The 72,089-nt window shown below is 36.1% G+C and overlaps 1 protein-coding gene across 8 annotated transcripts; it reads right to left on the bottom strand.

Moving 5' to 3' along the window:
* Positions 1-28,010: 28,010 nt before the first annotated feature.
* On the bottom strand, positions 28,011-55,816 carry LOC131146311 (thioredoxin-like protein HCF164, chloroplastic). Of its 8 annotated transcripts, none has more exons than XM_058095898.1 (6): positions 55,553-55,755; positions 55,402-55,469; positions 53,749-53,928; positions 29,457-29,675; positions 28,731-28,834; positions 28,011-28,632 (listed from the first exon to the last, which is right to left on the bottom strand). In XM_058095898.1, the coding sequence occupies exons 3-6, from the start codon at positions 53,926-53,928 to the stop codon at positions 28,350-28,352; spliced, it is 786 nt and encodes a 261-aa protein (XP_057951881.1). In that variant the 5' UTR covers positions 55,402-55,469; positions 55,553-55,755; the 3' UTR covers positions 28,011-28,349. The 8 variants fall into 8 exon arrangements, with proteins under 8 accessions (XP_057951881.1, XP_057951849.1, XP_057951857.1 ...); XM_058095866.1 differs by having other exon boundaries at positions 55,572-55,729; XM_058095874.1 differs by lacking the exon at positions 55,402-55,469 and having other exon boundaries at positions 55,572-55,816.
* Positions 55,817-72,089: the final 16,273 nt, after the last annotated feature.

Genomic DNA, 72,089 nt, shown 5'->3' with positions numbered 1-72,089 from the left:
GGTGGTGGCTGGGTGGCCGTGAGTTGGTGAAATAGAGAGGAGGTGACGAGTGAGGAGAACCGTGAGGAGCTGTTGGTAGTGCTCGGCGATGGAGGAAAAGAATGGAATGAGGGGAGAAGAGGGAGATCTGGTTTTTTTTTTTTTCGTGGGCTTCTGGTGGAGGTTGCGGCCGAGGGTAAACTAGCGAGAGGGAGAGAGAGATATGAGGGAGAAGATGAACAGTCGAATGCCCCCCCTGTGTGCGTGAACCGGCCTTCTTGTAGGTTTTTTGTTTTTTTGTTTTAATAATAATAATAATAATAATAATAATAATAATCCTAAAAAAAATAAAAAATAATAATAATAATAATAGTATACTAATAATAGTAATAATACACTAATACTAATAGTAATAATAATAATGATATTAAACTAATAATTATAACCCCCTTCTTTGTATTATTATTTTTATTATTTTGTATTTTTCAACGACCCTTATCTTTTCAAAAAGAGAGACTCGGCTGAAAGTTCAACTTGATTTCTCGGAAAAAGGAGGAACCGGACTCCATTTTCTAAAAATGCCTGAAACTTGGTGAAAACGCACTAGGACTCAACAAAGACATCAGGACTCACTCAAAATACCAAAACTTGATAAAAAACACTGAGATTTCTTGAAAACGAACTGAAATTCGTTACAAACATCAGGACTCGGTAAAAACAAGCTGGGACTCGATTGAAACTTCGAGACTTATTGAAGACAAAATGGGACTCGGTAAACATACCAGGACTCAATTGAAACTCTGAGATTCCTGGAAGACAACGCGGGACTCGATAGACACACCGGGACTAAATGAAAACAAACTAGGATTTGGCAAAAACAACGAGACTCATTGAAAACAAAATCGGGACTCGGCAAAAACAATGAAATTCATTGAAAACAAACCAGGACTCGGCAAAAACACAAGGACTCATTTGAAAACAAATCGAGACTCAATTGGGTCTCTCAGAAGGATCCTCCAACTTCCGGGGCATGAAGTCAACTTTATGTGTCAGGTCTTCTTGGGGTAGCCTGGTTAAAGTTGGGGTGTCAACAATAGGAATTCAATAGCATCAGCGCCTTGTTATCTTCCTCGAATTTCACATCAACCAGCACTAAATCACTTATGATTTGATTGAATGCGATGATGCATTGGTTCAAATCCAAACCTTCCACCATCTTAAGCCAATATAAATTTTGCTTAAGAAATAGTTTATTCATAAGAGACATAAACATATACTGGCTTTCAAGCTTTTACCAAACAGTCTCAGGAGAATCCTATTCCATGACGCCGTACATCATGTCATCAGCCAAACACAATCTGATAGTAACCACAACCTTTGCTTCCAATTCTTTCCAATTTGTGTCATCCATGTGTTCTAGTTGAACTCCGTATAAGGCCTTCACCATACCTTACTGCACTAACAGATCCTTCACCCTTCTCTGTCATAAATCGAAGTTTCTAGTTCCATCAAATTTTAGAACATCAAGTTTTGTAGACGAAGTTCCAGAAGCCATTACAATAATGCGTTGATACCAATTTGTTATGAAAATTAAATTGCATAGCGGAATATAGGATCAAACAAACACAACACTCAATAGTAAAATATACAGATATAACAATCAAAATGTCTGTTGCATTTTTTAGTCTAATCCTTGTTTTGATGCTGACAAAGCTCTTGGAACTTATGTGTGTACTTAGTGCATGACCAGGTTTACATTCTAGCATACGCATAAGGTACAGGGGAAGTAGAAACCAAGACAAAACTTAAAGCTTACACAACTTGGCGAATTCCATGCTGTATCCGAGGAGCAAAATAAGAAGAAGAAGAAGAAGAAGAAGAAGAAGAAGAAGAAGACTATTTTTAATTGTAAATGCATTTTGTTTTTGTATTTGTTCTATACTAATAAATGGCATGCATAATGTGGATGAGAGCTCAGATTGACCATAGAATGACCATAGGGAACCCAACACTTGCACCAAAAATCTTTTTATTAACAACTAAAATTATACAAGGCTTTTGAAATTGCATTCGGGTCAAAAACAGGGCCAAAATTTATTTTACAAAGACTAACTTAAGGCAAAAATTCAAATGTTTGACCAAGTCTCGGGTGACCGACCTAAATTGAACGTATCTTCCACTGTCAACTGACCTTCAAACTTAACTATTTCTACCTACCCTAGCCGACCGAACTTTTAGTTCAAAATACCCTCGGCCGACTGAACCTCATGAACCGGCAAACTAGCCTTAAGGCTAGGCGACCGAACCTACGAAGGTTTGGAATATCGCCTTGGCTCAGCCGACTAACCCTTTAATACGATCGACCGAACCTCTCGGGAAAATGGATTTTTATAGAGCTAAACGTGGTTAATTTTCAATTAAATAATTTTAATTATTCCCATTTTGTCCCTAACTATCAAAAGTCTCCCTGAGTCTATATATACCCCCTCATAACTAAAAATTAAGCATGAGATTAGATTAGAAAATCCTCCCAAAATATTTGTGTTTTAAAATTTTCTACTCTCTTATACTTATCATTTTTCATAAATCTTTTCAAGAGAGCATTCACTTTGGGCATAAATCTTTCATATCAAAAATCATCTATTCTCTCATATATTTTATTTCAAATCTTTTGTGAGTTGATCTTTAGTTTTCTCCCATTATTTTCTTGATAAATTTTCATGGAGAAAATTTGTCTTAGCTTAAGAATTTTGCACATCAATTGCAAGATTCCAATAGCTCACTTGTTGTGTAATGCCCAGAACCCGCCAAGTGGGGCCCGAAGGTTATGTGTTTCATTCACCTGTTTCTGATACCATAAACATCATTCATGTAGTGGAAATAATTATACAATCTCTATTAAATACCAGAATTTATCTATAAAGCCCAAATAAAAGAACAACATCCATTTGTTTATATTATAACCCAGTATTCAAAAACATAAACTATACATAAACTGTTCTTACAATCACCCCAAAATTTACCAAACATACTACCTTGCTTGGAGCTCTAAGCTCTATCACCTGAAGGACCTGAAAATGTAATCATTCGCTAGGGTGAGATACATTTCAGTAGGGAAGAATAAACCATAACAGTGAGTGGTAAAGAGTTTAATAAATAAAAAATATAATCATTTGTTATTCAACATTAGTAGAGGAAGCATATACATATTACACTCACACATATATAATTATTTTTAGTGATAGTTCCCAAGAATAGGGAAGATTACCTGCCCATACAAGTAACTTCCCTCTACTCTGATACCAATATCAGGGCACTCACCATACTTAGTAAGCCCTTGGATTATGTATATAGTAAAGTCTCTGCGAATAGGGAAGATTACCCGCTCATACAACTAGCTTCTCTCTGCTCTAGTATCAGACCGAAAATTACCAGGGCACTCACATTTCTAAGCAAACCCTTGGCTGGAGAGTTTTACTTTACCATAAATATACATACAATTAAATTAACATGCCATATATCCTATCAGAACACATTCCACGTCAATTATTCACATAAGAAAATGCAATCCACATAGGACACACATCCACACAAGAAATACTGTCCACACAGGACTCACATCCACACAGGGAATACCGTCCACACAGGAGTCACATCCACATAGGAAATACCATCCACACAGGACTCATATCCACACAGGATACATAACATGGCCCACACAGGCGTCATCATTCACATAGGATATAATGTGGCCCACACAGGCACCACTCCAACTTCTGTGGCACGTGGCCCACACAAACACCACTATTCACCAGTATCCAATCCCCATGATCTACCCGTAGTACATTAGTAGAACAAATTCCTCAGGCTTGCCAATGTTCTACCCCAATATATAATGACAATATAACAAACTCCTCAGGCTTGCCAACGTTATATTGTTATTATATTTGGGTAATATAATGAACTCCTCAGGCCTGCCAACGTTATATTGTGATACACACGAATTACCACACAAAATAACCCATTCACATACATCAAAGTATTCATCATACAATAATCACAAGTAGCCAATATTGGCAACCAATCTATGCTCACAAATAAACTATAACCACAATCAGCCAATATTCACAAGCACTCAATATTTATCACCAATCAGTATTCACAACAACTAGTATTCATAACCTGTAATGCCCCAAACTCGAAACTAGGGTCTGGAGTGTTATTTAAAATATATCTCTGATATCACCTTGTGACACCCCGAACCCTCCAAGTGGGGCTCGGGTGCCACGTGTTCCATTTACCTGTACTTGGCTCTATATCATTTACACAGTGAAAATAATAACTCCTCAATAATATACCAAATTTTCTACATATCTATAATCTTAAAAGGTACTTTCCAACATCCAGTATTCACAAACATTTATATATACATCTCTCAAAACATACACAAACCCCACACACACACACACACACACACACACACACACACACACACACACACACACACACACACATATATATATATATATATATATATATATTCAACAGTCTATACTCCCCCCTCTCTCTCTCTCTCTCAAAATTGCAACGCCAGCCCCGAGCTTACTGAGCTCGATCACGCAAAAGTCCTGAAAAATATAAAATTCCATATCGGGTGAGACACATCTGAGTAAGTTGTAATAGATTAACACATGTGTGTGGCTATCATGAGGTTTGTGTATAAAATATAATTATCATTTCAAACTTATCACAATTATGAAACCATTCTTTGTCCCTACTCACACACTTGTAGCGTATTTTACTAACGAGAGTCACCAAGGATTGGGATGATTACCCGCCCATACAAGAAGCACCCCTCTGCTTTGATACCTTTTGCAACCAGGTATGGCTACAACTAAAACTCATCAGGGCACTCACCTTACTCATTAAGCCCTCGGGTGGATAGTTTATCCCATTCTCATACATATTCACACAAATATTTATAAGTAGAAGTCCTCAAGGATAGGGAAGATTACTCACCCATAGAAGTAGCTTTCCTCTGTTCTAATATGTTATGCGGCCCAGTATGACTACATCTGATACTTATCAGAACACTCGCTTTTCTTACCAAGCCTACAAGCGAAGAGTATACCTCACCCCAAATATAAATAATTCTACAATATACATAGTGCATTATTCCTTTTACTCTATATTTGTTATCTCTATAATTCTCATTTTTTTTTTATAAACTAAGTTTTCTCATTTCTTAGTATTTTGCATCAAATATATCTCATTTCCACATAAATTGTTCTCATATTATTCTCTTCTGATGTCCTCATACTATCACTGGTTAAATTATCAATTATGCATTTAGAACTCTCTACCAGATGGATAAATCACTGTCATGCTTCCCCCCATGATGGGTTGTGCGGCCCGAAGGCTAAACTTAGCCCTGGTCAGCCTACCAGAGCTAAATCAACACCACATTCTACAGTCTGTAAGTCAGATTGACTTTCCCATACTAGTCCGGACTCTAGGGGGGAACTCTACCCTATTCAGCACAATTGACCATCCCGTCTCCACATTCTCTATGAGACATGTGGGTGCACTAGCTCTGCCGAAAACACTCGCAACAGTACTGTGCATATCACAAAAATCACAATCCACCGGAGTTCTCAAACCATATATTGTAATTTAACATTCTCAATCACATGCAGTAGATAATCACAACACATTTTAATTCTCAATGCATTTCCAGTATTTCCTGCATCTCATAAATATATCATAATTCAACACGAAAGTTTCATTTTTACTCATGCCACACGATTTAGAATAATACACATATTTATACATTTACTGAAAATAAGCCAACCTACAATCATCATTCAATTACTAAAAATATAATTTAATTATATTCACAATTATCTAGAAAATTCATCACTTTCATCGTTCCATTTTCACAAATAATAGCTACTATCACAACCCTGGGTTCAAAAACATCACAATTCAAACAGTTGGCTTTTTCAAAATTCGCATGATAATTATATTCATATACATATATGTTTTCCATTTTAACTGGTAAAATTCACAAAAATACTGGTTTAATCTATTCCCTTACCTGGTTTCCTGAATTATGCTAGTAGGGACCCCGAAACAATGCCTGCGGCATTCACCCAAACCCTGATTCAATAACCTTACTTCAATCAAAGCAACCCTAAATAAAATACTATTTTAACATTCCTAAGCCCATAAATTCCAAATAAACAATTAAACTCCAAAAAATAACAAATTTCCTTATTCCCTAAATCTCGCCCTCGCTTTGGAGTGGTGCTTAGGACCCAAAAATTGGAAATTTGCTCCGACCAAAATGATGATGATCGAGACTAGGACCCTGTGGTGGTGCATGATCATCGATTTAACTGAAGATTTAAGGAGAAATTGAGGAAAGAGAAGGAGTATACCTTTCCCTATGAGTGGTGCCTACGCTGCTTGATTACGCGCTTAAATTGCGTAATTAGGTGCTTTAATTCATGCATTGCGAATAATATTTTGTATTTAAATGCCTAATTACTCTCAATATTCTAACATTGTGTTCTATTTATAAAATTTGGGTTTTATTGAGTAATGTATGAAATTTTGGTGTTTTTTATTGCAGAGCAACTGTTAGAAGCTAAAAAACCGACAGTACTTTGCAATTTGTGCGTAACTCTCTCATCTAACCTCTGATTTAGATGATTCAACATGCCGTAGAAAGATAAGAAAAAAATCTACAATTTTTGTGTTTTTTGCTTTGCAAAATACTGGTAGCATCAAGGCTGAAATCAGACGTGAAGTTAGCATACGCCGTTTTATGGATTTTTTCGACAATTCTTTGTAATCTTGGCGTAACTTTCTCATACGAGCTCCGATCAAGATGATTCAAAATTCTGGGAAAAGCTAAAAAAGAGCTCTACATCTTTTGTGTTTTAAGCTTTGAGAGTTACGAGCTGTAAGAGAGTAGAAAGTGGGCTTGAAAAAGGAGGGTAGTTTATGTACCTTTGAAAAAAAAAAATCAAAAAAATCAAAAAATGAGATGTGACCCAGCCATGCAGCCAGGTCATCTCATAAGGGCAGTGTGCGCTGGGTATAGAATGGAAAGAAAAAAGAATGGAAAGAAGAAAAAAGAAAGGAAAGAAAAGCAAAAGGAAAGGATTGAAAAAGGAAAAGTCAAAGGAGGTTTCCTTGTGTAGGGGCCGTGTGCAAGAGGAGAGGAGATAAGAGCAGCGTGCGCTGGGGGCTGGACTGGAGAGAGGCCGCACCATAGGAAGAAAAAAAAAGGATTTTTCTTGGGGAGAAAGAGAAGGGAGGTCAAAAAGCACATAGAGTTTCTTGGAAAAATTATTTTTTGGAGAGCTTTCTTGTGATTTTCTTTTGGGGGGTGCTGCGAAGATACACACACAGTCAGCAAAGGAGAGTTGGAAGTACGCAAAAATACTATCTTTTCAGAATCAGAAGGCGGCGAACAACGGCGATGTTTGGGGTGTTCGTGACGCGCGACGGCGGTGCGGCGAGTGTTGATCTTTTCCGTACGCTCCAAATTGAAGAAAATATGGTGAAATCTGTTATGTTGGATTTAATTTTCGGAATGAACTAAATTTTTGAATTCTAGGAAAACGATGTAGCCAGTTTCGAACTATGCTTGCTCTTTGATGCTAATCTGAAGTAGTTTTCATTAATGTTTGTTTACGTTATTCTGTGCCTAATGCTTTTAATTAACTGGCCATTAATTAAATGATTTTAGTCTTGTGATTTGCTACCGAAAGGGGGGATTATAGGATAGATCTTGGATAATTCAGCGTAGGTAAATATAGAGATCGAAAGACTTGTATGAACCTACGTAGCATAAAAAATCGAGGGTCTTACTGCGTTCTTGCGTTATTAATTTGCATACTCTTATGTTAAATAATAAACCAGAATAGGTTCCGATTGACTATCGAAAGAGGCTTTTGGAAAAATTGACGATTTGCTAACAAACAGAGAAAACGAAGTTAAATTAGCTAAATGAGTAAAGCATAGTGTGAAACTAGGTGAAATCGATTTCCTAGAAGTTTTCACCATCATCAATTTGACACACGGTATTCAGTTTTAAATTCTCCTGAATAGTTTATTTAAAGTAGCTTTGTTTAAATTTTGCAGTCTAAAATTGTTAATTTTCCTAAATAAAATCAAGGTTAGTAAAATTTGGGTACTTGGTAAAATTAAAACATCAATCCCTGAGGACGATACTCTACACATCATTATATTATAAAATTACGATACTGTGCACTTGCAGTTTGCACCGGTCACTGCTCCTACGACAAATCCACTCTAGTAGGAATGTCGGTGGCGGATATAAGATCCCAGTGATATTTTCGATTTTCTAATCGGCTGAATATTTGTCAAAAAAATAAGGAGAGAGTGGAGGAAGGTGGCTAGAGAAAGACAGAAATGCAGAGAGAAGCAAAGAGATGAACGCCACTGGGGGGGTTTGCCTTTGAAATTGAATTTTCAATCTTCCTAATGCTTCTGCTTCAGGAAGTAATCTTATATATATATACACTATATTATTATATTATATTATATTATTTAATTAATTATTATTTTTTATTTTTTAATTAATATTTTTATTAATTTTATTATTATTATTATTATTATTATTATTATTATTATTATTATTATTATTATTATGGAATCACCACACAACCGATTAAATTATGAAAGTTATATTCATGCCACACAATTTTTCCCATATATGATATATATATATATATATCAAAAATCATTATTTTCCAAATGCCTAACTATTGAGGAAATCATACCTAAGTATATAAATTTGTATAATCGAATTTAACGGGTTCAAATTTAGTAAAACCTATTATATTTAATTCCCCTTACCTGATTCCTAAGGAAACCACCTGAAATAGACGGCAAACTCTAAACCCTAGGCTCCAAACCAGCGAACAAACGAAAACCCACGAGCTACAATGCGAACTTTACATCCGGGAGCAATCACGAACCCTTGAATAAGCTCAGAAATGCTTGCAATGCCCTAAAACCCCCAAAGACCCGAAACCCTAACTGAGAGAGCAAAGAAGAAAATAATTTTTCAAAAAAAATGATTTAGAATCAATTTATAGGTATTACGTACCTGCAGAAAACCATCGACAGTTTTCCTGCACAAAACCGTCGATGGTTTGGTTCTTAAAATGCTCGCTGAAGAGAAAATCGTTGACGATTTTTCTCAGAGATCCTCAAACCGTCGAAGGTTTGGTGCTGAACCAAACCATCTTTTTTTTTTTTTTTCCTTTCCTTTATTTATTTCCCTTTTCTTTTATTCATTTTTATTTTATTTCTCAGGTTCGGATTACTACATGTTGTTTATTGCATAAATAATTTTTGAGCATAAACTCTATATCTCGAGCACTTAGCTCCTCAAGAATATAATTTTTTTTTGGAGATTTCATTTTAAGGTTTTCTTGAGATCTTTGAATTGCATTCATTTCATATTTCATCTTTATCAAAGATCACATTTATTTTTGTTTGGGAAAAATCATTTGAAAAGCAAAAACCCTAGGTTCTCCTATGCTTTATTTGAAAAATATTTGGGGGAAAATTTTATTGGGGTTTGAATCTTTGAAGTGCTTTATTATATGCACCAATTTCAAAGAATCCAAAAAGTTATTTTCAGAAAAATCTACACACTCACACTAAGCTTATATTCATATCATACGTGAGGGCATTTGTGCTTTATTGTTATACACATATGCTTTATAGAAGCAATTTGGTTGTGCGAAAAAATTTATTGAATATCTATTGTATTCCCGATGTATGGTCGGAAGAGGATTGCACTGGCCTGCAACATGCATCAGATTGCTTAGACTCGGGTAAGAAAGCACTAGATGGTTTAGACCCGATTAGTAAAACCAAGTGCACCTTTCTAAGGTTTGGTTGTTAAGGTTGGGGTTAGCCCAGTGAATGTGACCTGGGGCATTCCCTTGCCCAGTAAGGAAAGGGTAGTGTAATCAATGTCATTCCACCCATTAAGCAAGCATTAGTGCATCCTCTTGCTTGTGAGCTTGAGGCGGGGATGTAGGAAATTTTGGTTGAACCTCGATAACATTTCTTGTGTCTGATTTTAATTTCAGCATTTTAATTTCTACACTTGAATGTTTATAATTTTTATTATTGTGAATGATTGAGAAATACTGAGTCTTTTGTATCTGTTTTATTTATCTGCTCTGTTGTATATTGTTGGGTAATTGGTATTTGCTTAGACAGACCCTAGGTTGAGTCATACTAATTGTGAATTTGAATTAAACATAGGCAGAAAATTTTAATTACCCAATTCACCCCCTCTTGGGAATACACCAATTCCAACAATGGATGTAATGAAAGGAATAGTAAAGACGCAACGAATTATGTGGTTCAGCAATGCTTACATCCATAGAAGCAATCGACAATTTTCTTACTATCTTGTATCAATGACACGAACAACCATTAAAAATACATCATAAACAACATATAAATAGATTCCTAGAGGCTTTCCCTTCAAACCCCAACCAACATAATGTCCCTATTCAAAATTTGAAAATCTTTAGTGGGTTCTCAAGCCAAACTGTCAACAGTTTGAAGACATACCGTCGACAGTTTCAAATAGAGAGCAAAATCTCTCTGAAACTGGGCCAAACCGTTGACGGATATAGGGCTACTGTCGATAGTTTCCCTTTGTTGACACCAGCATCTTGATTTCCATCATGTTTTCTCTTTGTGCATGCCTTCCACTCAGTATGTGAACCATATATTACAACACTGAGAGGGTGAATGCTTTCCCTAAGGAGTATTTAAGACATTATGTGATTGCAAGTTAGAAGAATTATATTGATTTTTTTCCCCAATTCTACTATAAATTCATAAATAATCTTCCACAAGAATGAGTACATTTGAGTTAACTTAGGGTTTCAAGCACTCACCTCACATGAGGTGCCTGTACAACATACTAGCAGGAAGTGTGTTATGCCCAGATTTTTTCTTCATACCATTTTTTTTTTCACAGTAAACAATAATAAACAAGCATCTGCCACGGCACAAACTCTGATATCATATTAACATAACCCAACCCGAAGTGGGGAACAGGGTATTCAGTTTATTTCATACAACCATACCTAACAGCGGAAATCAATATTAACATACCATTCCAAATACAAATACCAGAGTACTATATATCTATCATACACATATACATCTCTACAGCTCCACAAAATATCCCAGTAGATTTCACAAAACTCATTTTCTAACTCAAACACTTACCCTGTCTATCAGGGTACTAGCTCCCCTTCTATCTCGGAGCTCTATCTACTAGTCTGTCATGATTCCCTGAAAAGTTTAGATATTTGGGTGAGACACCTCTCAGTAAGTTGGAATAAATTATTTACAGTGTGTGGCATATGAGTTCAATTACATCATATTACATTCCATTTTAATAAATATTCAAGCTGGGAAAATATATACAGATATGTACTCATAATCATACACATATGTAAAGCATAGTTTCATAAGTTTTCATATCATTTTCATAATTATATATATGTATACTTTCATTTCTCATTTCTTACTCGTATACTTTCACATCTCATGTCATATACACACTCTTTCTTTCTCATATCACATACATACTTATTCATTCTTATACTATTTACGTACTTTCTCATTCCTCATAATCATATTCATATTTATATTCTTTCATTTCCCATATTCATTTTCACATTTTCTAGCTTGTGGGTGTCCACCAGCATATAGCATGTCATGTCTATAAACCACGACTGTACATTTCTCATATCAATTCACATTCTTTCATTTCTCATATTCATATTCACATTTCTAATGCATGGGTGTCCACCAGCATATAGCATGTCATGTCTGTAACCCATGGTTGTTCATTCCACTTTTCAGTTTCATAGCATTCCCTAGCTCATGAGAGTCCACCAATATATTTTACACGTTATGTCTGTAGCTTATGGCTGCCTTGAGGATATTCACATCGTCATGTATTCACCCCACATGACTGGTTTTTGCGGCCCGAAGGTTGGATCTAACCGCGATTGGCCTATCCATTTAGATCCAAACAGTGAACATATATGTAGTACGATTGGCTTACCCACACCTGGTCCGGGCTCCAGGGGACAACATAACCCTTCACACTGGCCCAATCGACTACCACACCACATGCTAGACAAGCCGTGCGGTTGCACTAACACAATGCTAGCAATGGTACCATGCTCTCAGAGTTACTCTGGTCCATCAAGGTTCTCATTTCCACATTTCAGTGTCCATAATCCATTATATCAATATATCTCAACATGTTAGTATAGTTCACATCATTTCTATATCATTCTATCATTCCTGTATAAATTTTTATCATTTCTACACAATTCTCATCTCATACCAGTATATTTCATTTCGCATATCTGTATAACACATCTCTCATCATTTCATTTAAATATATATATATATATATATATCCCATTTTATTGTTTCTCAATGAAAACATATCTGTATAACACATTTATTATTACCTAGTAAAATACACCTCTATTTCATAATTCATCATTTCTCAAAAAATACTCATCAGTATATCATTTTCATCATTTCTCAGTAAGGAGATTAGAAGTTTCCTAGGTTTGATAGGATACTACTGGAAATTTGTGGAGGGTTATTCCAGACTGTCAGGTCCTCTGACACTGCTCACGAGAAAAAATGTGAAGTTCAAGTGGACCGACGAATGTGAGTAGAGCTTTTAGAAGTTAAAGCAGCGACTCGTCACCGCACCAGTTTTGACCATCCCATCAGGGGATGGAGATTTTGTGATCTAAAGTGACGCGCCTCTAAGAGGACTTGGGTTTGTATTGATGCAACAAGGAAAAGTTATGGCATACGCTTCTCAACAATTCAAGGAATATGAAAAGAACTATCTGATGCATGATTTAGAGTTGGCTACAGTGGTGTATGCTTTAAAGATTTGGAGGTATTATATGTATGGTGGGAAATGTGAGATCTTTACAGATCATAAGAGTTTGAAATATTTCTTCACACAAAAAGAGTTGAATATGAGGCATAGGAGATGATTGGAATTAATTAAAGATTACGAGTGTACTATCAGTTACCACCCAAGGAAAGAAAATGTGGTAACTGATGCCTTGAGTCAGAAATTGGGGAATGCCTCTAGTTCAGGAGTGGTAATGCAGCATCATATTAGAATGGACATGGAAAGATTTGGTTTAGAGCTGGTAGAGGGAGATCACCAGGTATTTATTGTTAGTTTGGTGCTCCAGCTGACTTTGCTGGAGAAAATTAAGATTGCGTAGATCCAGGATGCAAAATTGGTAAGGATCATAAATAAATTATAAAGTGGATAGGGAGCTGATTTTAATATTTCTGATGATGGTGCTCTGAATTTTTGTACTAGACTGTACGTACCTATAGATTCTGGAATTAAAAGAACCATCTTGGAGGAGGCGCATCGATCCTTGTATACAGTGCACCCAGGACGCACTAAAATATACAATGATCTTTGGGAATCTTTTTGGTGGAGCAATATGAAGAAAAAGATAGCTGAGTACGTAGAGCGGTGTTTGACGTGCTAGAAGGTAAAAGCTAAGCACCAAAGATTGGAAGTGTCGAACTCTGTTGTATTGGGATGAAACTAGTGAGAGGCAGGTTTTGGGGGCCAGAGATGGTTTAGCAAACTTTAGAAAAAATGAGACTCATCAGAGACAGAATTCGAACAGCTCAGAGTCGGCAAAAGAGTTGTGCAAATACTCACCAGTGAAAATTGGAATTTGGTACAGGAGATCAAGTATTTTTAAAAATTGCACCAATAAAAGAGGTGATGAGGTTCGAGAGGAAGGGTAAGCTAAGCCCTAGGTACATTGGACCATTCGAGATACTTGAGAGAATGGGTCTAGTTGCCTACAGGTTAGCCTTACAACCAGTTCTATACATAATTCATGACGTATTTCATGTTTCCATGTTAAGGAAATATGTCCTAGATCCCTCCCATGTGATCAGTTTTGAGGCACTGGAGCTTGGTGATACCTTGTCTTACGAAGAAAAGTCAGTGCAGATTTTGGATCAGAAAGAACAAGAACTACATACTAAGAGGATTCCACTAGTAAAAGTACTATGGCGCAATTATGCAGTTGAGAAAGTTTAGTGGGAATTATGCACCAAAGATATCCACATCTATTCAGTGGAGCTCAGGGCTAAGCTAGTAAAATAAAAAGCAAATGACAGTGTATGTATTTTGACTTATATAATATAGGGTAGGATAGATAATGTTTTTGGTTTTAGGTTATGAATGGTTTTAGGAGAATTTGCTTTGAATGATTGTAATTTCCAAGAACCCTCCCTCGCAACCACGGCATTCCTCCGCCATAAGTGAGGGAAATTAATAAAATTGCAATATTTTTCCTTAGGGTTGGAAATGTGATAAATAACAAATTTCGAGGATGAAATTTTGTGAGGGGAGAATGTAGAGACCCGGAAAATTTAATTTATGAGAAAACAAGGAAAAGGAAAAAGAAAGAAAAGAAAAATAAGGGAAAATAAAATTTGAAAAGGGGCATCAACAGGGATAGGGCACTCGCCGACGAGGAGATCCCGAGAGTCAGGAAATTTCAGAGTATTTAAGGATCGTTGACGAAGCTGTTTCTCTCGTCGACGTGTGTTCTTCATTGACTCGTCGACGAGTACACATGGACAACTGTCTATATAAAGGCTTAAGATCATTTTTTAGCAAGAATTCTATCTTCACTCACTCACTCTCTCTCTCTCTCTCTCTCTCTCTCTCTCTCTCTCTCTCTCTCTCTCTCTCTCTCTCTCTCTCTCTCTCTCTAACTTTTGGCTCCTACCCCTTCTCTCTTTATTTCTAGCTTGGTTTTAGACCGTTTCGACGATCAGGAACCACCACGAGGATCTAGGGATGATTCTATACAAGTTAATCAAAGAAGATTTTTAATTTGGGATACTTGGGCATCACTCCAAAATCAGGGTAAGGAAGTTATTTTTGAGTTTTGTTAATTATTTAAGGAATATGGGTTAAGGAATGTTAAATAGAGAATGTTTTGGGGTTAATGTGACTAGAATAGGGTTTATAAATATAGGGGTTTTTACGCATACACCGTAGGCACAGATTAGGATCCTTGCGAACTTATTTTCAAGAATCAAGGGAAATATGTTATGCCAGTTATTTTAAAAAATTTTTACCAATAAAATATAATATATATAGTTACGTGCTTTCAGAATATGATTTTTGGATAATTTAGAAATATGACATTGTGGGTATGAAATTATGTATTTTTAGAAAAATTCAGAAATCTAGATTTTAGGAAAAATTCTATAGATTAGATATATCTCTTATACAGCGAAAAAATACAGATTATAGAATATGAATTTGATTTAATTTTGTGGCATGAGAAATATCAGTTTAGTACAGAGTTTTACATAACTTTTATAGTACCATGATTATACAATTTTTACAGAACCATGACTATTTAGATATTACAGAACCATGAAATACAGATATTACAGAACTATGGTATTACAGATATTATAGAATCATGATATTTCATCTTATACAGAATCATGGTTATTTCAGTTTATACAGAATCATAGTAAAATAGTAATATACAGACATAGTATTATATAGTATCAAATCCCTGATGGATCAGAAGAGATTATAGAGTACGATACCGTAGCTAATACAGTATAGATAGTGCAACCACACATCTCAAATAGAGTGTGGAATGATAGTCGATTAAGCCTCATAGGAGAGACGAAGAGCTCCCTGGCAGTCAGGACCAAGTTGAGCAAACCAATCGTACTATAGAGGTTTACAATTTGACTTAACCTAGTAGGCCAGCCAGAGTTAAGTCCATTCCACGGGCCGCACAACCCGAATTGTACGGGGTTAATTCATGATATACAGTTATCCTTCTTGAGAAGTTTTCACAGTTATATATGTATGTAGATTTACAGAAATCAAGATTTATCTATTATAGCTAAAAGTATCATTAAATAGAATATTTGTAATTTAAATGTTATAGGTGTGAGCATATTATGTTTTACACTAAAATACGATCTCAGTTACAGCTTAATTAATAGATGTATTATTCATGTAAACTCATTTGCCACACACTGGTAATATTATATTTCGCCTTACTGAGAGGTGTCTCACCCTAGAAATACAAACTTTTCAAGAAACCCAAATAGACAAGAGGAGCGAGCTTCGAGATAAAGGAGGCTGATTGTGCTACCCTGGCTGAAGGGTAAGTAGTTGAGTTGAGAAAAAGGATGAATTTTGTGTAATCCGTAGAATATTATGGTCCTTTTTGGGGATGTATATGTGTATATATGGCCATAGTAGAACTCTGGTATTGTTTATATGGTTGAGTAAATCATGGTTTCACTACATAGTTGATATGTATGTATTGACAAGAATATCCCCAATTTCCCTTTAGGTCCGGGTTGGTTTTTTCTTATGTTTAGGGTATCAGAATTATTATTATTATTGTGTGAAAAAAATAATAATATAGAAGAATTTTTGAGGCATTATAAATACATCAGGAAAGTCCCTCACTATCGGGATATCCTTAAACTTTAATTCCGTTTCTGGTGCCTTTTTCACATAGGCTAGATACCCCTGACGTCCATCTAGAAGCAATTTCCTCACTTGAATTGCTAATAACATCTGCGGTGAGGAACGCATGCGCGTCCCCATATATCGATACTTTTGCTTCCCTAAAGGTATGAAAACTACCTCTTTCTTATGGCAGTCAATATTGACATAACAGGCAGCTAACCAGTCCATTCCCAGAATCATATCAAACTCATGCATATCCAAAACCACCAAATTACCAGGCAGTATCTTTCCCTGAATACTTATTGGAAACCGTCTAAGTACCCTCCTACACACTGCTACGATCCCCACCGGTGTAGCCACAGATAGATTAACATGCAGTGATTGAGTTTCTATCCCACATAATTTAACAAACTCCCGAGCCACGAAGGAATGTGTTGCCCTTGAATCAAATAAAACTACATCTTTATATGTGAAGACATAAATAATACCTATCACCAGATCGCCTGCTGCCTTGGCATCTCCCAAAGTCAATGCATATACCCGCGCCAGGGCGGTGTTCCTCTGCTGGTCGCCTCGGGGTGCTGGATAGTTCCCTCAATATGGTCTGGGAGCTGACGCATCATTCGTAGGCGCACGACAGTCTCGTGCTATATGGCCTAACCGATCTCATCTATAGCAAGTAATCACCCCAGCTCGGCACTCTCTAGAATGTCTCCTGTAGCATCAAGGGCAAGTAGGGGGCACAGAACTACCCTACAGAACTTGGTGCCCTCCCACTCGCCGCTGACCCACATCATGTCTCCTCCACTAGCCTTGGCTTGTACCCACTTGAAAACTAGGAGGTGTTAGCCTTTTCCTCTGATTTTGTCCTCCTACACCCCTCTGTTGATTGGCCTCAGCTACAATGGCTTTATCCACCAGCTCAAAAAAATCTCATATCTGCAATAGTGCCACCTGCTCATAAAGCTCCTACCTTAGCCCTCTCTCAAATCTATGAACCTTTCTGAATTCATCTGATATCATGAAAGGGGTAAAACATGACAGCTCTATAAATCTAGCAACGTAGTGTAGAACTGTCAAATGACCTTGAATTAGATTCAAAAACTCCTCCATCTTGGCATTTCTAATGGAGGATGGGAAATAGAGGTTGTAAAAGATCTCTTTAAATCTTCCCCAAGTCAGGACTACTGGTGCCGACCTCTACTCCTCCAAGAGCCTCACAGCAGACCACCAATGCTCAACCTCCCCAATTAATTTGAAAGTGACATATAAAACCCTCTGTTCATTGGTGCATCACAGTACAGTCAGGATCTTTTCAATCTTCTATATCAAGTTCTCTACCACAATGGGGTCTACACTCCTTGAAAAGGCTGGAGGATTCATCCTAGTGAATTGCTCTATAGTGCAGCCCTAGTCCACTGATGAACATCCTTGCTCCATAGAATTTCGTACTATCTCATACATGACTTGCTAAACAACACTGCACAGAACTACATTAAAATCATTACTACACATACTAGAAGGCCTTGCATCATTACCACTTCCAACATTAACGTTGCTATCTCCTGGGTCCATCCAGAAAATAGAACAAAACAATCTTAGAATTTAAATACCTTAATATGACAGTACTGTTATCTAACTAAGAACCTTAAGATATCCTCCTACACCCAATCAACCTAACGTCCTTATTCCCAATTTAAGATTCAGTCTTACCATTCAAAAACAAGATCCGACGATAATTTACCATGGTTTTCTTAAAATCATCACCCTAGGAAAAACACAGAAACCACCACGAAATTTCCTACCTCCAGGCTGTAAGACACTACCCTAAATTATAGTCTTAATCCTCTCCAAAATCCATTCTTATGCTCTGGTATTATTATTATCCACTGTTCCCAAGAGTCTGCAGAACCTAGCAACCTAGGCTCTGATACCAAACTGTAACACCCTGTTTTTTTCTTTCTTTCTTTTCTATGGTCAAATACCTCTGATACCATAACAATAAGAATAAAGTCCACCCGAACCCAAAGTGGGGTACAAGGGATACACTTTTCCATGTCCATAATATATCTATGCAGCAAAAAACATAACCCTATTAAACTTTAAGTACAATACTAGAGTTCTATTGTCTCTCAAAAATATACATACTGAACCCCGAAAATCATCAAATCCTCAAAGTTTATAAAAACATATATCCAGTCCCAAAATAAAAACATACCCTCACTAATAGAAATCTACTCCTCCTCTAACTCATAGCTCAGTCCACCTAACGTCTCGGATTCCCTAAAATGTTATGATCTATAGGGTGAGACACCTCTCAGTAAGCAAGAATAAATTATTATCAGTGTGTGGCAATAAGTTTTAATGTATTACATCATTATCATAAAAATATTAATTTAACTAAGGAATCATGGAAAACTGTTCTCATATCCATATATATACATTTGCAACCATACATTTTTTCTCAAAAATATAATCATGCTCAATAAATATTTCTGTGTTCAAAATAGCATATCTGTCAAAATATCATCATACGAGTGTATCGCGTCAGTAATGAGGAAACCCACTCATATCATCGTCATGTAATAGCCCCACATGACCGGGTTTGTAGCCCGAAGGCGGGACTTAACCCTAGTTGGCCTACTAAGTTAAGTCAAAATACCTTGTCTATAGTACGATTGGCCCACCGCAGCCTCATCTAGACCCAGGGGTAGTCAACATCTCTCCGAAGGCCCAATCGACTTCCATTACCAAGACGCTCCTCAAGCTGTGTGGTTGCACTAACTCAATCACTAGCAATGGTACCATGCTTTCATATCATTAACCAATCGGGTTTTCATTTCCATCACTTGTTATACATATAAGTTCATTTCTAAAATTTCCCATTTCTCATAAATATGCTCAAGTTCATGAGTATCCATGTGTATGTATCACATCTTGTCTGTAACTCATGACTGTTCAACATAACTAATAAAGACATGTCTGTATAAAATCTCATTTCATCATATCTGTGTAAAACATATCTATACATATCTCATATCAACTTAACTGTTTTCATCATATCTGTTTATATCTCAACATAAACCCCATTTCATCTTATAAAATAATTACAGATTCATTTCTTCAGTATTTACAATCATTTCTCATGTCACACAAATTTTCAATAATATTTGACCATATAATATTTAAGCAGTAAAACATTGGATATTTCCAAAACTTTCATATATATATATATATATATATATATTTATACCTGATAAATCAGAAAATTCACTTATAATATTTTCATATCATACTCAAATTAATTAGTTAATTGTCCCCAAAAGTCCTGACATAATTTATTCCCCGTACCTATTTCTTGAGGAAACACTCGCAAGCATCCAAAATCAACACCTGCGACGTTCGCACAAAACTTTGTATTCCACAAATCCTAATTTAGTCAGCTCAACCCTAGCATGCATACCATCCCAGTATTCCTAAGTTCACACAAATCAAAGTAGCTAATTAAACTTAAAACAACTCCCTTACCCTAGTTTTGGAGTGATGCTTGGGATCCTAAAAACACAAATCTGTTCTGGTTAACTTGACGAGGATCACCGTTAGGCCTTAAAAACAATGTCTGATCATCAATCTGGGGCTTTTGGAATGAGAAGATGAGGAGAGAGAGAGAGAGAGAGAGAGAGAGAGAGAGAGAGAGAGAGAGAGAGAGAGAGAGAGAGTCTACATTTACAAATAAAATGACACGCAGCCTTATATAGTTTTCTATCCCAAAGCAAAATCATCGACGGTTTTCCACAGGCTCTCTGAAACCGTCGATGGTTTCGTCTTTAACAAAACCTGAATTTTAACTGTTTTACCTTCACCCGACTGCGGTAACATGAAACCGTCGATGGTTTTTTGAGCTTCCATCAAACTGTGGACAGTTTGGTTTACACCAAACAATTTTCCCTCTTTTCTTATTTATTTTATTCTTATTATTTTCCAGGTCACTACAACATCCCTTACCCATCACCTAGCGACAAGCCAACTTTATAGCTCACGAGACTCCAAGTAATTAGTCAAGTTGGATAGTTGACTCCAGGGCATCTCATCACATCACCTCAGATTTGCAAAACCTATCTATTCACTTTGAGTATGGTGGCAATGATGATATCATGGTTGGAAATGGTAATAACATTCCTATTACTCATATTGGATTTACCACTCTTGATTCCTATGATTCCACTTTCAAACTCAATAATGTTTTGTGTGCACCCAGCATCAAGAAAAATATTCTTTCCATCTCTCAATTTTTTTCTCACAATAATACCTATATTGAATTTTTTTTCTAATTTTTTTCTTGTGAAGGACCTAACCATGGGGGCATCCTTGGTGCGAGGCTAAAATAGAGGAAACATCTATGAGTGGCCAACTATAGTTATCAAACCATCCTCTACACCACAACACTCAGCTCTCACAACAACCTGGTTCAGACCTTCCCTCCCAACCATTGGTCTCTAGCACAGTCATCTTTATCATCTGTCCTCCAAAATTCCTCATCAAATCATTGCATCTCATAAACTACCTTTATCTACGTCTAGTTCATTGTCTTATTCTTGTAATACATGGTTATGTAATAAGAGCCACAAACTCCCTTTTGGTGTTTCATCCTTAACTTGTTCTAGACCTCTCGAAACTCTATTTATGAATGTTTGGGGACCTGCTCCTCTCCGCTTTTTTGATGACTTTAACTACTATGTTATATTTGTGGATTACTTTACCAAATTTACTCAACTTTATCCAATCAAGCACAAATCAAATGTTACTTCCGTATTTGAACAGTTTAAATCTCTTGTTGAAAATTATTTCTCTACAACGATTAAAACTGTTTATACATATGAAAGTGGCGAAGCCACTAGCCTCAGACATTTTCTCTCTTGGGTTGGAATTCAACATCTCAAATCTCCTCCTCATACCCCAGAACATGTTTGCACAGTTGAGCGTAAACATCACCATGTTGTTGAAATTGCACCAGCTTTGCTACATCATGCATCTATTCCATTTAAATATTGGACCTTCGCATTTTAAGCCACTGTTTACCTCATCAACCGAATGCCCTCTCCAGTAACATGTCACCAATATCCCTTCTCTTATCTCTTTAAGCAGTCACCTAATTACTTATCCTTAAAAATATTTGGTTGTCTGTGTTATCCATGGTTAAGACCCTACACCTCTCGCAAATTCCAACCACTGTCCTATCCTTGTGTATTCATTGGCTACTCAACTCCACATCATGCCTATATGTGCCTGGATCCCTCCACTAATAAACTTTACATCTCTAGACATGTCGTGTTTGGGAACACACATTTCCCTTCCAGAATAACACATCTCATACTGCATCATCCTTAATCTTGCCTTCCTCCACCAGTTGGTTATACAACTCAACTCAAATGTCCATTCCTATATCTTCTCTTAATCCCTCCCAGTTGCCCGTCAACTCTACCCTTCGAGTTAAGCCTATATCTCATCCTCTTATTTCTACTTCGCATGGTGAGTGTTCTTCTTCCAGGAGCAAATCTCTACACCAGTCCATCTCAATCACGCCCCCCCCCCCTCCACGCCTCCATCGTCGAATGCATCCGATCCTTCCCAGGTAAGTATCTCATCTCCAATATCCTCTCCCTCATCTAAAATTCTAGCCAAACCTCATCCTTATCATACCAGGCTATGCAATAACATTACCAAGCCAACATGCATTCTTGACCTTCACACCACCACTGCTCCGACTATTGATCCTTACACCTTCAGACAGGCCCAGCAACACCTCTCCTAGCGACAAGCCACTAGTAAAGAATACAATGCTTTACTCTCCAATCACATATTGTCCCTTGTTCCACGCAATCCTACACAAAATGTTATTGGGTGTAAGTGGGTCCATAGGATTAAGAGGAATCTTGATGGATCCATAGCTCGTTATAAAACTCGCTTAGTGGCCAAATATTTTCATCAAAGACATGGGGTAGATTTTATTGAAACCTACAACCCGGTTGTCAAACCAGCAACTATTCGATTATTACTTACTCTTTTTGTGACTAACGATTGGTCTCTTCGCCAACTAGATGTGAATCATGTGATCTTGCAGGGCTCCTTATCTGAGGCAGTTTTCATGGACCAGCCCCCTTGGCTTCACTCACCCTAATCTTCTTGATCATGTATGTTTCTTATGCAATGCCATATATGAACTTCGAAAAGCCCCTCATGTATGGTTCTATGAACTTTGCACCTTTCTTCTCTCAAAAGGCTTCACCAACTCTTAGTCGGATACCTCATTGTTTATGCTCCACTCTTATAACTCAATTCTTTATCTATTAGTTTATGTTGGTGATATCATCATAATTGGATCCTCAACTGCTCTTGTGACTGCCTTCATCACTGTTCTTGCCAAGCAATTCTCTCTTAAATATCTTGGTAATCTCTTATATTTTCTTGGGGTTGAAGCTTACTTTACCTCTAATGATTTGTTTTTGTCTCAAAGGAAATATATCAAAGATCTTTTGAATCGAGTTAACACGACCGATACCAAGCATGTCTCTACCCCTCTTGCAACTACTGAAGCTCTTATACTGTCTGATGGCTCTCCACCAACTGATCCTACCTTGTATTTCCAAACTCTTAGGTCGTTACAATACCTCTCCTTGACAAATCCTGATGTGTCTTTTGCCATAAACAAGATGTCTCAGTTCATGCATTCTCCTTCCACCCTTCATTGGTCTGCAGTTAAATGCTTGCTCCACTATCTAGTTGGCACTCTTGACTGTGGCATTATGCTTCACACAAACTCACCTCGGACACTTCATGTGTAACGACCTGCTTAATTTCCATATTATATTTTTTTTTATACTATGACATATAACATGCTCTGATATTGTTCTGGGAGTAAACCCAATCATTAGCCTAAGCAGTGAGAAGTAGAATTCACATAGACATAACCATATAAATATAAATATATATACACACAATACCAATACCACACAATACCAGAGTACTACATATTTCCCAGAATATACAGATATATTTGTTCCCTAAAATACCTTCAACTATGCTGGGATATACAAAAATCCTCTCAATACTCACTTCACTGACAGGGCACTTCTGAAGCCCTTCTATCTACGAGCCTGGTCTGCTCCCCTACCTGGATCACCTGAAAAATTATTCAACACTGGGATGAGCCAACACTCAATAAGACGAAATATACTATTACTAGTGTGTGGCAAATGAGCTACAATATTATGAAAATATGTTTTCATATAATCATGTATAACTGAATATGTAAATACAGTACAAGTGATAAAATTCACCACCCCTTTCCATGTTGTTTAACATCACAGTATTAAAGATTACTATTCAAAATACTTCTAGTATGAGTAAGTATGTTCCCTGTTTCTGTAAATTTGTACATACGTAATAGTGATTGAAAACTTTCGGTGTGGATAACTTTGTGTCATAATTTAACCCATCATGATAGGGTTGTGCGGCCCGTAGGCGGGATTTACCCTGGCTGGCCAATCAGGAATAAATCACTATACTCCATCGGTCTAATCTACCCACTTCAACCCATATTTGATGGGGAGCCTGTCCACGTCAAGGGCCTAGGTGATCGACCTACTACCACGTATTATCTAAATAGGTGGTTGCACTCATAACATGACATAATATCTGTAGCAACGGTATCGTGCTCTGTAACTGCATAGTCCAACAGGGTTTGATATTATATAATATATCTTTATATACCACTATCTGATTTACCATGATTCTGAAATAGCTGTAATAACCATGATGCTGCATAAACTGTAACTGTAATTCAGATGCCATAATACTGAGAACTGTATAATCATAGTATTGAAATTCATATAATCATGGTACTGAGATTCGTACAATCATGGTACTAGAATTCGTATTATCATGGTACTAAAATTCATAAAATCATAATACTGAAATACATAAAACACATCTCCGTACTATATTCATATTCTCAAGCCACACCATACTTTAATACATAGTTTTCATAATTTAATAATCTGTATAATATTTCAAAATTTTCTAACATAGCATATTTCCCTTACTCAACTACTAGAAAGCCCCTATAGTATATTGGCCTAACACCCGCAGGGCCTCCTACCCAACACCCTAAAAATAACGTTTGTCAAAATAAAATATCAGTATTTCTTCGCCTACATCATTTCTTATAACTGTCATAAGGCCAAAAATGGACTAAAAGGCCTTATCCTGAATTAGGGATAAAATCCAACTTCATTTTACCAACGATCCGCTCCAGCAGACTTGCATAGAATTTCGCCAGAAGCGTCGTGGTAGCTTTGGATCGTCGATCTGGTGACTAACGGGGCTAGAATTGAAGAGAGAAGTGAGAGAGGGACGTAGAGAGAGAGAAAGGCGCTGAAATGACAAAAATCCCGGTTTTCCACTATTTATAGGGCCAAATTCGTCGACAAGACACGTCACCTCATCGACAAGTCCTTCATTAATTTCGTCAACGAAACCCTATATTCGTCGACGAAATTCAAAGCAACCCACTCCTTCACTCGATATTTTCTCATCGACGAAACCCTATATTCGTCGATGAGGTCCTAAAGACCTTCGTCGACGAAACCCTGTATTCATCGATGAATTTCCTTATGCACTCGTCAACGAACCCCTGTATTCGTCGACGAGTCCTGGCAATTCCTTGAAATTATTATTATCCCCAAAATGCAGCATTCGTCAACAAAGTCTACTGCCTCCTTCTCTTCCTGTTTTCATTTTCCTCCCTCTTTATGATTAAAATAATATTATTCTTCAGGTCACTACATCATGCATTTGCGAATGCTAATTGGGTTGGCGATCCTAATGATCAGACTTCAACTTTTATTTACATTATTTTCCTTGGCGCCAATCCCATCTCTTGGAGTTACAAAAGGCAAATGACTATCGCTCATTCCTCCACCGAGGCCGAATATCGAGCCATCACCTCCACTGCATCTGAAGTAAATTAGGTAATGAATCTCCTTCAAGAGTTGTGTGTACCTGTATCTCCTACTGCGGTCATCTACTGTGACAACTTGACTGCTACTTATGTCTGTGTCAATCCAGTATTCCATTCTCATATGAAACACATTGCCATCGACTTCCACTTTGTTTGTGATCAAATTGCTACAGGTTGCCTATGTGTTTCCCATGTTCATACCTTTGATCAACTAGCTAACTCTCTTACCAAGTCGCTGCCTCGGTTCCCCTTTCTTGCTCATCGATCCAATATTGGTTTCCTCGACGATCAGTCAATCTTGCGGGGGCATGATAAGTCAACACCTTCCATCACTCCTCCAGTCAAGCCATAATTCTCTCCTAGAATCTTGGCTTCAAATATATGGAAACAATTCTCATTTATGCTACAATTACTGTGTATATCTCCAGCAATAATTTCCTTTTATACTGTTGGTCCTCACATGTATAAAGTTAGGTATCATTCAGAATCGAAGAATAATATAAAATTAATATCTTCTCTTTAATATAATCATCTTACATTTTAAATATTCTAATATCAAATTAAGAAAAAGTATTATTGTAATATAATAACCCTACTATGAAATATAAGATCCTTAAGAGAATAATACTAAAAAATATTCAAAATAATTTGAGCTAAATACCCCTAAAAGAATTAGAGGATGTTAACATAAGAGTGTTCGTGGATTGAGTTGAACTCAAATTTCAAACCAAATCAATTTGTTCACTTTGAGAAAAACTCAAATCTAAGTCAAATCATATGGGATATGATTAGATCATTTTGATAATTGGATGGATTGAGTGGGGTTGACAATTTAGTTTTTTTTTTCAAAGAAAATTAACTTAGAAAGGCACTAGCGGAATTGAATTTTTTGCAATATATATGCAAGAGACTTACATCTTCAATGGCTCAAAATATAAAGATCAAATATGTTTTTAAGCATCTGAGTTAAGTAGCTTTTTTTCTTTTTTTCTTTTTTTTCAATTAAGATAAAAGAAAAATCCTTATCATTGAAAAAATTATATCGTTAAAATCTTAAACCTTGAAATATAAAACTTCCAATCTCTAACTAGAGCTCCAATTTAAGTTTTTGTCAAAAAAATTTGGTCACATCTGGAACTCTGTTAATGTTAAGAAAATGATAACACATAAAATTAGAACATGTTCAGTTGTAAAAACCAACTTTCACTTTTTAAATTTAATTTTTTAAAAAACTTACAATTTTCATATTATTTTTCAGTTTTATAAGATTTTTATTGAAAAGGTATAAAAAAAACTGTTTGTTTAATTCTACAAAATAGTTCTTTGCCATTTTTTATTTCTAAATATCAAAATTATCACCAAAAAACTAGTTTTAAAATTTTACAAAATTGTATAAGGCAATGTTTAGAAAGATAAATTTTCATACTTGAATTTTAATTATGCCACAATTTGAGATAAAATCAATATATTATATTTTATTTAAATTTACACAAATTTAAATTTAATATTGAATTTTCATACTCCTTACATCGTCTAGGAAAAAATGTAACTTTTCTATATAACTTTAAAAAGAAAAAAAAAATAATGTGGCATTTTCGTAATTTATTTTAAAAATTAGAAATGAAAAATAAAATTATTTTCCCAAGTGGGTAGTACCAAAACTGGTTATTATTTATTAGTTTTTAGTACAAATGTCATCCACCTAAAAAAGTAGCTTATTTTTTTATAGTTCTTTAAAAACTTAAAAATAGAAAATAATAACTGCTGGCAACTACTCGGTCTTACTTTTCACCTTTGGTTATGAAAGAAAATGAAAAAATAAACACACCAAACTTTTGATTTTATGTGTCATTAACTTTTTATTCTTCAAAAACTTTCAACCATATTTTAGCAGACTTCCATTGTAAAAAGAAAATACAATGAAAAGCTAATGCCCTTCATATTTTCTTTCCTTTTTCTTTCTAGAACAAAATCTTTTGATTCAATGGATCTTTTAGGATTCAAACTGTAGTCCATCTGCTCTATTGTGTCAGAATAACTGTATTAATCTGTGTTCTGTCCATTTGTTTCCAAAAGAGCATCTAAAAATTTGTATATCCTTATCCATTGTTTTCAGGCAAACAAGACAATTAAAGCCTTGGAATACTTTTTTCTTTTTTTTTTCTGGGTGGTATGAACAGAGAAAGTTCACACCACAACCCGAGTGTGGCTGCCTATTGATCTGCTTCGAAGGGGACAAACCCAATTCATGCAAACTCTCAAATGAATCCAATCCGAAAACATTGCAAGCTTGTCTGGAATGGTCGATTCAAGACTCTGAAAAAGAAAAAACTTAATTTGCTCCAAAGAAAGTTGAAGAAAAGTGATCAAAGCACATGATAGCTTAGAGTTTCTGATATTTTTATTATTCAACTTTTCATCATAAGAGAATGCATGCAAATGTGAAGTGTTTGTGAGGAGCTAGTAAATAAGGAAGAGTCTAGGCATAAAAATATTAACAATTCCATGCCTTTGGAGTAACTAGTCAAACGCAGCTTACATTTGAATGCTGCTTCAAAATGAAAGCAACCGCCCAGTAAATTCCAAAATGACATCTTCTGCACTTATCTGACCTCTTTTCCATTTAAATATAGAGTATGGTAACAAGAATGAGGGGAATGGAGTGCCTGGTTTTTGTACTAACAGTGACAATTTGATGGGCATGTTTCTCAAAGGTGTCTAACCATGACTTCTTGGATCAACAACCTGATGAACCTTCCTGGCTTCAGCACTTGAATACTGTCCCACAACACGAGCATGTGGTATGGAAGCTTCCCCACGGGCAAGGGCATCAACATTCTCAAGGAAATACTGCCTCGGAAACCTACCCACTACATTACCCTCCTCATTTCCTTCCATGTCCAGAAATGCAAAATGAGGGATACCCTCAACACCAAATTCATCAAGCTCTTGCTCCCACTTTGTGTTGTCAACATTCATCATAACGAAATTCACACGGTCCCTGAATACAAAAAGCATTATTGGCATTATACACTACTTAAAGAACATTAACATAACGACATATAACAACTTGACACGTAAGAATTTGAAGAGCATTACTTGTACTGCTCCTCGATTCTGTACACATCTGGAGCTAATTCACGACATACTTCACACCAATCTGCATAAAACTCCACAACAGTGGGCTTCCCATTTGAAAGAGCCTAAACAATCAGCCAGAAACAAAACAGAAAAAAAAACAAAATCATAATTGAGAAACAACAAAGACATGACCATATGATTCAATACTAAGGTGTTCATTTGTCATGCATTAGCTGCAAGATACTGGAAAGCACTCAAAGTTGATTTGTGACATCTGAAAGCGCAGAAAAATATTTTGCATATAAAAATAGGATGTTTAAAAAATTAGATGTAATAAAAAAATTGAAAATACTTTCAATCTAGTGCTGTAATCATTCACCTATCAAACAGTACGGAAACAGGAGAACATTCAGAAATTAAAATGGAAATTCTTTGCCTCCAATGAGAGAAAAAAAGCTTATCAACTGTTCTTTTAGGTACACCTTCTGTATTTAGAGGTCTAAGATTTTTTATTTTTATTTTTTAAATTGGATTTTCATCTAAAACATCGCCTGTGCACGTAATGGGCATCTACTAACCTATATCCACACCCAGGTGGATGTAATTTCAAGCTGTGGGAAGGATAAATAGAAGACAAACAGCTTCACAAGGTAATGCAGTGATTGAGAGGGTCCAAACACCTAAATCGTTTTATACAAGGATGGACAAAATTCAAGCTTTGGAAGGGATAAATAAAACACTAACCTCTTCATAAGGCAGTGCAGTGGCAGACAGATCCTTCAAAGAAATACCTAAATCTAGTCGTGTTGATAGGAATAATCCAACTGCTACAAGAACAGAAGCCACCGCTATCTGCTTATTGACAATTTTGTCTGGAAATTCAGGGAATTCAGTGCTTGTGGAGGAACCTGTAGCTTGTTTATCATTGCCATTGACTGAAATAGGATCCACAGGCTGCTTTTCCTGCATCAGATATTCATTGTTAGGCAGTTCAAATCAAATGACTGGATGAAGAAAACAAAAGAATTGCATACTGTCATTAGTTGTTTAGTATTACTAATATGTTGGTAACTAAGACTAAGAGTTGATGAGGATATTATGGTCATTGTGATGTAATTGATGGCCATACTATAAACAGAGGGTGATGATGTGGTTGATTATATCTAGACTTGTCTCACCTACCAACAAGACAAGGTGGAGCGGAAGAAGATTGCAGGGCTGCTGGAGCCCCTAACAGTGTCATCCACACTAGGAAAGTGTCATCCACACTGTGGGAAAGTGTCTCACTAGACTTCATCACCAACCTGCCCAAAGTGGGAGATGTGGGGTTTATACTTGTGGTTATAGACAAATTTTCTAACTATGGTACTTTTATACCCGCACCGAAGTACTGTTTAGAAAAGGAGACCGCACAATTGTTCTTCAAGAATATTGTGAAGTATTGGGGAGTTCCCCAAGATATCGTTAGTGACCGAGACTCAAGATTCATCGACAATTTTTGGACAAAACTTTTCAGAATCTTCGGTTCACAGATTGACATCTCTTCACGCTACAATCCACAAACAAACAGACAAACAGAGAGATTCAATGGGCTACTAGAAGAGTACTCGTGCCATTTCGTCAACGCCAATTAGAAGAATTGGGTGCAACTACTTGATGTGGCTCAATTTTGTTTCAACACCCAAAAGAGTTCAACAACCAACAAGAATACTTTTGAGCTTGTTACAAATCAGCAGTCATTGTTACCTCACACAGTAGACAAGTCGTATAGAGGAAAGAGTCCCAAAGCATACATCTTTGCCAAATAATGGAGACAGAATGCCGAGATCGCCCAAGCCTACCTAGAGAAAGCTTCAAAGCAAATGAAGAAGTGAGCAGATCAAGGGAGAAGACCGCAACACTTCAACGTAAGTGACTTGTTCTTATTAAGCTCAATCCTGAATAGATCAGGTCACTACAAGGATAAGATAGAAGACTACTTCGTAAATATAAAGGACCAGTCCCCATCTCGGCCAAAGTTGGGAAGGCCTCCTATAGAAATGACCCTCCGACTTGAATGAAAGTGCATCCCGTCTTTCACATCAGTTATCTCAAGCCATTCAACACCAAAACCAAAGATCCAAGAAGAAGTCAGTCAACCAGAGCAGAATTGAAGGCAGTGCAACTCGACAGATGAGAAGTAGAAGATATCCTTGCAAAAAGAAAGTTCACTTCCTCAAGAAAGACGCAGCAGGAGTTCTTAGTAAAGTGAAAGGCCTTGACGACGAAGAAATCAACTAGATTTTTGAAAAAGATAAGCAACCATTCATGGACAAATTTGAAGTGTACCTAGCGTCAATATCTACGAGGATGACGACCGCATAAATGGGAGAGCATCACGGGCCGAGCTTGTTCAGGGCATTATGTATGCTCGTGACTGCTTGTCTCGTGCATTTGAGATGAATTTCTATCATGTAAATACTAGTATAGGGTTATTTTTTAGAGATAGTTTTTCCCTAGGCTAAAAGGGGGGAGTATGACTCCTTGGTCATATTGATGTTTCCTAGTGTCAGAGTGAAGTTTTTCCCTAAGTTAAAAGAGGGAGTATGACTCCTCGGTCATATTGATGTTTCCTAGTATCAAAGTGAGAATAGCATAGAAAGCTTTTTAGGAGAGGGTGAGTGTTCATCAACTTGTAAAATTCACTAGCTATTGTAAACGAGTTTAGCCTACTAGTCTCTCTCGCTAGACACACATTGTTAACGGAGGTGTTGATTAATGAATTACGTTGCTTCAATGTTTATTGCTTGCATTCCATTTCTTTCATAACTTACTTATTCTTTCCGCTTATATTTGCTTGAATGACAATGAAAATGTTATGTTGGTGAGTTGTGGTAAACGCTAGGCTAGCTAATTAAACAAAAGTGCTTTAACTAGTACCGCATGGTCCTTTTACAAAGGTGTGAAATATTTGGCCCGTGTCAATGTGCCCTAGCCTCTCTCCCTTCCTCTTCTTGTTTTTTTTTCCTCTTAACTCTCTTTTTTCTCTAGGATTTTAAGCCTTTACTTATGAACACCCCCCCCCCCCCCCCCCCCCCTCTTCTGCTTGCAAGACTTGCGCGCAAAATTTTGAAACAAATCTAGAAATTGGGAGCCCTTACATGCCTGTAACAAGACCCCTATGCAAAAGTGAGTGGATTAGGAGCCATTACATGCCTAAGGCAAGACTTGTGTGCAAAAATCTGGAATAAATCTGTAAATCAGGAGTCATTACATGCCTGAAGCAAGATCCGTGTGCAAAAGTACAAATTAGAAGCCATTACATGCTTAATTGCAAAATCTGCGTGCAAAAATTGGAATAAAATCTGAAAATTGAGAGCCATTACATGCCTAAAGCAAGACATGTGTGCAAAAGTGTGTGAGTCAAGAGTCATTACATGCTTAATTGCATGACCTACATGCAAAAATCAAAAATAAATCTGAAAATCGGGAGCCACTACAAGCCTAAAGCAAGACATGTGTACAAAAGTGTGTGAATCAGGAACCATTACAAGCTTAATTGCAAAAGTTACGTGCAAAAATCTGGAATAAATCTAGAAATTGGGAGTCATTACATGCCTGAAGCAAGACTAGTGTGCAAAAGTGTGTGAATAAGGAGTCATTACATGCTTAATTACAAGATCTGCGTGCAAAAAAAATGGAATAAATTGAACAATTGGGAGCCATTACATGCTTGAAGCAAGACCCGTGTGCAAAAGTAGGTGGATCAGAAGTCATTACATATTTAATTGCAAGACCTCCGTGCAAAAATCTGGAATAAATTTGAAAATCGAGATCCATTACAAGCCTGAAGCAAGACCTATGTACAAAAGTGTGGATCAAGAATCATTAAATGCTTAATTGCAAGACCTGTGTGAAAAATCCGAAATAAATTTGAAAATCGGGAGTCATTACATGCCTGAACCAAGACCTGCATGCAAGTGTATGGATCAGGAGCCATTACATGCTTCATTGCAAGACCTGCGTACACAAATTTGGAATAAACCCGAAAATCAAGTCATTACATGCCTGAAGCAAGATCCGTGTGCAAATGTGTATGTGACAACATAAGAAGTGGAGTGAAAAGAATTGTGAAGGGCTAGGAAACATCAAATTGTCTTGTCCTCAAAGATTTGACAACCTCAAACTGGCTTGTCTTTAAGAAGACACAATTGCTTTCAGGGTTTTGGTGACTTTGAATTATAAAAGGGAAGAGGATGAAGCTCTAGGATTAGAAATGTCCTTCCTAAAATAGGAACAATAATGGACTTCAAGGTTTTGAAGATTCTTGACTTTGTCTATTTGAAAGAGACGAGACTTTGGAGATTTAACTAGCTTTTTTATGCAAGATAGAGGGATAGACCTCAAAGAATTGATGATTCTGACCTAACTTTCATATTAAAAAGGAGATAGACCTCAAAAATTGGATGACTCTGAATTGTCTTGCCCAAGAAAAGAAAGATAAAGAAAAGACCTCAGAGATTGGACTTCAAACTAACTTTCCTATCAAAGACGGACATTTGATGATTTTGAATTGAATTTCCAATGAAAGAGGAAGAAAAGAACATAGAGGCTTGAAGATTCTGAACTTCTGATGACCTAAAATTGACCTATCCTAAAAGGAAGGTGACATACATTAGGGATTGGAGGGCCCTAAATCATCTTGCCCCTAAAAGGAAAGACATCAAGGACTTGAAGATCTAGAGTTGACCCAAGAGAGTTATCAACCTTCCTTTCCTTTATTTTCTTTCTTGTTGCCTTGGATGTAAGCTTTATAATAAGAAAAATAAAAATAGGGTAAAATTGAAAAAAAGGGGGAATGAGTGGTAATATCTCATGTTGAAAGTAAAGAGGGATATCTATTGTTTTATTCAAATAATCATGCTCTGGCTTGGTTGATGATAAATACATAAGAATGCCTTTCACGGGTCTCTTGTCTTGCAGCCTTGGTATGTGTTTCTTATTAGTTATGTTTAAGGCCATTAAATGTGTGACTTCGAGAGTTGTGATTTGGTGTGATTTATTGGTTAAATAGCTTGTAATGGAAAAAATCTCGATTAGCTTTCTTTGAGAGCCTATTTAGCCGAATTGGTCTTTAGGGAGATAGTTGTCTCCATGTTTTTCCATTGTGACTTCTTAACCTAGCTTATGATGGGGTGAAAAAGGAGGATTCTTCCGTATGGTGATCTTCCCCTTCTCATCCATAGGCAAGGACGAGCACCCTCCCTTAAGCCCAATGAGTGAATGGGAACTAGTGCTTGCACCACGAGACTAAGGCACCAAGGGCAAATTTGGAATTCCCCTCCATCAAAATACTCTATTTTCAAGACCTCCTAGTTGTTTTTCCTTTTGGTCGATGATCAATTTAGCAACAATTTCAAAAATCTCCTCGTTTTTGTCACGTATTCATCTTCTAAAAGAAACTTCCTTTTATTTGAAATTTAAAAATCCCTTTCATAATGGTTGATTGCTAATCAAAGAGATCTAATCCTCATTTACAAACCCTGATTAAGAATCAAGAGATTTCCATATCTCTCATTATGGGTTGACTCCAAACATCATTCAAACCCTGAGTAACAATCAAGAAATTTTCAAATCTCTTAATTAAGAGTTGACTTTAATCATTTTCAAACCCTAATTGACAATCAAGAGATGTACAAATCTCTCATCAAGGGTTGACTCCAAACATCATTCAAACTCTGATTGACAATCAGGAGATTTTCAAATCTCTCATTTAAGGGTTGACTTCAATCAGTTCCAAACCCTAATTGACAATCAGGAGATTTCCAAATCTCTCATTAAGGGTTGACTCCAATCATCATTCAAACTCTAATTGACAATCAAGATATTTTCAAATCTCTCCTTTAAGGATTGACTTCAGTCATTTTCCAAACCTGATTGACAATCATAAGATTTCCAAATCTCTCGTTTAAGGGTAGACTTCAATCATTTTCAAACCCTAATTGACTATTAGGAGAACTCTCAAATACTCATTTAAGGGTTGACTTCAAAACCCCATTAATAACACTTTTCAAATCTATCAAGAAATAATTGACTTCAATTATCATTAAACATTGATTGGCACTCAGGGACTTTTTCAACTATCGCCTCATTAATTGATTGACCTTAATCAACACTAAACCTTGATTGCCAGTCAAAAGAATTTTCAAATCTCTTCTCCTTAATTGATTGACTTCAATCAACACTCAAATTTTGATTGCTAATCAAGAGATTTTTTTACTACCTCCTCATTAATTGATTGACTTCAATCACATTAAACCCTGACTATCAATCAAGAGACTTTTCAAACCTCTTATCGTTAAATGGTTGACTTCAACCCTCATTAAACCATAATGGTCAATCAGAAGATTTTCCAATCCCTTCCTGATTCAATGTTTGATTTCATTCAAGGATACAATCTTCATCTCCATTAAACTTTGATGTCAATTAGGAGATTTTCAACCCCATCAGCATTTAAACTCTTAAATTTCAATCATGGAGCTGAGACCACAATCTCCATTAATCCAAAACTCAAGCAATGACCCTAGGCATCTCATCCAGCCCCTAATTAAGATATTTTAATGTAGACTTCCCCCTAATCAAAACTTCCAAAGGAAAGGGTCATCTTTGAATTTGTTCATGGCAATCAATCAAAACTTTTTTCCATTATTTTCTCATTTTACCTTATGTTTCAAAAATTTAGGGTTACATGAGGCCAACCCCCTTTTCAAACAAGAGTATGTCAGGGTTTTCAACTTTGTTGTTCGGACTCTTAGACAGTGATGTTTCACTAAATGACCCAAAAGGGGAATCTTAGTTCTTTTCCTTTCTTTATCTCTAGTTAAGACACACAAACACACACACATCGGTAACCATTCTTAGAATGGGTGTTGATAGGGGTGTTGGTTAACTAATCTCCCTTAGAATGGTTGGTCCACTACCCCCCCTAAACACAAAAGTACTCCCGAACCCTTATTCACTATATCATAGATCCCTTGGAACTTTTTCCTTTATTTTTCCTATAAAAAAAATAATAAAGGTGGCGACTCTGCACTTTCAATCTTCATATTTTCTCAGAGTCTTATCTATCCTTGTTTGACTTTCTTGTTTTGGGGAATCGCCATGCAACGTCCTTTTCGTTGGCACCCCCAGATCATAATCTGATGTCGATACATACCATCAATGCAAGAGCTATGCACATACTATATAGTGCCTTAGACCATGATTTTTTTAACAAAATCACTATTTATGAGACGGCTAAGGATATTTGAAATGCTCTTGAAATGTTATATGATGATAGGCATGATGAAATTGCTAACTTATTTGCTCATCATTGTAACATAGCTAAAATGGAGGCAAGAGATAATGAACATGACAAAATTGAAGATCATTCTGACCTTGAAGATAGAGAACAAACTAGTGAGGATGAGGAGACAAGAGACAAGAAAAAAGATGAAACATCAACTCATTACCTCATAGTGATTGAAGATAAAGAAGAGGCAAAGGAGAAAGAGGAGGTAAATTTCTTTCAAAATGAGCAACCCTCCTATGATGAGTTGCACAATGATTTGTTTAAAATGCATAATGATCTTGAAAGCATTGATTTTAAATACAAATAGCTCAAGGGAAAAAAATCAAATTTTTTGTCAAATGAAAATGAAAATCAACTCTTGAAAAATGAAAATGAAACTTTGAAAGCTAAGATTATGTCAAGCTCACCTAAAAATGGGTTAAGATTAGAAAATGAATTTTTTTAAAAGAAAATTGAAAATCTCAACTATGTTTCTTCAAAAATTATTCAAGTAAAGGATAATTTTGACAAAGCATTAGCTAATAAAAAATGTCATTTTGACAAGCCTAAAAAGAGGCATTGCCCATACAAAAGAAATTCTTGTGTTAAAATGATATGGGGACCAAAAGGTTTAGGTTAATTTCACATGATAACATCCTTAAATTTGGAACTTAGTTGAATATGCTCTTCTTGAAAAATGAAACTTGGGTTTTTTCAAATCTTTTAGTTTTTTTCAAAACAAATTATTTTTGCCCAAGGTTTCATCTCAAATAAGGGATTAAAATTGTGTTTAAACTTGTATTCCCCTTAAAATGTTTGACTATATGCAAATATTTTGCTAATTTTTGAAATATAATTTTGTGATATGTTGATTTGTTTTGATTTTTTGCGAAAAAAGAATATATTTTTTTATGAGCATGATTTTTTGAAATTCTATTATGTTGAAATACTCATTGTGAAAACATAGCTAAATTTGGAGTGTATATGCATTGGTTTAGGGGCAGCATGTTTAGATTGAATATCATGTTGTATTTGGGCATACTGAAATATCTTTGTGAATGATTTTATGAATTTGAGACATTTCCGCGACCCCCCCCCCCCCACCCCCCAAAAAAAAACCTTCAGATATTTACTAAGGGGGAGCAAGCATAAGTAAAGGAAAATTCTTTTGAAAATCATAAGCATGATTTTGAATATTGCAATTCTTGAATGGTATGACTATTGTGAAAATTTGAAATCTCTGATAATCATGTTCTTGTTGAAATGAAAGTTCGCATGTTTTGAAACTATAACACCTTGGTTCAAACTTGAATTTAAATTGTGGACTACTTTGCAAAATCCATGACCCCCATCTTCTTTTTTGATATTGACAAAGGGGGAGAAATTTTTTTTCAAGTATGGAAAGTTTGTTTTTAAGTTAATTGGCATCAATTTTTCTTTTAAATGACATATAATTGAAAACAATTGGTATCAATTTCTTTATGACATGTGACCGTGCATTGATTTGGTATCATCTATTGTCATAATTTTTTACCATGCTAAATATTTTGTGTGGAGCACAATTGGTATATCTTTTAAGAAAGAATATGTTTTTGGACAAACTTAGTGCTTAAATGTTTAATCGTTAGCTTCACCTCCCTTATTTTGGTATTGATGATGTCAAATGGGGAGAGATAGGAAAAATAGGAACTTGTAGTTGATTTAATTGCTTTATATTTGTTCCTGTTTTTCTGAATAGTTTGTCATCATCAATAAAAGGGGAAATTATTAGCCCCACGATTTCATTAACCTGATTCTAATGATAACAAACTATTGTGGTCTAATGGCTTTGTGGTTAAAGTTATGTTCTATAAGATTAAAGCCACCGGAGTTGAAGAATTGAGAAAAGATGTTGAAGACTTTAATTAATTTATTAGTACTTCTATTCTCAGTACTAGTGCAATACTCCAGGTAATTGGTAATAGTGCAATACTCCAGATAGGAGAAATTGCCAGAAATGTGAAGATAAGGATGAATGGCAAAGAATATGAGGAGCAAATTCTAGGCCTAATTCCTGAATTACCAGATGATTTTCTTTTGGGAAGTAAGTTCCTTAAGAAATATCAACCATTTACGATATGATAGTCCAGTTTTCATCATATCCCAGGCCAAACTGATTGAACTAGCCAGTAGGGTCATATCAGGCACTTGTCCAGACACACGTGTCATACCCAGGCATTGCAGAACGGACAATTCGACAAGCCATATCAAGTTATCTTTAAAGCAGCTTTATTAAAGTTTGTTGTATTATTTATCTTTGCAGCAACTTTATTAAAGTATGATGTGTACTTGATGTATTAAAAAGTCAAGATTGGTAGGTTATATATTTACGTAGTGTTTTTTTTATGTCAGTTGTTTTATTAAAGTAAGATGTCAGTTGCTTTATTAAAGTAAAGCTGTCAGTTGCTTTTTTAAAAGTAAGTCTATCAATCAAGGAGAAAGCAAGTTGTGCTTATCCCTTGGAGTCTATTTAAAGGGATCTCCGACCCTTTGTTCGAGGAAGAAAAATTAAGACAGATTAATAAAAGTTTATTCAATCCAAAAGTTCTCTCTTGAAGTCTTTCTTTTAATTCAAGCACTATTGTGTGACGAATGAAGCTCTAAGGAAGCCCAAAGAAGCTCATTGAGGAGAGCGTTCATAAAGGTTCTGGTTAGAAACTGAGCATAATAGTGGAATTGAAAGGTTGCCTGATACAGCTTCGTACAGGTTTAAGAGAGATTGCCAAGATACAGGTAGTACGGGTAATAAGCTTTTATTAATTATTTCTTTTCCTTAATTTTTGAGTCCAGCAGGATTCGCTCCCACAGGCGAGGTTCCAATCTTAGTTTGGAGCATTTTTTTGACAGATAATTTCTTCCGCTCCCACGAGCGATGTTCCAATCTTAGGGGCTTCCATACTGGCTTTGCATCCCAAGATGAAACTTCAGGAAAACTTACTGTTTTCGAAAATTTTGATGGTCCTGCTACTTCAGTTCCACCTCTTGCAGATCCCTTACTAGTCTTTACTAGAATTTTTTCAGCACTGGCTAATTTCTTAGCCTTGAGGTCTTCTACCTCATTCAGCATATTATTGATTCTTTTCTGAATCTCTGAGACTTCATTATCTGTCCATTTTTCTCGATGTAGAACCTTATCCAGCTCATCCTGAGCTTTATGGATATCTTCTGGTATATCTTATAGGACTTTAGTTTTGTCTATATCTCTGAGGGCACTTTAAACTTCCTGATCCTGTGCTTCCTCATAGTCTCTAGGTGTATATCTTCCTGATATACTGCTTTTAGCTTCTTGAGTTCACTCAAGATCTACCATCCTATCTTCATAACTTCTCAATATTACTCTAATTTTACTCGTAACGGACTTTTTATCAGTCATTTTTGAAGATTAATGAGATCTTGGCTGTCTAATTCTGATCCTAAGGTTCTGTGGAGTTGCTCTAACTACCACTCACACTGCCTAATTCTAGATTGATAGAGACGAATATGCTCTTCAATCTCTGGTAGCTATGATTCAAGACCTGACTTAACTCTTTTTAAATCAACTGCTACAGGATCTAATTCAAAATTGACTCTAGAAGAAGGTAGTCTGAAAAAAATTTCTCCACACTTCTTCAATTAAGTTCTCTTAAAATCTTATATTAGACTTTTATAGAAGCCTTCTTATAAAAAAAGTGACCCTTTTTCTCTTTTATTGATCATAGAACCACAAGACGGCTCTGATACCAATTTCTCGCGAATCCTGCTGGACTCAAAAATTGAGGAAAACAAAAGAGGGGGAAGAAGACTTAATTAATAAAAGCTTATTACCTGTACTACCTGTATCTTGGCAATCTCTCTTAAACCTATACGAAGTTGTATCAGGCAACCTTTTAATTCCACTATTATGCTTGGTGTCTAACCGGAACCTCTATGAACGCTCTCCTCAATGAGCTTCTTTGGGCTTCCTTAGAGCTTCAACCGTCACACAATAGTGTTTGAATAAAAAGAATGATTTCAAGAGAGAACTTTTGGACTGAATAAACTTTTATTAATTTGTCTAAATTTTTCTTCCCCGACCAAAGGGTCGGAGATCCCTTTAAATAGACTCCAAGGGATAAGCACAACTTGCTTTCTCCTTGATTGACAGACTTACTTTTAAAAAAGCAACTGATAGCTTTACTTTAATAAAGCAACTGACATCTTTATTTTAATAAAGCAACTGACATAAAAAAAACACTACGTAGATATATAGCCTACCAATCTTGACTTTTTAATACATCAAGTACGCATCATACTTTAATAAAGTTGCTGCAAAGATAAATAATACAACAAACTTTAATAAAGCTGCTTTAAAGATAACTTGATATGGTTTGTCGAATTGTCCGTTCTGCAATGCTTGGGTATGACACGTGTCTGGACAAGTGCCTAATATGACCCTACTGACTAGTCCGATCAGTTTGGCCAGGGATATGATGAGCCAGGGATATGATGAAAATGGTTTTTAATCCTAAATTCAATTTGAGGTTGCATCCAAATGGTTTTTCTTTTTAAAAGAATCATTCCTCCTTTTCTAAACACTTGAGCCACCTATTTCAAATGTTCTAGATGATCCTTAATATTTTTACTAAATACAAAGAGTCTAAGACATCGTCAATATAAACTGCAACAAATCCAATCATTCCTTCAAAAGCCCGATCCATCCTTCTCTAGAAAATTCCTGGGGCGTTTTTTAATCCAAATGGCATAACTAGCCATTCGAAAAGCCTGATCGGCGTAGTGAAGGCTGTAAGAGCTACTGCTCTTTCTTTGACCTTTATCTGCCAATATCTTGATTTGAAATCGAATTTAAAATATACTGAGGGTTTCTCCCTTCTTATTTTATTTCTAAGAGATTCCTGATTAGGTAAATTATACCCATCATCTCTTGTTTCTCTATTCAGATCTCTATAATCAATAACCATCCTAGCTTTACCATGTACTTGCCCAGCATGATTTGGTACCATGAATGCAGCACTCCTGTGCTCACTCTTACTGTGCCTAATAAGTCCCAAATTCAATAATTTGGGAATTTGTTTCTCAAATTCCTTTATCATTTCATTTGGATAACTAATCCCTTTATTTATGATAATTGCATCGGGGTTTTTAAGCGCAACATCCGCTTCTGGCATGGCCTTCTGCCATAATGCTTATGGATTTTCTGACAATTGTCTAAAAGCATCTTCTTAACTTCTTCAAGACTACTTTCTTCTTCTGATTGATTTACCTTTAGGATACTTCCCGATACTAATTCCTTCCAGTTATCAAGCTTCTCTTGATAAGTAGATTTTACTTGTTCTTTGACTATCATATAATTCTTTATAATAGCACCTGAAGATTTTGGAATAAAATGATTATCTAGGATTATTCCTTCTGAAAATATAGTAAATGGTTGATATTTCTTAAGGAACTTACTTCCCAAAAGAAAATCATCTGGTAATTTAGGAATTAGGCCAAGAATTTGCTCCTCAAATTCTTTGCCATTCATCCTTATCTTCACATTTCTGGCAATTTCTCCTACCTGGAGTATTGCACCATTACCAATTATAACTCGAAGATTTTCTGATTCCCAATTCACTTCTGGAAATATGATTCGTGTGCAAGACCAAGTACATCCCGTATCGATAAGGGTTGCACATTCTACCTTACTGATAGAAATGTTTACAAGCATTGCCCATTCTTCGACTTTGGCACTCAAAATGGATGTTCCCATGTATGTTACTTGAGATTGATCTTCTTCCTCATCTGCGTAGATAGGGATTTTTATGGTTCTCTTACCAACTATCCTTCTACTTCTTGAGGATCTTAAGTTAGATGGTCCAGATTCTTTTGACCTGGCTTCTGAATTAACATCTTCCTCTTTAGATACACTCACTCTATTAGGAGTATAGTCACTTAGAGGTTCTGTTATGATTAATCTGTTTGCCTCTTGTCATACTGAGTCTGGCAATAGATTTTTCAATCTCTCTTCAGTTCTTGGGGTTACCCAAATCTACGGCCAACTTAGTGCGCTTGGATTTACAACTTCTGGCTGTAAACCTCTGATTGAGTTGGTTTGATTTGACTCGAAGAGTGGGGTAAATCTACTAACTCCCCTTCTGAGAGCTGGTTTCCCTGTGTTATAGAACTTCAAATATAATCTAACAATAAGTCTAATGCACCTCCTGTCTGGGCTACATTTTAACATATTTTTCCAGTCCCTTGTGTTGAATCTGATCCGCAAAGTCTTCTCCACACTTTTATCTTGTAGATCAACATGTAAATCTGGTATTACTTTTATCCAGGCTGCTCCTGAATGCAAGTTAGCCCTTGCTCCTCCTAGTAAGGACCTAACAAAATTACCGATACTTCCATCCATAACTGCAACAAGGATAGGAAGATCTTGTCCTTTTCTTACTAATGGATCTATCCCAAACTGGATGATTCCATATGGACATATCTAGCCTTTTTATCCATAGCTTTCTGAACTTCTTGTGTGGTTAGTAATGGAACTACGAACGTGCCTGCATCCGTGCTAGATACTTCTGCAATTACTTCTTTCTCGATAACCTTTACAGCTTCTTTGTAAGGTGTCCATGAGGTTTGGTATGCTTTAGCCCAACGGGCTCGAGGCATCCTCCATTCCTGACAATCCCTACTTTCTGAAGAAATTTCAGTTTCTGCAGTCTGCACTAGATCTTCTTCTTCTCCTGCTAGAGAAACTAATTTTGGTACTTTATCTACTGCTCTCATCATAACTAGTCTTAACTGACTCAGCTTGATATGATGAGGACATTCTTCTTCTGAATCTTCTTCTTTTTCTTCTAATTCAGAGTATTCTGAGAAAATAGAATATATGCTCTCATCATCAAAGTCTATTTCCTCTCCCCAAATTGGTTCATATAACAATTCTAAGGAATCTTCCATTAAAATCCTTTTCAGACTACCTTTCCTCTTTTCCGCCTCTGGACAAATATTAGCTTTATGGCCCTTCTTGCCAAAAAACCAACAACAATCACAACTTTCCAGTGATTTTCCTTGCGAACACTTAGGATATCGTCCATACTTTTTCTTGAACGATTCCTTGACATCTTCCCTAACCCTACTGGGTCTAGGATATCTTTCCCAAAAGAAAAGAAGTTTCAATGGAGCAGAATTAAATTACCCACTTCATGAAAAGGAATTATTAGCAATCCTTAAAGGAATTAGGGCTAATGAACTTTTTTTAGGTAAACCCTTCATCATTAGAACAGATAGTTCATATGTAAAGCACTTCATGGGAATTAAGTTAAAACGATGCACTCAAGCAAGATTGGTTAGATGGAGGAATGAATTATAATATTACTCCTTTAATGTAGAACAAATTAAAAGTAGAGATAAATATTATTGCTGATACTTTAACCAAATATTTGAATTCTTGCAGAACAAATGGCAAGCAGTAGCAGTAGCAGCCATTTGAAATGTGCACTTTGTCTTGCCCAGTTGCCAAATTCATTGATAAACAGAGACAGTTAACTTCCAACTCCATAAAGGGAAAAGGGAGTAGCAGAGGAAGAAATGTTTCTCAAAAAAGAGAACGTTCGGTTCCAGCTTTGGAACAGATCCAGGTGAAGAAAGGGAGTTCGTCTAGAAAAGATGAAAAACCCAGCGATAAAAGTCATATTCAATGCTTTATTTGCAGCCAATATGGGCACTACAGTACTCAATGTGTGTAGAATCCCAGAACCAGAAAGGTAAGAGGAGAATGCATGAAAGAAAAGCACAGAATTGACCAGGAAACTATCAACAAGAATGTTTCAAAATCTAGTAAGGATAGAAAAACAATTGAAGTTGAAACAGTCGAAGTTGATTTGGCTATCGAAGATTTTCTGGGAAGGACTCCAGAAATCTCCAAGGAAAAAAGAAATTTGCTAGAAGGGATAGTCAATAATCCAGCAATTCCAGAAAATACATATATTTCAGTTTGTCTAAGAGAAGTGGTCGAAATATTGGAAGAATTTGAAGCCATTATTTCAGAAAACTTCAAAATTGTGGACATAGAAGGTACAGCAGAACTTATCCATCAACAAATCAAGCTTAAAGTTGAAATGGATATTCAGTTGAAGAAATACAATTTCACTACCAGAGCGATAGTAAGTATTTCAGAAATCCAAAATTAAAACAGTTTTGGATAAGGAGTGGATTGTGTATTCCGAAATTACACATTCCCAGAAGTATAAACCCTGAGTTGCTAATTGCAGTGCAAAGGGCCTTAAGAATAGGACAAGTTCAATTTTTTGGATTCAGCAAAACAGGTCAATCTTCCTACCATCAGTGATAAAACATGTATTGAATTTCACTAATCCATGACGGTTATGGTGGATTGGATACATTGAACCCATTGAATTAAAAGTAGGAAAGGTTTTGTTTTGGAATCTGTTGCCAGAAGACTAGAAAGAAGGTCCCATATCAGACTTCCATGAAAAAAAACCAAACTGGGAGGATTTCCAGAGACATAGGAAATTCTATGAATTGGTTCAAAATCTTTGGGGAATTCATATCCTTGAAGCAAGAATGGCATTAAATTGCATTTTCTTTGCAGACCATGAAACTTTAATTTCTATTGAGGGGAAGTATCTCCAGCAATTTGAAGAAGCCAGTTTAGCAGAACTTGCAATTGAAGCAAAGAAAACGATCAATCAAATTAAGAATTGGGAGTGTCATCTTCCTTCATCTCAGGCTATGAAGAGTGATCTTCATATTGTACTAATAGAATTAGCAAGAAAAGAGCACGATGAAGAAATCATTGCAGCTTTGGAAGATCTCTGAAGGAGGACGAGATCTTGACAGGTGTACAGCTTAGATGATAATCCAGTTTTCATCATATCCCAGGCCAAATTGATCGAACTAGCCAGTAGGGTCATATCAAGCACTTGTCCAGACACATGTCATACCCAAGCATTACAGAACGGACAATTCAACAAGCCATATCAAGTCATCTTTAAAGCAGCTTTATTAAAGTTTGTTATATTATTTGTCTTTGCAGCAACTTTATTAAAGTATGATGTGTACTTAATATATTAAAAAGTCAAGATTGGTAGGCTATATATCTACGTAGTGCTTTTTTTATGTCAGTTGCTTTATTAAAATAAAGATGTCAGTTGCTTTATTAAAGTAAAGTTGTCAGTTGCGTTTTTAAAAGTAAGTCTGTCAATCTAGGAGAACGCAAGTTGTGCTTATCCCTTGGAGTCTATTTAAAGGGATCTCCAACCCTTTGGTCGGGGAAGAAAAATTAAGACAGATTAATAAAAGTTTATTCAGTCCAAAATTTCTCTCTTGAAATCATTCTTTTTATTCAAACACTATTGCGTGATGGTTGAAGCTCTAAGGAAGTCCAAAGAAGCTCATTGAAAAGAGCGTTCATAGAGGTTCTGGTTAGACACCAAGCATAATAGTGGAATTAAAAGGTTGTCTGATACAACTTCGTACAGGTTTAAGAGAAATTGCCAAGATACAGGTAGTACAGGTAATAAGCTTTTATTAATTAAATCTTCTTCCCCCTCTTTTGTTTTCCTCAATTTTTGAGTCCAGCAGGATTCGCAAGAAAGAAATTGGTATCAAAGCCTTGCTGTGGTTCTATGATCAGTAAAAGAGAAAAAGAAAAAGGGTCACTTTTTTATAAGAAGGCTTCTATAAAAGTCTAATATAAGATTTAATGAGAACTCAATTGAAGAAGTGTGGAGAGAAAAATTTTTCAGACTACCTTCTTCTAGAGTCAATTTTGAATTAGATCCTGTAGCAGTTGATTTAAAAAGAGTTAAGTCAGGTCTTGAATCACAGCTACCAGAGATTGAAGAGCAGATTCGTCTCTATCAATCTAAAATTAGGCAATGTGAGTGGCGGTTAGAGCAACTCCACAGAACCTTAGGATCAGAATTAGACAGCCAAGATCTCATTAATCTTCAAAAATGACTGATAAAAAGTCCGTTACGAGTAAAATTAGAGAAATATTGAGAAGTTGTGAAAATAGGATGGCAAATCTTAAGTGAACTCAAGAAGCTAGAAGCAGTATATCAGGAAGATATACACCTAGAGACTATGAGGAAGCACAGGAACAGGAAGTTCAAAGTGCCCTCAGAGATATATACGAAACTAAAGTCCTATCAGACATAACAGAAGATATCTAGAAAGCTTAGGATAAGCTAGATAAGGTTCTACATCGAGAAAAATGGACAGATAATGAAGTCTCAGAGATTCAGAAAAGAGTCAATAATAAGCTGAATGAGATAGAAGACCTCAAGGCTAAGAAATTAGCCAGTGCTGAAAAAATTCTAGCAAAGACTAGTAAGGGATCTGCAAGAGGTGGAACTGAAGTAGCATCAGGATTTTCGAAAACAGTAAGCTTTCCAAAAGTTTCATCTTGGGATGCAAAGCCAGTATGGCAGCCCTACGATTGGAACCTCACCCGTGGAAGCAAAAGAAATTATCTTTCAAAGAAATGCTCCAGACTACAGCAAAACAGCAGGAGTCTGTTTTGAATTATCCAGGAAGAATTTAGACCTAAGAAGAGTATTCCAGAAGGAGTACCACAGAATGAGACAATACTTAGATTAGACTATGAAAAGGATCCCGAAGTCGTGATTGATGATTGGGCTATGGATATTAGATACAATATCCTAAGTCATGGCGTTGAAACTTGGAATGTAGAACGAGCTTATAAGTTTGCAGTATCTACCCTGAGGGGAAATGCAAGAAATTTCTAGGAAATATTGCAGAGAAATTCAAATGTAAGTGCAATAATCCTGGACACTATTAAGACCCTAGATGAAGTAATCGCCGTTATAGCAGATTTTCTCAAACAGGAGTTTGTAAGATATTCGCTAGTGGATAGAGGAGACGAATTAGTAGAGAAAGCCAGAATGGCAATCACAAAAATTTAGATCTGTGATATGTGTCATTTTGAAGAATACCTTTGTGAGTTTCAACATTGGTATTATCAATTAGGCCCCCAGGGCCAAGCTTATGCCAAAGAAGTTTTTGTGCAGACACTACCAGGCAGTTGGCCAGCATTGGTAGCTCAAGTCGTAAAACAAAGACTAGAGAGAGATACAAAAGTATCAGATACTCTAGGAGTACAAGCAGAAACAGTAAGGCAGATGATAAGGCTTTACTGTATGCAGAGGCATGTCTTGCAGGACGTAAGAGGTATGTCATTCATGAATCCAGCATGCTGCCCTAAGACAAGTGGGGTTGCAAGCAGATATGGTTGTACCCAGAAGCCAATTAGGTGCTCAGAAATAGTAGAAACTAGTTGTGTAGGAGGTATGTGCCATAAAAAGATTAGATCCTCTAAGGTTAAAGGAAAAACCTGGCAAAGATTTGGAAAAAGGGAGAGCTCTAGAAAAGGGCAGAAAAATCCAGAAAAAAGATATCTTAGACTTAGTAGGGTTAGGGAAGTAATCGTTCAAGAAAAAGTATGGACGATATCCTAAGTGTCCGCAAGGAAAACCACTAGAAAGTCGTGATTGTTGTTGGTTTTGTGGCAAGGGTCATAAAGCTAATAATTGTCCAGATGCGGAAAAGAGGAAAGGTAGCCTTAAAAGGATTTTAATGGAAGATTCCTCAGAATTGTTATATGAACCAATTTGGAGAGAGGAAATAGACTCAAATGATGAGAGCATACATTCTATTTTCTCAGAATACTCTGAATTAGAAGAAGAAGAAGATTCAGAAGAAGAATCTCCTCATCATATCAAGCTGAGTCAGTTAAGACTAGCTATGATGAGAGCAGTAGATAAAGCACCAAAATTAGTTTCTTTAGCAGGAGAAGAAGAAGATCTAGTGCAGACTATAGAAACTGAAATTCCTTCAGAAAGTAGGGATTGTCAGAAATGGAGGATGTCTCGAGTCAGTTGGGCTGAAGCATACCAAACCTCATGGATACTTTACAAAGAAACTGTAAAGGTTATCGAGAAAGAAGTAACTGCAGAAGTATCCAGCACGAATGCAGGCACGTTCATAGTTCCATTACTAACCACACAAGAAGTTCAGAAAGCTATGAATAAAAAGGCAAGATATGTCCATTATGGAATTATCTAGGTTGGGATAGATCCATTACTAAGAAAGGGACAAGATCTTCCTATCCTTGTTGCAGTTATGGATGGAAGTATTGGTAATTTTGGTAGGTAGCAGCCTGGATAAAAGTAATACCAGATTTACATGTTGATCTTCATGATAAAAGTGTGAGAAGACTCTGCAGATCAGAGTCAACACAAGGGACTGGCAGAATATGTTAAAATGTAGCCCAGACAGGAGGTGCATTAGACTTATTGCTAAATTATATTTGAAGTTTTATAACACGAGGAAACCAGCTCTCATTTGTAATATACTTTATATTGTAAAATCATGATAAAATATATAGTACTAAAGGACAAAAACTGGAAAAATGAGAATGAAAAGTAGACCAAACCCCAGCCTTGTGCTAGAGGTAGTTGACCAGCCCCAAGGGGCGATTGACCGACTCAGGCAGAGGCTAAATATGGTCGATTGATCCCTAAATGTGGTCAACCGATCTAGAAGCAAGCAAGCTTACAATGGTATTCTTCTTGTCTCTAATGGTTAATAAGCAATCAACTAGACCAATAAGCAGTTGACCAGTCTGACAAGCCAAAAGACTCCAACGAGCAGAAAATGGCTAGTTCTCATCCAAACTGTATATATATGCCCTCTTAAGCCTTGAGTGTAATGACCCGGAAAATTAAAACTATTAAAATAATTAAGAAGATAATAAATAAAATGAATAAATGGATAATAAGGAAAAGGAAAAAGGGAAATAGAAAAAAAGGGAAAGAAATTTTAAAAGGGTAACAAGCAGGTGCTCATCAATGAGCAAGATTTCCTCGTTGACGAGAGATCTTGTGAGCCTCGTCGCCGAGTGTGCATGTCTCGTCAACGAGGATTAACCGAGAGGGTTTGAGATGTTCTGAAACTCGTCGATGAGCTCACGGCCTTGTCGATGAGTATTCTCCGTGGTTCGTCGACGAGTCCTGTCTTATCGTCGACGAGTCCACGTGGCCAAGTCGAGTATAAGAAGGTTTGGTGAAGCTTCCACGCGAAGGAAACTTATTTTCCTTCGTTTCTGCTTCCACGCGAAGGAAACTTATTTTCTTTCGTTTCTTTCTTTCTCTAAAAGTTCCTCTGCCTTCTCTCTAACTTTCTGGCCCGGATTCATCTCAAATCGATGATCTGAGGCCACTACGGTGTTCTAGGGAAGATTCTCTACACATCTAGCAAATCAGTTTTCTAAACTGGGCTTTTTGGGAAAAGTTCCTAAGCTAAGGTAAAGGTTAAGATTCTTAGTTTGGATTTATTAAGGGTTTATTTAAGGTTTATAAATTGAGAAATTGCTAAAATAGTAGATTATTTGGGGAACTCATTAAACTAGGGCTTTTGAACTAGCGTCCGAGTGAGCATCACAGGCATCAGTTTGGGATACCTGTTGGTGTAGTTCAAGGATTCAGGTAGGGGGAAATATATATATATATATATATATATATATATATTAAATCAGGTTTTCATGAATTAAATGAAAATGGATTATGAGATATATATATATATATATATATGTATATACGTTTTCATGTGGGTATAAAATGTCAACCGTTTAAATTATGTTTTCTGAACTTAAGGCTGCTTATTTAGCTATGTATATGTGAAAATGAACTGATGAAAGTGGAAAATATTTTCAAGATAATTATGTAAGAAATGAAGGTATATTTTCAGTATATAAATGTTAAATGTTGGTTGACTTATTTGACAGGCAATGTATGAATTCTACTACAAAATTGTGTGGCATGAGCGGATAGTAATGCAGTGTAAACTTATGTTACATGTATGAGATGCAGGCTATGTAAGAAATGCATTGATAATGAAATGTTATAAGGATTATGTTGCTTGTATTTGATAATGCAACCATGTATACAATGACAGCTAAAAGGAGCTGTGTTAGCAGATTTAGCGCATATATATGTGGACTAACTGATGTACAGCTAAAAGGAGCTGTAGTACGAATGAATGAAATGGAAATGAAATGAAATGAAAATATGAATGAAATGAATATGAAATATGAAATGTGAACGATGTAAAAGGTGAAGGGTTACGTAAAGTGAAATGCTGTGAAATGCTAAAGTTATGAACATGAATAGATTTGGATGGTTGAATAACAACAGACAGAATAATGTATTAGGTTATTATCAGTATTTATGCTAGTAGAACATGTTATGTTAAGGCGGGACAAACTCTTCGCCTGAGGGCTTGCTGAGAAAGGCGAGTGTGTTAGTAGTATCAGATGTAGCAGTAGGCTGCATAACGCACTAGGGCAGAGGGAAACTATTTGTATGGGCGGGTAGATTTCCCTATTCTTAGGGGACTTCGCTGGTAAACTTTTGTATGAACTATGTGAGTACGAGATTTATCTAACACTTGAGGGCTTACTGAGTAAGGTGAGTGCCCTGGTATGCTTCAGTTGCAACCTTTGGGTTGCTTAATGTATCAGAGCAAAGGGGTGCTACTTGTATGGGCAGGTAATCACCCCTATCCTTGAGTAGTCTCGTGGGTAAATACTTTGCATGTGCTTGAATAGGATCAAGAAATATTTTACAGAGTTTATGTTAATGGTTTGCAAATGATATAAATATGTTAATTGTAAATCTTATGTTGACCATACGCTGTTTTTAATATATTGTTTCTTCCCTTACTGAGAAGTGTCTCACCCGAATACGAATTTATCTTTTTCAGGACCGCCACGAGATTGAGCTTAGAGGGCTCGAGGTCGATAGCATTTTTGGTTTATATAAAGAGAAAAGGGTATAAACATTTTGATGATATTTTGAGATGTATATAAGTTATGTTTTATGTTTTAAGTCTTCTGAGATATGGATGGTTGTGGAACATACTGATGTTTGTGAATACTGAATGTTTTTGGGAATATGTGTATATATTAGAATACAGGTAATGAATGGTTATTATGGATTATGGATAGAAATAGTAAACTCTGGTATTTTTTTTATGATTGAGGATCATAGTTATGTTTTCCGCTGCGTACATGGTATTTATTTATGGATTATCAGGATTTTCAGGAATAACGCACCGGACCGGGTTTTAGGGTTCGGGGCGTTACATTGAGAATATTAGAGAACTGATAGACATTGAACTACCAAGTGCTATAGCCTCAAATTCTCTCTTAATCTCTCCTTGTGTTTTATTTGCTTACTTTTAAGGGAACACCAAAACTCTTTAGCCTTATATTTTTTTATCTCTTAAGATTTTTTTCTTGAGCTTTAAGTTGTAAATCTTTCCATGTGAGGATATTTGATTTGTAATCTTTCTTGCAAGTTGGTGTCCTTGCCTCCGTCAAAGCAAGGTGTTTTGATTTCCTTGTCTCTGTGAAAAACAAGGGGTGTAATTAGTTTCCTTGCCACTAAGAAAGCAAAGGGATTTAGTGGAACCTGAAAGAGTGGATGTAGGCGGAGATATCGGAATCACTATAAAAGCATTTGCATTTCTCTATCCCTTTTTTTCTTTGATTTTATTATTTCATTCTGCGATTCGCTTGTTTATTTTAGTTGTCTTAAATTTTGTATCAAACACTTTAATTTTCATTAAACCCAATTCACCCCCCCCTCTTGGGTTGCCAGGTCATCGCAGATTGCCTCCAATGCAGTCTTCCATTACAGGGAGGCATATTGAAGTCGTCATTTCGTATGAGAGAAACTTGTGCATAAGCTCGTTGAGGCCACTTATTTGAAGTTCAAACACCAATCTGTTCACTTAAGCTTTAGGAGTGCTCAGGTTAAATTGATTCACAATCTAGGAGCAAATGATATCAATGCTCCAACTTGAGTAGAAATGTTATTTGTTATTTAATATTATTTATGTTAGTAACTAAGAGTTAGTAAGGATATTATGGTCATTATGATGTATTTGGCTACGTTAAAAGCTTGACATACATTGTTGGTCCACAACCTAACAGCTTAAGCTTTTAGGTAAAATGGTAATCTAGCATGGTATCAAAGTTAATTAGTAGGAGGTATTGGGTTCTAGTCTTGTTGCCTGCATTTATTGTGTAATGTTTAAAAAAATTATTACATTCCCTGTAATAGGTGTTATCCGTCCTGTGTTTTTTCCTCCATGTGCTGGTGGGCTGCGCATGCGGGAGAGTGTTAAAGCTATACATTGTTGGCCCACAGCCTAACAACTTAAACTTTTAGGTGAAGTGGTAATCTGACAGGCTATATTATAAAGACTTAAATAGGGAGAGAGACCTATTGCTGTGATTATGTCTTCCAATTTACAATTAACACAACAGTTTAACATAATCATTATTAAAAAAAAATTGTTGACGAAAAAAAAAAGTTGATGAATGCCAAAACACTAATGGAGTTCAGTATAAAGACCATATGTAATATCATATTAAAAGAATAGGCAACTTCACTATGATACTAAAATATAAACTGTATCTAATTAGCACATTAACAATGCCAAAAATCTTCAAAGTCCCAGCAAAAAGTTTATGTTGCCCTTTTCCATCCAACAAAAGGGGAAAAAATAAAAAGTAAACTGTGAAAATTTCGGCTTATATGTGTCCTTAATTTCTAGCATTTCTGCCAATATCCATGTTTTGCAGAATGCATTTCTACATATCATAAATATCACTAGGTGTCGGAAGGAGAATTCTCAACATTTCAATAAAATGCAGCAGCAAGGGTTGATAAGTGGAAGGGAAAAAAACCTGACAAAGCCAATAGACTCAACCAGTAGAGAGGGTAATGTGAGAAACAAGAATATCACAGCATAATCTCATGGCCATTAATCACACTGTAACTTCATTAAATCATCTTCAAACAAGGGAGGTCAAGACACCTGAGACTAGAGGCTGACCTTTGTAATCGCACATGCACTGAGAGCCACATAAAAAGCTAGAACTGTTCCAACCAAATCTGTTATACCACAGAAGCCCAAGCACCACTTTTTTCGATTGTGATTTGACTGCTGGGCCTCCTTTGGACCGGCAGATTATTACCACACCTTCCCCAACAATAGGGTTGAGAGTATCATGTTTTGAGGGCCAAGCAAAAGTGTTATTGATTGATATACATATTTGAACTGCCACTCATAATCATAATCGAAGGCTTTTCTTGATAGCAAAGATCGAAATGTTAGAGAGATAGTTGGTGTAGACAAGAAAGGAGGAAAGTGGGAGGAAACAATATGTTTTTTCCCAGTGATGTGCTTGGAGATGTAGAAGTAGGTGAATAATGGTCATTATGTTAAACTAGCATCCAATCTCCCCTTATTCCCTCTTTCCCATGTGATAAAAATTGTACAGAATGGTTTTTGTGCATCCAAACACAAAATGGCACACTCTTACTTTCTTTGCTCCCACTTTTCTTTCCCACAATGCATAACCAAAATAGCATCAGGAATGCAGGAAAATGGAAGGAATATCTAAGCATTGCAGAGATATTATCGTCTAAGGGCTTTCAATTTGTTCCTTGGGCATTTTCTGCAACATGAACTAAAAAGAACCCTTCTAATAATTTGAATAGCCAGTCAGTGACCACACTAGCCTTAATAAAATTAAATATAACAGCACAAACCTGAAGAAATGAGAACACTCAAAATAAAAAATATGAGAGCTACAAAATAGAAGAGACACACCGCAGTAGAGGATCCAGTAGGATCAACGGGATCAGGGCTTGTTTGACAAGCTATGCTTCGAAATATGCGGCTTCGATCGTGCAATTTCACAAAGCCTTTAGAAAGTTGCCGGGATTGATGAGCATGGATGCATGGCGAGAATCTATGAAGACTTATGAGATTGGAAGCCGCAAAAGCCATCTGCATGTTGTGTTTTCAAAGGATGGCTGTATTGTTAGTTAGCAGCTAGTGCTAATAAGACAGTCTCAAAAGTATACATTTGTAAAGACAATCCTCCATGTTCGAACAGGGTGAGTTACATTGCAAGTTTCTACTGAAGTAATTCAGGTCTTTTTATTATTTTTGTATGGTAAAATACACCTGTCACCCCTAAAGTTTTGTCCAGGTTTTAGTGGGCTCTTTAGACTTTTAATTGTGCCAACATTTTCATTTGGATGAATTTATGTGAGAAGTTGCCAGTCACAAGAATTAAACCAATTCATTCAATCCACAAAAATTCCAAGATAGTTCAACCAACCTTCAAGCAAAGGGGCACAGCAAAAAGGAGAAAAAAATTCTGAAAGGGGATGAGAGAGGGAAAGGGATGATTCCTCAGCCTTAAAATGAAATTTTACTTCTTTAGGGCCCATTTGGTAATGTCACCGAGTTCATATTTCCACTTGGTTTTATTTCCAAACATTTTGATTTTCAAATTGTTTTGTATTTGAAATTACAGACGCAGGAAAGTGAGGAACATCTTCAATAACATCACATGTTTTGAATTTTTTTCTCAAAATAAAAACAGAAAAAGAAAATGTGTTCAATAATGCTTAAATAAGATAAAAATCAAAACTTAAATTGTCCATCATACATAATTATTTGAGGAGAACAGTGATTAGACAAAAAAAAATTCAAAAACTACAAATATAAATGCACACAGAAGTCACATTAGCCAATAACTCCAACAAGCACACATGATAAGGTGAGATACATAAATTCCTATCATCTTCCCAATCAAAGGATCAATGATGGTCCTCCAAGTGAAAAGAAATTACCTTAAAACAAACACCAAAAGAAACAAAATTCAAGGACTGATGATTGGCTCAATAATTTTTCCACCAGTTCCAAAAATAAAAATAAAAATAAAAATAATAAAAACAACAACAACAACAACAAAAGAAGATGAAATGCATACTTGTGGAACAACTTCCATCCTCTATCTAAGCTACCCAAAACTTCAACCACAATGGGAGGGAGGAAAAAAAAAACGCTCAGACACACAAACAAAAGAAATATAGAACTCCAAATATAGAAAGAGACTATCGCTAACTATAACATATTAGAAGTTCTCCACGATTTGTCAGTGAGAGTGTGTGTGTGTAAAGATCACATAACTTATGCCTAAAATTAGCAACTAACAAACCTTACGGTCTGATATTCTACAAAAATTGCAAGACTCGAACTCACTGTAGACATAAACTACAGCTAAACCTCATAACTGAAAACCAAATAGGTTTCAGGAACATGTCGAATTGAAGCTAAATCATATAACCAGTAGTCATTCAAATATAGACAATGAAAACGATATTAATAACATATAAACAAAGGATAACAATCACAATTTTTCTGCAACCGAGAAAAATCATTAACCGCAAGAAAAGCGAATTCAAACACCTTTTCCTGCAGGATTAACGCCTGCGCTACACTTGCATGTAATTGGTTTTACAGTGTGAAAGACCATCCTTCAACACAGAGAAAATATATGGATAGAGAAAATATTTGAAAAGAATATGAAGAATAAAAATCCAATAAAGTAGATAATTACTTCTATAAGAATGAGATACCAGTCTCAAATTACATCTACGTTGCCTTCAGGAATGAGGCATCTGCTTCAACCCGGAAGAGGAGGATGAAAAGGAAGACGGAGATGACATGTCTGACAGTTGAGTCCTCTCCGAAATGTGAAGAAGGGAGTTCTAAGAAGATAATGAAATTTGGGGGAAAAAAGCTATTAATTAATTAAAATCTAAATTTCTGTTTCTCTACCACTAATCTTATAATTAGTTTACTTTAGATGGATTATAGGAACACACGCTTATATGCGCTAAGTTAATAAAATCAGTTATGTTAGAAAGTATAAATTACTTCCTTCAATATTAGAAGTGGTATGTTGAAAATCATGTCCGCATTCTGAACTTTACTTTATCAGTGAAACTTAGGAAAAGAATGTTAATCTGTAGGTTTGGTGTCGCACCAGGGAATCCGAATGATTTGTTGGCAACTGGAGTTCCTATGTAATCAAAAATAAATAAAAATAAAAACATATAAAATATTTACACATACATTGTTTGGTGCTATTAATGTCTTTAGCATTTTACATAATGTTTTAGAAATACATATATCTAGAGTTTTTAATTTAAAAAATATATTTTAATTCCACACAACACCAATTTTAGGCAGATAAACCAATTTATGTTCCAATAAAATTATATCTACGTGATTGTCGTTGTTTTTGCAACGTCCCGAAGAAGGGTCTAAAATGACAATAAATAATAATAATGAAAATTTAATGCAGTCACCACTAACCTGTTATTTATCTTGGTGCAGTTAAATCACCTAATTACTACTCATTGATTGGTCCATAGACTATTCCTAGGTCAAAGAACCTGTAGTCTTAGTCTGTCTTTCACCAAAATTGGGATCGAGAGTTCAGTTATGCGAGAGGAAGGTATCAACATCCCCTACACACCTATTCTACGAACGGTACCTAATTAATCATGAATTATCCTTAAATTAAAGCTAATGATATTTAATTAACCCCTTTGGAATAAACAATTAAATAAATAGATAAATAAGTAAATAAATAATTAAATAAATAAAATTTAAGAAAATAAAATAAAAATTAAAGTGCAATTAGGAATGTCTAACCTCCAAACGAGGAGATCTTATTAGAAAAACCTCTCTTAGAGCTAATACAGATAAGATCAGAAATATCTTTTTACCTTTTCTAAAATCAATGGGACACGCACGCCAAAAAATTAAGTAAAATCATCAAATTTTAAGTAAGAGAAAATTTTAAAAACATTCCTAGATTTTTTTGAAATTTTGTAAAAATTTTGTGAAAATTTTCAAAATTTTTCTAAAATTTTATGAGATTTTTAAAGGTTTTTCCTCTTTTTTTTATATTTTTTTATGTTTTTTTTTTTAATTTTGAGCCAAAATAACTCAAATATTTTTTGTGACCTCAGAAATTTTTTTTTTCAATTTTTTGAAAAATTAAAAATTTTAAATAAATTTAATAAATAAATAAAACCAATGGTTTTGGAAAAACATATCAGTTCAGCTTTGTGGACCACATGTCTACTCATAGTGGTGAAATGTGGCATCTATTTATTGTTTTCTTCTTTTATTTTAAATTCACTGTATTGACTCTATAAGTCCAATCTTATTTTGATAATGACAAATGTGACGACCTGCTTGATTCCCACATTTTTTTTTAAATATAATAAAATCAATATCACAAAACTTCGCAGATCATAATCCACCTGGACCCGTGGGTACCAAGAATATATTAGAATATATAACGGAAGCCTAAACAGCAAGAAACATACAATCACATATATATCTCATTATACCAAACATCATAATACCAGAGTTACTACAACCACTGTATTTATATACACACATTATACCACCCAAAAGATATCTTAGGGTCATCCCACTAAATACATCCGACCCTATCAAAACACTTACCCTTCTGGAAGGGCAGACCAACCGTACTAGATCAACGGGGCTTTACCCGCTCTCCTATCAGGAACTCCTGAAATGTTTATGAAATTTTGGGGTGAGAGACATCTCAGTAAGGGAAATAAACTAACACTAGTGTGTGGCAATATGAGCATTTCTGTGATATACATATAATCATAAACATAACCAGTAAAACTGTATATACATCATTTTTGGGAAAACATATATAATCAAACATAGCAGAACATAATGGTTTCCATAGCATAATTCATCTCATATAAATAATAATACGAAAACAATTATGGTAGGTTAACTGGCTGTTATCATGTATTACCCCCACATGACTAAGTTGTGTGGCCCGAAGGCTGGACCTGGCAATGGTTGGCCGACCACTGCCAAGTCAAAAGTACAGTATGTAAGTTTGATGGGTCTGCCAGACCTAGTCCGTACACCAGGGGCACTCACACACTTCTTAAAAACCACATCGACCATCCAATCTCACACCACTTCGTACAGCGGCGTTAACACAAATATCATGATCATGATAACCATGGACACATAGCAATGGTACCGTGCAAGTGCTAGCCTAAACCAAGCCAACCAGGTTCTGATATCATATAACATATACTAAAACTGTGATACATGGATATTTCATATCATTAATTATCAAATCAATCATATAATTTTTCATATATACGTATATCATGAAAATTATCGGTCCGTACGCTGGTATTTCACATTTTACCATAGCTCGGCCCGTATGCTAGCAAATCATATCCATAGCACAGCCCGTACGCTGGAAAATCATTTCTATAGCTTGGCTCGTACGCCGGCAAATCATATCCATAGCTCAGCCCGTACGCTGGCAAATCATACACATAGCTCGACCCGTACGCCGGAAAATATATCAGAATCTCAGCCCATATGCCGGTTCTCCTTTATAAAAATCCGTATCATTAACACATTCCTAGAAAATAGTTTTTCATTATAATTTCTACTCATGCCACACGAAATGGGTTTTTCATATTTCTAACATACCATCATTTTCAGCAGTATTCCAAATATAAATCATATATAAATATATTTATTTCTTTGAAATCAAATGCTATAATACTATACATACTTTTCATAAAATATTAGTTTAGTTTATCCCCTTACCTGTGTCCTGAAAAACCTCTAAATCAAACACTCCTGCACCCGTAGGGTTCCCTGTTCACCACCCTGAAAATGACATTTCTCATAACTAAAGTTCAGTATTTCTACATGTACAACACTTTCTACAACTATCAAATAGGTAAATACTGAGTAGAAACTCTTACCCTAGACTTGGGATGGTTTCCAACTCAGCCCACCAACGATCCACTCCAGCATACTTGTAGAAAACTTTCCCATGAGCGTCGTGGTGGCTTCAGATCGTCGAACCGGCAGAGAATCGGCCTGAGATCTTAAAGAGAATGGTATGGAACTGAAGGATGAGAGAGAGAGAGAGAGAGAGAGAGAGAGAGAGGTCATGCACAAAAAATGAACTGAAAAATCACGCTTAACCCTATTTATACTGCGGGATTCGTCGACGAGCCACGTTACCTCGTCGACGAGTCTTGTAGAAAGTTCGTCGACGAACCTTAACCCTTGTCGACGAATTTCAGGCTTCCAAAAATCCTCTCTCGGTATCTTTTCGTTGACGAGACGGAACTTCATCGACGAGATCCTAAAGAACCCTCGTCGACGAAACCCCTGTATTCGTCGATGAGGCCTGAAAAATTTCTTGGGATTATCCCACCCAAAATGCAACGTCGTCAACAAAGTCGGCTGCCTTCTTTTGTTCCTATTTCCATTTTCCCTTTCTTTTTATTATTTAAATACCATTATTCTTCGGATCGTTACAACAAATCACTTAGTATTTGATCTGTGCATTAAGATTGTGAACATGAACAATATTTAGCATGCACGGAAGGTTAGAAAGTCATGGAAGCCATGAGAATTAAAGGATATACAACTTGACACAATCCATGGAAATAAAAGAGTAAAAAAACGAAGATGCAACCGGCAAGTTCAAGATCATCATGAAAATGGGTATTTAGAACTGAATGTATTTATATATTTCATATGATTTAATTCGAAGCTCAAAATATATTCTAAACTGACCTTAGGACTCATGCATCTCATGAAAATATTTTAGGGGTTATTCATTGACTTAGAGACTATTTAAAATCCCGAAAAATGTTTTATGAAGAAGCAAAGCAAGAAAGCAAAATTTCTTTTTGAAAAAAAAAAAACTGAAGTTGGACTGCCCAGACGACTAAGGATTACCCTCAGACGTTTGAAGATGCAACTTCAGACGTCTGAAGGATTTCCTCAGAAGTTTGAAGAATTAGTTTAGTCGTTTGAAGAATTAATTGCTGAAACTCAGAACAAGCTGAAGTTGGACTGCCAAAACGACTGAGGATTACCCTCAAACGTTTGAAGATGCAACTTCAGATGACTGAAGTTTTACTTCAGACGTCTGAAGGATTTCCTCAAAAGTTTGAAGAATTAGTTCAGTCGTTTGAAGAATTAATTACTGAAACTCAGAACAAACAAAACCCCTTTAGACGTCTGAACCTTCAGTTCAGTCATCTAAAGTAGGGACTTCAGAAGTCTGAACCTTAAGTTTAGTCATCTGACCCTGTGTCCATTTTAATTTTTCAAAGCTTTAAGGAACATCAAACGTCTGAACCCTAATATTCAGTCATATGAACCTGTGAGAAGTTTAAAAATTAGATCTTTAGCGAGAGAACACACGAGTTATACACTTGATCAAGTTGATCCAACGGTCAGGACTTATCCTAAGGCCAAGATTGCCTATATAATCAACCTCTAAACCCTAGTGCCCCAACTTTTTGAATAATATTGAGAAACTCGAAAATATTGCAATACGTTTACTTGCACTCCAACTATATTCATCAAGTTTAGGCAAATCATCTCAGCTTTTCGAAGGGATTTCATTTACACATCTTGAAAGCAAGTTCTTGTGATTGAGGTTTGGTAATCAAGGGATTGGTTTGTGTTTTCAATATATAGATATCTTGAAGATTTTTCATATCTCATATTCATACATCTATTACACTTATTGAAAAAAGAAAAATCTTGTGCTGATACATAAAAATTTATTTGTGAAAGGATTTTCTACACATTGAATATTTGAAGATCTTCAAGTTCTTATTTTCATTCAAATACTCAATATTTTGTTATTACGAAATCTACTTAATTGAAAAGTCTAAAGGTTCTCAAAATATATATTTGTGAGAAATTTTGTTGTGACGAGTAGTGTTTAAATCTTTACAATATTCAAAGTCTTTTATTTATTCAAAGATTTAACTTCACAAATTATTTGATAGCAAGAACTTAGATATTCATAATAGTCAAAACCAATTTTATAATAAGATCACATTCGGTATTCTTGCATCTAGTAAGTTGAACAAAAACTCTAAGTTCTCCAAAGCATTTACTTATATAATAATTTTGGGAAATTTTATCAAAGGGAAATTTTGTGAAGCATATCATTCATATAACGCTTATATCGTTACATACATATTGAGCTTCAAGTTTTATCATATGAATATGTGTTAGGTTTTTTATTGTACTCGCTAGTTTTGTTAGAAACAATATTGAGTTGTTTTGCAGATTTGAAATTCTATATTGTAATCACGGTTCGGGTTGTGAACCGGATGAGGAGGAAGTTGTGCCTCTTGTAAGAAGCGGATGTAAGGGAAGCTCCGTCCCGGTTAAAGAAGCGGAGATTTAGTGGAATCCTTGAGTGGGTTGCTCAAGGCGAGGACGTAGGCCGGGTTGGCTGAATCTCGTAAAAATTGTGTTTTCCTTCTCTCTTCCTTTACTCTTTTTAATTTCCACAATGCGTTTCATTACCTATCTTGCATATGTGCATGTTGAATAACCTCACACGCACTTGATAATTAATTGGGTAAAATAGAATTTATTGAGATAATAATTTGAATTAATTTCAAACTCTTGTAATTAATTTGTTAAATATAGAAATAGGGATTAAGTGGTAAAATAATGTTAAAGATTTTTAAAATACCTAATTCACCCCCTCTTAGGATTACACCTAAATTAACATTTGGTATCAGAGCTAGGTTTACATAGATTTAACCATCATTTATAAAATGATCACATGACACACATCGGCGTAACTCCATTCGGTGAGGGACACTCGTCCACTAGACCACCTATTTTTTGCGGTGTAAATTACACGTACTAGAAAAGAAGAATGAGTATATATATTTTAAATGTGGATTGGAAAGTGTGGAAAATTGTTTCCAAGAGAAACCATGTCCCTATGAAAGTAGTTGATAAGGTAAATGTACTCAAAACTGAAGATGAGTATACTGAAAAAGATGGGAAATCTGTGCAAATAAATGCTACTGCAATGAACTTGTTATTCTGGGCACTAGATGTAAATGAGTTTAATAGGGTGATGGCTTGTAATACTACTAAAGAGATTTGGAAAAAATTAGAAGTTACATATGAAGGTACTAAGGAAGTAAAAAGATAGTAGGATAAACATGCTTACTAGTGAATATGAGGCATTAAAAATAACTACTGATGAATCTATTCAATCCATGTATACTAGATTTACACACATCACGAATTCTTTGAGTGCTCTTGGTAAATCTTACCCTACTTATGAGTTGATCAGGAAGATACTTAGGGGACTACCTCTAGTTTGGGAAGCTAAAGCTACTGCAATAGGAGAAGGGATAAATTTGAAGGAGATGTCTGTTGATGAACTAATTAGATCGCTCATCACCTATGAGCTTGCAATAAATGAGAGGAAGAATGAGCAAATCAAAGCAAATAAAGCTACAACACTTAAGGCATCATCTCATTACTCCAGTGAGGGAAGTGATTCAGAATTGAATGAAAACATGACACTTATCACTAAGAAATTTGGAGAGTTCATGAGAAAGAACACGAAATACACCAGAAAATTTAAGAGCTCAAAAACAGAAAAGGAAGAGTCAAGCAGAAAGAAGCAAAAGGACGATCCTCCTATTTGTTATAACTGTAGAGAATTTGGACATATCAAGCCAGATTGTCCCCAGCTGAAGAAAGTGTCTAAGAAGAAGAAGAAGAAGAAGAAGAAGAAGGCTCTAAAGGTGGGCTGGGACACTCACAGTACCAGTAGTTTATAATCTAAATTCAGTGATGACAAGATTGCGAACCTATGTCTGATGGCTCACGGTGATCACAAGGTACAATCTTTTTGTTATGCTTCATCTTATTATTCAAGTGATTTAGAAAATGAAAATAGCATGCTCTCTTGTAATGAATTGCATTAGGAATATCTATATATCCTTAAAATGCTTAAGAAAATGAATAAGAAAAATTCTGGTTTGAAATTAAAATTGAAAGAATTTTCAAAGTTAGTTGAAATTCAAAATGAATATCATGCATCTCTCATGAAAAACAAGGATTTGAAAATTGACGAGTTAGAAAAGAATTTGAAAGATAAATATAAGGTTATCTATAAATTTACAGAAGGTTAAAATAATTTTGAAAAACTCTAGGAGCTCAAAGAAATTTCCTAGAGAAGGAAGGTCTTGGTTTTAATGGGAAGGAGAATCTAAAACAGAAACATCTCTACATGGGATGTTTTGAAAGAGAGTCAAAATCATATGTTCCAACTAAAGACTATCATAAGAATATTACATGTTTTAAATGTAAGAGGTTGGGTCACATAAAATTTGACTTTCCTTTCAAAAATAAATATGTCAAAATTAAGAAAGTCTGGAAAGTCAAATGAGAATCTAGTACTATAACCCCCTTGGACCCAAGGAAAACTGGGTACCAAAAGTAGTTATCTGATTATGTCCTGTAGATGTGCTTGAGATTGTCCTCCTTAAAGGACAAGTGTTATATGGATAGCGGATGCTCGCGACATATGACAGGAGATAAAGCTAAATTTGCATTTGTCATATCCAAAGATGAAGGATTCGTTGCATTTGGGGATAACTCTAAAGGTAAAATCATTTGGAGTTGGTAAGGAACCTTCACTTGTCATTGATAACGTGTTATTGGTTGATGGATTGAAACATAACTTATTGAGTATAAGTCAACTATGTGATAAAGGTTATAAAGTCTTATTTGAACATGACAAATGCACTGTAGAAAACAAATCTGAAAACAAAATATTGTTTACTGCTGATTGTCATGAAAATGTCTACACCACTAGCCTTGACATTCTTGTTCCTCAACATGTTACTTGTTTTTCCGCTATAAATGAGATTAGTTGGATTTGGCATAGGAGACTAGGACATACAAACATGGATTTAATATCTGAACTTGTTAAGGAGAGAATTAGTTAAGGGATTGCCTAAGACTAAATTTGTGAAAGATAAAATTTGTGATGCATGCCAACTAGGAAAACAAGCAAGAACTAGCCTTAAAAAGAAGAAAGTAATCTCTACTACTAGGCCACTTCAAATGCTACACTTAGATTTATTTTGTCCAAACCCAACTCAGAGTTTAAGAGAAAAATCATACGCATTCATCATAGTTGATGATTATTCAATATATACATGGGAACTATTTTTAGGTCACAAAGATGAAGTGTGTGAACAATTCATTAAACTGTGTAAGAAAATTCAAAATGAAAAGGGTTATTCTGTCACTAAAATCCGAAGTGATAGGAGTAGAGAACTTAAAAATCAAGACATGGAAGACTATTGTAATTCATTAGGAATATCTCATAATTTTTTGGCTCCTAGAACACCACAGCAGAATGGTGTAGTTAAAAGAAATAATAGGTCCATACAAGAAATGACTAGAATTATGGTTAACGAACATAAATTACCTAAGTACTTCTCGGCTGAGGCTATAAATACTACCTATTATGTTCTAATAAAGTTTTGATTAGACCATCTCTAAATAAGACTCCTTATGAATTATGGAATGGCCATAGACCAAACATATCATATTTTCATATCTTTGGCTATAAATGTTTTGTGCTTAGAGACAATGGACATTTAGGAAAGTTTGATGTGAAATTAGATGAAGGTATCTTCCTAGGGTATGCCTTAGATAGTAAAACCTACAGAGTATATAATAAACGAACATTAACCGTTATAAAATCCATTCATGTAGTATTTGATGAGTCAAATCCCTTCTGTTGGCCCGGTTGAGCATCTAGAGGGGGGGTGAATAGACTTTCTTCGCGGATGTGCTAACTTTCTACAAATACAAAAATCTTACCAAGAGCAAGTGCATAAAATCGCAGTGTAAAGATTCAGGAAATCACAATAATAGTATAAAAGAGATATGAGAGAAGAAAAGCTTAACATAAACATATTTACGTGGTTCAGCACCCCGCCTACGTCCACGCCTTGAGACCAACTCAAGGATTCCCAAAATCCACTAAAATCATCCTTCGAGCGGAGAAGCAAATAGACGGTAGCTCATAAAAAGCTTCAACAAGGTGCTCACTTAGAGACACCCAATAATGGCTCACAAAGAGCCTTTCTTTTCAAGAAGAAGGTGAGAAGTAAATACAACTTTGAATGCTCCCTTTGAGCTGAATATTACAACAGAATTCTCACTCAATGTCCTCTTATCAATAGAGTAGAAACACAACTAAGATCAGCAAGAAGAGGGCAAGTGAGTGTATGTGCAAACCCTAAAAATGCAAGCACCAATAAATGATTTTGATACAATATTAACTTTCTTGGTGAGGAATAAATGCAATTACTCCTATTTAAACACCAAATGGGCGAGAGGAATGCTGGAGAGTCGTTGGGCATTTATTAATGTAAGACAAGGGTCAAACTAGCCGTTCTGCAGCATTTAATGAGCGCTGCTGCCCGACGTTCGTTGACAAAATCTAAAATTTGTCGATGAGCTCTTCAGTCAATTCGTTAACGAAGCCCTGTGTTCGTTGACGAGTTGCTGGTTCTGAATTCAGGCACCTCTCGCTATCTTTTCGTCAACGAGAACCTTGTGTTTGTCGATGAGTTCTTCATAACATTCGTTGACGATGCCCTGTGTTCATCAACGAGTTATGGTTCTGAATTCAGATGCCTCTCGGTCCCCTGTGTTCTTTGACGAAGGTATGTGGTCCACTCGTCGATGAAGCCCTGTGTTCGTTGACGAGTTCCTTCTTCTTAAGAATTGTTCTTTTGAGTTCTAAGAAGGTTCTTGTCCGTTTGGGGGTTTCTTTGCACACATTTAAATAACTTTACTTGTTTTTGTTGTGTGTGTGTGATATGCCCATTTCTTGCTCTTAGTTTTGAGTTTACTTTTATAAATAAGAGATTTACAAGATATTCTCTCTCTCATTCTCACACTCATCCTTTAGATTACTTTGTATATTGTGTAGCATCCATGAATGCGTTGAGAGGCTATGCTTTTGGTCATGGCACGAGTTGCTTTGACTGATTTGAGACTTGTGGGTTCTAGTGCCGTTCTGTATAGTTGAACATGACTTAGATAGAAAAGTTAGTAGCCTTATGAACTGCTAATGGGTTGTTGTCATCAAAACACAGTAGGAATGAAAGACCCTTAACTACTTGGTCTAACATTCTCCCCTTTTTTTATGATGGCAATCCATTAGTGTTCTCTTTGAAGTATAAATGCTCCCCATTACTAAATGGATTGGTTTAGAGTTTAAATGAAATTCTCCCCCTTAATGTTTGCATTGTATGAAAGAATATTTTATTTAAATTTTTGGCAGCATGCCGTTTATAAGAAAGACATTTTCCATTTAATCCTGCATAAACCATGACAGTCCAGTATATCAATCATTCAAGTATACAGATAGAGCATTTATATTCAAAAGATGCAATGCTTGCTAAGTTTCATTACTAAATTTTGTGTAGTGATTACAAACAGTGATTACAAGGAGTGATTACAAGGAGTGATACAAGGCTATTATCAACTAGAAATATATTTTAAATACATCTGAATGCAACTGAAACTATTTCTCCCCCTTTGCTATAATCAAAATTGGGGGATGGCCAAGACAAAGCGTTACGCATGTGGACGACCCAAACAGTCAAAGAGTGCAGCAAAAGAGGCGTCAAAAGAGTCAAAGCGAGCGCGATTAGCGTTTTCTTGCCGGGCAAGAGACGCTTCTAAGGAATCAAAATGATGGTGGTGACGAGTTTCGGATTGTGTCATGGCTTGCTGAAGCCCGTCCAGGCGCTCCAGGATGTGGCCATACACAATGTCCTTATGCTCGCCTTCCTCTTCTTTGGCCTCCAAGGCAGCCACAACCTCATCGACGGGAATATGACCTTGCTCGTGGGCTTTGACCCACGTGTTGGTCTCTTCGTCCTTTTCAAAGTGCATGCGACGAAGAGTCGCCTCAGTGTATACATCTTCTGGTGCGTGACGAATGCAGGGCAGGCCAACACGAATGAGGTCAAAGTGATCAAAGAAGGTCGTGAGGAGACGACCGTAGGGGAGGCAACCGCGCTGCCTTTTGAGGTCTTCTTCCATGTTCTGAACAATAATAGAGGGAAGGTATAGACCACAGCCAACCCATAGGCAGTATATGCTGAATATGTCGTCGAGGGTGACCCAATACCTGCCACCAGTGTGAGGGCACAAGTTATATGTGATCATATGGTGGAGGACCCGAAATTCTACAATGAGGTCCTTGGCTTTTAGGCGAGCCATCGCGAGAATGCGGGGATTACCAGTAATTAGCTTAAGGGCAGTGTGTGAGTCGAACTAGTCAAATTGTGTCGGCCAAGATGACTTGGGGAGGCCTCGAAGGGGATAAGAGGTGCAACCGAACACGACAGAGAATGTATCCTCGAAGAGCTGAATAATGGTGCCATGAATAGTGGAGTAAGCGGCAATGCCGCTATGCGATGGAACGAAATTTGTGTAGAACTCGCAAACTAGGTCTTCATAGATGAGTTCATCAAGATCAAAGAGGGCATCCCACCTGAGGGCCTTTATTTTGGAGAGAAGAGTGGGGAAATGGAGCTGGAGGAAATCAGATGGCACAATTTTTCCATAGACTAGATGCCGCTTGAGAATGTCGTTTTGATAGCGGTAGGCAGCTTCGGGGAGATGAAATGTGGGTCGGGATTGGCTGGAGTAGGCGTAGGAGGACCGGAGGTAGGGCGAGATGAGCCTTCGCTAGCTTCAGTTTGAAGATTGCGGTGTTTCGGATGGGGAGCCATTGAGGGACGAGGGGATGGAGAGGGCTGGTATAGCCAAGAAGATGAGGGAGCTGAGGAAAATGGGAAAGTTGAGGGAGGAAGTGAATCGAGGGAAGGACAGAGGTTGTCAAGCATGGTGGCGAGAGAGAAAAAGAGATGGGAAGCGATAGAGGGCAGCGCACGAAGGGTGGAAGGTGGGACAGAGGGTTGAGAGGAAGGAGAGGGTCAGAAGGGGCTAGGGTTTTGACTATTTGAACTTAAAAGAAATAAGTATCCCGACAATTTTCGTCGATGAGGCCCTGTGTTCGTTGATGAAATTAAGGAAAATTTGACGACGAGACCCCTGTGTTCGTCGACGAATTTAATAGACTTTTCAGCAACAAATACCCTGTATTCGTCGACGAGATAAGGAAGAATGAGAAAAACTAAGTTTACGAGTGTAGTGAGCAAGACCAGGGAGTAGGAGCTGACATGAGGATCCCATAGTATGTCTGAAGGAGTGCACATCCCTAGGGCATGCCGAATTTTGTGGAATCTTTCTTCATTGAGAGGCTTAGTTAGAATGTCGACGAGTTGGTTTTTGGTGGGAACATAAACCAACTCAACGTCTCCTTTTTGGACATGATCTCTAATGAAGTGATGCCTAATTTCAATATGTTTGTTCTAGAATGGAGGCACGGATTCTTTGAGATGTTGATGGTACTAGTATTGTCACAATGAATTGGAGTGCCTTTAACTAGGATTCAGAAGTCCTCAAGTTGTTGTTTCATGTATAGTGCTTGAGCACAACAACTGCCAGCTACGATATACTCAGCCTCGGTGGTGGAAAAAGCTATGGAGGTTTGTTTTTTGCAAAACTAGGATACAAGAGAGTGTCCAAGGAAATGACATGTTCCACTAGTGCTTTTTCTATTGGTTTTACAACCGCCGTAGTTAGCATCAGAATAGCATGTGAGGTCAAAGGGAGCATTTTTAGGATAGAAGAGTCCTAAGTCATGAGTGCCTGCTAGGTATCTAAAGATTCTTTTGACTGCCTGAAGATGAGATTCTTTGGGACAAGCTTGAAATCTAGCACATAGACAAACACTAAACAGTATATCAGGCCTGCTGGAAGTAAGATACAATAAACTACTGATCATTCCACGGTAGAGTTTTTGGTCAATGTTTTTCCCTTTTTCATCAGCGTCAAGCTTTGTTGTGATGCTCATGGGAGTTACTTTAGATTTACCCATTTCAAGATTGAATTTCTTTAACATGTCCCTAACGTATTTGGCCTGATTTATGAAGATTCCATGTTTCATTTGTTTAATTTGTAATCCTAAGAAAAAGGTTAGCTCACCCATCATACTCATCTCAAATGTTTCTTGCATAGTTTGAGCAAAAATCTTGACACAAGGTTTCATTTGTGGCACCTAAAATGATGTCATCCACATAAATTTGTATAACAAGCATATCATTTTCTTTATGTTTTAAGAAGAGAGTGGTATCGAATTTTCCTCTTGTGAACCCATTTTCTAAAAGAAATTTTCCTATGCGCTCATACCAAGCTCTTAGTGCTTGCTTTAGTCCATAAAGGGCTTTTGAGAGTTTGTATACGTAATCGAGATGAGTGTGGCTCTCAAATTCAACAGGTTGCTTGACAAATACTTCTTCATTTATGTATCCATTTAAAAAGGCACTTTTAACATCCATTTGAAATAATTTGAAGTTTTTGTAACAAGCAAAAGCAAGGAGCATCCTAATGGCTTCTAGTCTAGCTATAGGGGCATAAGTTTCATAATAGTCAATACCCTCTTGTTGGTTATATCCTTGGACTACTAGTCTAACTTTATTTCTAACAGTGTTTCCATTTTCATCTTTCTTATTCCTAAATACCCATTTAGTGCCAATTATTGTAGTATTTTTGGGCTTAGGAACTAAGTGTCATACTTTGTTTCTTTCAAATTGATCTAATTCTTCTTGCATGGCATTTATCCAATTTTCATCATTTTCAGCTTCTTCAAAGTTTTTAGGTTCTAGATGAGATACGAAAGCAATGTGATTACATCCACTTCTAAGGTGAGATCGGGTGCTGACTCCTTGAGATGAACTACCTATGATAAGATCTGTTGGATGATTTTTTATAAACTTCCAAGCTTTAGGTAGTTCATGATTTTCTTTTTCTTCTGGTTGATTAGACTCTTGAGGAGAAGATCCTAGATGATCAATATTAGTATCTTGACAATTAGTGTCTTGATCATTATTTAACTTGAGTTGTTCTAATTCTCTTTCAATTCTAAAGGTAGTGACTTGGTTCTTTTCATCTATCTCAACAGGTGTTTTGGATGCGTGAGGATTTGTTTCATCAAATACAACATGGGTTGATTCTTGAACAGTTTGAATTCTTTTGTTAAATACCTTATATGCCTTGCTATTCATAGCATATCCTATGAAAATTCCCTCATCGGACTTTGAATCAAACTTAACTAAATGATCCCTATCGTTTAATATAAAACACTTACATCCAAAAACCATAAAATGTGAGATGTTAGGTTTTCTACCCTTCCATATTTCATATGGGGTTTTTCCTATCTTGGATCTAATGATGACTCAGTTACTAACATAGCATGCTGTGCTAACGGCCTCTACCCAGCAGTATTTTGGTAAGTTATGTTCGTTGAGCATTGTTCTAGTCATTTCTTGGAGTGTTCGATTTTTTCTTTCAACTACTCCATTTTGTTGTGGAGTTTTTGGTGCAGAGAAGTTGTGTGAATATCCATTTTCATTGCAAAAATCTTCAAGTTCTTTATTTCTAAACTCTCTTCCTCTATCACTCCTAATGTGTATAATTGACATTCCCTTTTCATTTTGGATTTTTCCACAAAAATGAATAAATGCATTACAGGTATCACTTTTGTTAGTGAGAAAAATTACCCATGTAAATCTAGAGAAGTCATCAACTATAACAAATACATACAACTTTCCGCTAATGCTAGCTACGTCATTAGGTCCAAAAAGATCAAGATGGATTAACTCTAAGGGTCTTGAGGTAGAAATTACTTTCTTAGTTTTGAAAGAGGTCTTAACTTGTTTTCCATATTGACATGCGTCACATATTTTGTCTTTCACATAATTGTCTTTTGGTAGGCCGTTTACAAGTTCTTTGGATGAAAGTTTATGAAGAAGATTCATGCTTACATAACCTAGTCTCCTATGCTATAGCCAACAATTTTCATTTGTAACAGCTAAACACTTAATGTTACAATTTGTCATATCATCAAACTCAATTGTATATACTTTGGATTCATGTTTTCCTATAAGGATGATATTTCCATTTGAATCATTTATTAAGCATTTTGTGGATTGGAAAGTAATGTTTAATCCTTTATCACATAGTTGACTAACGCTTAACAAATTATGTTTGAGAGTATCTATAAGAGCAACATTTTCAATAGCCAAGGATGAATTACCTATTTTACCTTTACCGATGATTCTCCCTTTGGCGTTATCTCCAAACGTGACTAGCCCTTCCTTTTTGTAGGTGAGGGAGAGGAATTTGCTTGCATCTCCCGTCATGTGCCTTGAGCATCCACTGTCGAGAAACCATTTGTTCTTTACGGAGTTGCTCTTCAAACATGCCTGCATACAACATCAAGTGATTTGTTTTGGTACCCACATTTTCTTGGGTCCTATTGGGTTAGTGTTCTTAATCACCCATTTGTAGTTCAAATTTTTTCCTCTATTTCCCTTGAAGGGGCAAGTAAATCGCACATGACCTTTTCTCTCACAATATAGGTAGACTTTATTAGTGTGTGAGGGGTTTAGTTTAGATGCATGACTTTTCTTTGATGCAGAGCTCCTTTTAGCATAGAGGTTTGCAAATCCCATCGATTCTGAAGATAATAGGCCGTATCCTAAACGTTCTTTGAAAATTCCAAATTTTTGAGCTCCAAGTAATTTATCAAAATTTTTCTTACTATTTGTAAATTTATATATAGTATTGCTTTGATCTTCCACCTTCTTTTTCAATGAAGAGTTTTCTTGAAGAAATTCAATTAATTGACTTTTCAAGCTTTCAATTTCTTTTTGAGAGGACTCTTTGTAGTTTGAGTATTCTTTAGAAAGCTTTTCTTTTTCAAGACGAAAAGATGCATTTTCAGCTTTCAAGGTGTCACACGAGCAAATCTGTTTTTGTTTGTATTTTGAATAATTTTCTTCTAAAAGTTTGAGTTTCTTTTTAAATGCTTTTAGTTCAACATAAATTTTTCTACAATTTTCCTCTAATTCTTCATATGAAGGGAGATATTCGTCATCAGAACTTACCTTACTTTGTTCGTTTGCCATAAGGCAGAAATGAGCGACTTCTTCTTCGACTTCTTCGTCGGTTGAGATTCCATCCAATTTATCCCATTTAGTTGTGTTCATTGCTTTGAACCTCTTCTTGTCTCCTTGTTGATTGTTGCTTTTGTT

The sequence above is a fragment of the Malania oleifera genome, chromosome 1, assembly GCF_029873635.1.
Source record: "Malania oleifera isolate guangnan ecotype guangnan chromosome 1, ASM2987363v1, whole genome shotgun sequence".
Lineage (NCBI taxonomy): Eukaryota > Viridiplantae > Streptophyta > Magnoliopsida > Santalales > Ximeniaceae > Malania > Malania oleifera.
This window is presented reverse-complemented; position numbering and strand designations above follow the sequence as displayed.

Coding starts and splice junctions, on each gene's coding strand:
- LOC131146311 (XM_058095860.1), bottom strand. CDS start 53,934: ATGCAGATGGCTTTTGCGGCTTCCAATCTCATAAGTCTTCATAGATTC. Junction 28,835..29,456: donor CTGCACTGCCTTATGAAGAG/GTTAGTGTTTTA, acceptor CTGATTGTTTAG/GCTCTTTCAAATGGGAAGCC. Junction 28,633..28,730: donor AGAATCGAGGAGCAGTACAA/GTAATGCTCTTC, acceptor TTTTGTATTCAG/GGACCGTGTGAATTTCGTTA.